This window comes from Pinus tabuliformis, chromosome 7 (assembly GCF_031772625.1).
Source record: "Pinus tabuliformis cultivar Carrire ecotype Pingquan chromosome 7, CPIR1, whole genome shotgun sequence".
NCBI lineage: Eukaryota > Viridiplantae > Streptophyta > Pinopsida > Pinales > Pinaceae > Pinus > Pinus tabuliformis.
Genome location: NC_142293.1, coordinates 1454996585 through 1455068673, shown reverse-complemented (window position 1 = coordinate 1455068673; position 72089 = coordinate 1454996585). Strand labels below are relative to the sequence as shown.

Genomic DNA, 72089 nt, shown 5'->3' with positions numbered 1-72089 from the left:
TCCAAAGGTATTGAACCAATCACATAGGTATATTTAATTTAATTTAATTAAAATTATTATCCATTTTTAAGGATCTTTATTATAAAGATCCTTATTATTCTTATCTTTCGAACAATCACTTAAATCTATTGAACAAGCTAACAAAAATTTCCACCATATGGCCATTTTGACCCAAGATCTCCAAAAGTCCCAAATTGATGTAGAAAAATTCGATTCAATGCAACTTGTATGGACAAGTTTACTGTTGACACCTAATCCTCTGCGATTGGGTGAATTTGGAATGTGAACAGTCATCAGAAGTGAATTTGGAATGTGAACAGTCATCAGAAGATGAACTGAGCAGTCACATTCTTTGTATATAACAATAGCTACCTAATGAAATAAAGTGTATCAGTTTTCTGCCAAACTGGAGTTACTCCTGGCCTGACATGGTATCAGAGCCAAGTTCTCAAAATAGTTGTAACTCCCTTCATTTTTTCTATTGTGGGTTGTACGCTGGTTTGAGCACTGTTCTGACTGACCTTTGTCTTGTGTATCATTGCCTTAACGCATCTGTCCATATTCCTTTCAGCTGCGCCACTAGGCTCTGTCCATAATTAACGCATCTGTCCATATTCCTGCGCCACTGGGCTCTGTCCATAATTAACGCATCTGTCCTGGCCTGACCGCATCTAAAACTGAATAGTCAAGCATTCTTACTGCAGACTTTGTCCATGCAGCTATTCATGACGTAAAAGATCTGGAGTCTACAATTTTAACAAAATTTCGAACAAGGGAGAAGGATCGCCTCTCATTGTTCCGATATTCACAACTATTCAATACACCTCTCAACTGTTCAATACGCCTCTCAAATGTTCTTCCCAGTCATTTGTCAGACTCTTGTAAAATGCCACATATTCTTCCTTCGTAATATCCTCTGGTTTTCTTATCCGGATAGGCTTCTGTTTGTTCACAAGACTCCATAACTGTTCCTAATAACTTTTGATATTTTGTTTTGTTGGAGAGTTTCACGAGAAATATTCAGAGGAAGGTCTTCAGAGTCCACGACACCCTTTACAAAGCTAAGCTCCTGGTATCTCTGTGTGGGAGACAACTCCTGTATCAACATTTTAATGCGGAAGGGTAACTGTCGGTCTCTGCGGGTATCGATTGGTATATTTTTTGGACAGCGCATTTAAAACATATATATGGTATCGACTATAACAACCTAAGCCACCCTTCGTCACTTGCATTTACTGTCACCACTTGACAAGTACGTGGTGTTTTCCTGCCTCTGCCGGAAGAGGGTCGCAGGAAAAGGGAACACTGCAAATGAGATGCTGGAACTTCATGGTACCACTGCACACGAAAGGGCTTTGTGGTCACAGTTTCATAAAGTGTTCAGCATATGATGAATATGTTTTGGTATGACCTGGTATATGGTATATGGTTGAGTGCGGATTTTTTTTTTTTTTGCATTCCCATTTGCGTTGAATGCCGTATATTAAATGGTATATATTGATTGGCAATGGTGATCCAACGCATTTTTTAGTATGTCTTTAAAACGACTTTAACGCTGTCCCATATTTTAAAAACTGTCCAGCACTTTAACGCTGCCATATTTTTATTACTGGCTTCAAAGTCTAGAGAATCAAAGGGATTTATGGTGATTTTTTTAGTCTTTTCAGTGAACTTTGAAATTGTAATACCGTTGTTGCTCCAACTTTGTAGAGCTCGCGGTTGATGCCGTTGCTGCTCCAACTTTGTAGAGCTCGCGGTGAATGATTGATTATTTTTAAACAACCAAAGTTATTTCCCAAGAAATTTCTGAGTACAATTTCACTGTATATCAGCAGAAGTTTTTTTTTTATCAGCAGAAGTATTTTTTTTACAGAATGCATTCAATCATCTCTATGGTAGGAATAGTTCTCACTAGCAAGGAGAACTATCCTGAATGGTCCCGGATGATAAAACACACCCTCATCTTCAATGAGTTGTGGAAAGGAGTGTGTGTCGGAGAAGCAGACAATGACCCAGTGCAGCCTACATCAGACAAAGAGCTCGTCATTTGGGAAAACAAGAACAACAAAGCCTATGCATTAATCGCAGCATCTGTAAATGAAGAGGTGAGTCGCCATATTTCATCATATTCAACTTCCTTTGAAGCTTTACAAAAGCTGAAAGAACTCTATGACTCACATTCTGCACTTGAAGTTGTTCAGCTCATGATTAAACTCTTCACTCTTGAACTGAAAAATAATGATCCTCTTGCTCTTGCATCTGAAGTAAAGTTTATAATGCATGATATCAAATCCACTAAGGTTGAGCTGGATATCCCTCTTATTTCTTTTCTCAAGGCACGCTATCCTACCTACTCCAATTATCTTGAGTCTTTACAAGCAAATGGAAATCTTAAAGATATAACCTTTGACTCTCTTGTGAAAAAGTTTGCTGAAAGAGAGAAAGCCTTTGGAAAGAATACAGCCCCTGAATCTTCTGAAGAGACTGTGTGCCTTGCTCATAAAGAAAAGCATCCTGCTCCAGATTCTACAAGAGGAAGAGGTGGACGAAGAGGAAGAGGAAGATACTTCAGAGGCAGGGGGGCAGACATTCTCAAGGAGAAAAGACAGACTTACACTGCATTCGCTGCAAAAGAAATGGATCACATGATGCTTCTACATGCAAGCTACCATGTGACAAAATTGAGCAGAAAAGAAACCAACAGAAAGGTAAAACTGATGATACAGACAAAGGTAAAGCACCTAAATCCGCTCACTATATTGAGGCACAATGTAACATTGGAGTAAATGAAGATTTGTTTAATGCTTCGCTTGCTTCTTCGAAAAATGATTGGTTGCTTGATTCAGGAACAACCTGTCATATGACTCATAGAAAATATTTTTTTGAAGATTTCACTAACAATGTTGATGGAGCAGTATACTTTGCAGATCAGTCAAAAATCAAGCCATCATGGCTTGGCACAATCAGGCTTAAACTGCCTGGTCTTCCAGACTTTCTTCTGGATCATGTTCTATATCTCCCACAGCTCAAAAGAAACTTGTTGTCCTTGGTTCACATCCGCCAGCAAGGTCACTCCATTCATATGTTTGATGGCAAGCTTGAGGTAAGAAAAGCATCTGACCACTCACTTGTCATGAGGGGAATAGAAGAAGAAAGGCTTCTCAAACTGCAAGGAACCTCTGCTCATGCACAAAATTTCTCATATATTTCTCATCATGAAGAAGGTACACTTCCATCAAGTTTATTATGGCATGCTAGATTTGGACATTTAAACCATGACAGTCTTCGCTTATTGAAGAAAAATGGTGTTGCTGGTTTGCCTACAATTCCTAGGAAACATAAGCAATGTGATGCTTGCATTATAGGAAAGCATAGCAAACAGTCTTTTCATGATTCACATTCAAGAGCACATAGGAAGCTTGAACTCATTCATTCAGATTTATGTGGTCCAATGCCTGTTCCTTCTGCAAATGGAAATAAATATATCATGACATTTATTGATGATTACACCAGAATGTGTTGGGTTTATTTATTGAAGAACAAATCTGATGCCTTTCAAACATTCAAGAATTTTCATAAATGGATTGAAAATGATGCACAATCTCATATTGGGTCTATTTGCACTGATAATGGAAAAGAATGTGCATCAAATGAATTTGAAAACTATCTTCGCCAACATGGGATCAAACATCAAACAACTGTACCTTATAATCCCCAACAGAATGGTGTAGCTGAAAGAATGAATAGAAAAATCTTGAATATGGTACGATCCATGCTTTTCTTCAAAAATGTAAAGATAATGTTTTGGGCTGATGCTGTTCTATGTGCTGCATATATAAAGAATAGATGTCCATCTAATGCTATAAGAAACAAGACTCCTTATGAATTGTGGTATGGACATGTTCCTTCGGTAAAACATCTCAGGATCTTTGGTTCCACCTGTTATGCTTTGATACCAAAGGTACATAGAAACAAACTTGGTGCTAGAAGTCGTAAGTGTATCTTCCTGGGGTATTCAAACACCTCCAAAGCATACCGCCTCTATGATGAAGTAAATAAAAATTTTGTTGTATCTAGAGATGTAATTTTTCTTGAATCATCCAAATTTGACAATGTTGTTGAGCGGAAACTTGATCGCTTGGATAGATTCGCAAAAACGAAATCATTTCAAGAATTTGATAATCAGATTCCACATCTTGAAGGGGGGATTCCTATACTAGATCAACATGTGGAATCTTCTTCTGAAGAACACTCTCCCCCGAATGAAACTCCAACAACGGATGATGCTTTAAGTGATGTAATTGATAGAATTGGGAGACTCAATCTTGATTCAGTCCCAACTCAATCAACAGAGCAGCCTGGACCATCTCAGAAAGGTCCCCCAAAGTGGCTGACAAAGACACTTGAAAGTGTTCATCCTGATGAAATTGGAAAAATAGGAACCAAAAATTCAAATCGAAAAAATGGAGGTGATGTAGATGACTCTAATTCACCTGTTGATATGGATGTTACTTATGATTGTGAATTGAACTTGTCTACAGATTTTGAACCAACTTCCTTCAAAGAAGCTGCTTCTCATGATGAATGGAAAGAAGCGATGCAAAAGGAGTATGATGCCCTCATAAAGAATGGCACTTGGAAGCTGGTTGATCCTCCATTTGGAACCAAACCAATTGGCTGCAAGTGGGTCTACAAGAACAAGTAAAAAGTTGATGGCTCACTTGACAAGCACAAAGCTAGGCTTGTGGCAAAAGGTTTTGCACAGAAGGAAGGGGTCGATTATGAGGAAACTTTTGCCCCCACAGCAAAATGGGCCACCATCCCGACACTCTTTGCACTAGCAGCTCAGAACAGTTGGAAAGTCCATCAAATGGATGTAAAAACTACCTTCTTGAATGGAGATCTAAAAGAGAATGCTTTTATGTCCTAGCCTGAAGGATTTGCTGTGAAAGGACATGAACAAAAAGTATGCACACTTGTGAAGTCCTTGTATGGCCTCAAACAAGCACCGCGAGCCTGGTATGAAAAACTAACTGAGCATCTTCTGAAACTCAACTTCAATCATTTTGATCTTGATGATGCAACTTTATTTGTCAAGAAAGTTGGCAAAACAGTTGTATATCTTGTGGTATATGTAGATGATCTTTTAATGACAGGGAACAATGAAAGCTACATCCCATCCATAAAGAAGGAATTGGGGAAAAGTTTTGAAATGAGTGATTTAGGCTATGTTCATTACTATCTTGGCATTGAAGTAACCCAACATCCAAAATCCATATTTCTTTCTCAAAAGAAATACATTGGAGATTTGTTAAACATATTTGGCATGACAGAGTGCAATCCTCTTTCTACTCCAATGGAACAAAACTTAAAGCTCACATCTATTGAAGGACAAGAATTTGAAGATGCAACAAAGTATAGACAGCTTGTAGGAAGTCTCATCTACCTCACTACTACCAGACCAGACATTTCATTTGCTGTTGGAATCCTCTCCAGGTTTATGCAAAAGCCTTGTGAGGGACATTGGTCTGCTGCAAAAAGCGTTCTAAGGTACTTGAAAGGAACTCAAGACCTTGGAATCAAGTATACACAGGTGGACAACTTTAGCTTGATTGGATACTCTGATTCAGACTTCGATGGAGACAAAGAAACTGGGGTATCTACTTCAAGATATGCTATGAGTCTTGGATCAGGAGCTGTCTCTTGGAGATCACGCAAACAATCAGTTCCAGCAGATTCCACAACAGAAGCAGAATACGTGGCAGCAGCTGAAGCAACGAAGAAATTGTGTGGCTCAGAAAAATTCTTGAAGATTTGCATGTAAAACAAGTACAATCAACTCCACTCATGATTGACAACACCTCTGCAATAAAGTTGGCCAAGAACCCAAAGTTCCATGATCGTACAAAGCACATCAATACTAAATATCATCTAATCTGACATCATGTTGAGGCCAAAACAATCCATCTCCGTCATTGTTCCACAAATGAGCAAATTGCAGACATATTCACCAAAGCGCTTGGAAGAGAAAAGCATGAAAGATTCAAAACGATGCTTGGACTCACCAACATCCCTTCAAATTAAGGGGGGGAATGTTGACACCTAATCCTCTGCGATTGGGTGAATTTGGAATGTGAACAGTCATTAGAAGATGAACTGAGCAGTCACATTCTTTGTATATAACAATAGCTACCTAATGAAATAAAGTGTATCAGTTTTCTGCCAAACTGGAGTTACTCCTGGCCTGACATTTACCTTCTACAGCAGATGAATAAGATTATGATGCACGAGAGTGCTGGTATGATGATCCCTTGATGGATTCAACTTGGAGGTGAGTGCTAGATAGTACCAACTAACAAGGAATATTATGATGGGGTGTTGAATGTGTATTAATTTAGGATGTTGATTATCTGCAACTTTCTCAATTTGCGATGTTGATATCTGCAAATTTCTCCATTTGCAACTACGTGGATGGCTTTAGACCAATCGATTAACGGTTCATTGGTGGCTCACCTCTATGGTATAGATGATAGTGATGTTGATGATTTTTCAACAGTCAATGGAAGTGGGTACCCTCACAAGATTGTTTCTGGAGGTGGCTTGTCAACTGAGATTTAAAGGATTGTATAAAGTTTCACTTCATGTGCCTTGCTAGGAGTGGTTTAATCTCTAAGGTTACCAACTCAAATTTCCTCTTTGGAGCAAGATTTGGTATGATTGTGATCGTGAACAACCTCAAACCATTATCAGATAAAATGAATCCTTATTCACAAGGTTTCATTGTTAATGGCCTATTATGAATGTGTCAATGCAAAGCTAATCGCGTATTGATTGATATTTAATAAAAAAATGAGCAAGGAGATTGTACAAAAAGGGAAATTGGCCAAATTATGTGCTCACTTCTCATATTTGGGCTGAAGGTTGATACAATGATGCATAAATTCATATTAAGATTTTCTCTAAATCCATCTAACATCACATGTGCCTCATTAGGTTTAGTTGCATCATCATCATCATCATCTTCACTATCCTGTAATACAATGCCATCTAAATAGCATTCCAATTAAGCCAGTTTTTGAATCTGAATTACCCTCATCAATCTATGTAACATCCTTGAAGTGTACATCCCATGGAGCCTTTTGCTTATGAAGGCAGAGACTTCCATGCATAAAAGAAGTTTTATTTCTCTCTTAAAGGGAAAGGCATATAGCAAAGAGGTAAGGAAGAAAATAACACCAAGACAATGACTGATATACAATCCCAATGGCATGCCTCAAAATATACTACAGAATTTGGGGCAACAATTGTTAAAGAAATCCAAACAAATGCTACAAAATTATTGACACCTACTATAGATAAAACAAAATTATTGAACAAATCGAGAAGAATGGAACAATGTGTTGTGGAATCCCTAATAGGAGAAATTCCTATTTACATGTGACGAGTAGTGGAAAAATCAGACGTTGAATGTTAGGTGTCATTACCTTCTCCAGCGCAAGTTCCTGAAAACTTTGGCAGAATTTGAGAAGCTCCTGAAATAGTTGCATTGTAGCTACAAAGGCTTCCAAATAGAAGGAAAAATCATAATCATATGAACAGGGATATAAAACCCTCGAAAGAAATCAACAAACTATTTCATTTTTTAAAGAAAACTATGTTATCTCACACGTAGCCTAACAAAGCACAATTTTGTAACTCAAAGAAGATAATAAGAAGTTGGAGAAATAAGATGAAGAAATTAAAGACAAAGTCACAGAAATCTCAAAACTTTAAACAAATAAATGAAAACGCAAGTGATTATGCTTCCTTAATGTTCGCCTGTAGGCCACCTGCCAAAGTGTATGCCTTATATTTTAAGGAGAAATGGTTCAAATTTTACTGGAGAGGAATGCTTCAAATCTACCAATTGTTATTGTGGATGAACCATGTATTTTTTGTATATTTCATAGGCATTCCTAAGAGGCAGAACTTAGAACATGCGTTATATTTACATAATTATGTCTTGCCTAAGCTCACAAGATGGACTCCTCATCCTTTTATGGAGGATGGTATTTTAAGGCATTTATCTCTACTATGTAGAATGAAATTCAAAATTTTGAAGAATTGTGGGCCTATAACGATTACAAATCCAAGGTTGAGCTGCTTATCTGAGCAGAGATCATGCCCCATCAGAGGCTATCTATGAGCATTACTGATACACTTCACATGCATTACTGATACTGAATAGCAGCAGTTGTTAGAGCATTTCAAATCCTTTGTTGATACTTGAAGTGACCATGCTATGAATTCCCAAATGAGGAGGAATGAACTTACATAAGAATTGAAGAGAAGGGAACCCAACTCAATTCCAAATCTCAAACCAACTATATTCACGACTCACCTTTACACTAGATTTGTAATTCATCTTGAAATACATTGGATAGGACTAGGATTTAGATTTCCCTTGCTATGCTATCCAATTTTGAACTGGAAGAGCACCAGTCCAATAAACGTAGAAAGTGAACATGAACAATTGGAGTAAATTGAATCAATCACAGGCTATCATAATAAAAAAATGCACAAACCCATTTGAAATCTATGATTTTAGGGAAATTAGATAAGAATGACATGGACAACTTTATTGCACAAGGGTGTACAATTCCTTTAGTTTGGGGGTGATGGTGAACCTCATAAATGTCTTGGTTTTCTCATCTTTCACTGACATTTTCATGAGTATAAAAAATCTAACGCATCCAATTTTCTATATTTCTTAACCACCTTATTATAGAAATTTGGCTTTAAATAAGTAATTCATTGCAAATTAATGTGTTTAATAGTCTCTATGACGATTTTGAATGAAATGTCTTAGTTCTCGTTAATTATGATATGTTGAAGGTTACCGATGTTCATCAACATTTTGTGTAGAATTAAATCCTACCACAAAATTCCTTACAGAGAATGATTAAAAACGGTTGCAGAATCTCCATAATCACTTCCTTAGGGCAGTTGCAAAATTCTTCTTAATTCTACAACACACCAATTCTAGGGTGGAATTCCCAAACAACAACTACATTGACACATGGCACCCAGATTATAGGGCAACATAATCCCCATAATGTCAACTCACCAGCTATAAGTATAATCTACTAATTACAAAAGTTGTTAGTTTGTATTTCCAAGAAGTTGTTAGGTTATTCTTCAGAGTTTGGTTTTAGGAAGTTGCTAGGTTATACCTGGGAATTCAATTTAGGAAGTTGTTAGGGTATTTTGGGATTTTTTTGGAATTTAAAATAACCCAACAAACTTACCTCATAAGTAGTTGTTGTTTTAACACATTTAGAGTTCAAGTTAGAGATAAGAGAGATATAGACAATTAAAGTGTACTCTGTAATTTCTAGACGATGCATTCGAAGTCTAGACACTTTATTCCATTATGGTTCCATGAGTAGCATTTCTATGTGATGGATTCAACACCTCGACCTTTAGAACTAGGGCCCATTCAGGATATGCAATTGGGAGTAGTATTTTCCCCTTGCATGGTTTGAGTTATGTCTTGTATGGTTTCATTTATTTTCATAGTTGTAGTTGGTGTGTGTTTCCATTTTCTGTATCAGCAATCATTCGATTAAGATTTTGTGACATTGTTTCTCGAATGATTCACTTTATTTGAATTTATGCATTCAGAGTGCAACTCCCAGTTGTTCTAAAATTTCAATTCATCATTTGATAGTTAGTTTAGTTATTTTCTGTTCAAGTTAAATAAGATTTGCATAAACCAATGTCAGACATTTATAGAATAAGATTTAAAGGCAAAGGTAATATTTTTTTCTTTTAATAGACTGGATAATTGTGTGTGAACATGTTCCATTGTAGTTACAAGAATTCCAACTTAAAATTAGAAATGCATAGAAATCTTTCAAATTTCTAAAGATTTGTTCTCTTACATTCTTCACCATCTAGTGGGATTTACGTGCACCGTATTCTTTTCCTTACTTACAGTACCTGTGTAAGTTGGGTATTGCTAGGTTAAATTAGGAAATAGTTTCTGAATTATTCTTGCTTGTTCAAATTCCACACACCTTTGATATATCATTAATTAACTCTTGTTTCACCTCAGGATAATCTAGTGGTGCATCTCTGCCTGGTCTCTCTACATATCACATGGGATAAAATGACTGCAAATCCATCCAATTCAAGTCGTTCTCTACAAATTTTATATGGTTGAACTTCCATGATCCACTTCGAGGAGGGATTGAGATCCTCTAAGATGATTTGAGTCAGGTGTGCTATCCAACAACATGTTGCACCTCAATCAATGGTTATAAGTTATATTGCATTAAGACTAAAGCATTCAATTCTTGTTTTTCCAACTGGTTTTTGTTTTTCATTTATAAGTACTTAAGCATTATAAGTGTGCTCACACACAAAGCACTCACAAATATTCAATGAAAAGAGTGTGAAGAATGTGGGGGAATAGGGACTTAGGTGGGGGTCTATAATTAGAGGCATGTTGGTGTTGAAAAAGGGTCTATATCCTTCATTTGTGGTGCTTTTTTTAGAGTCATGGACATGTGTGGTTGGGGTCGTATAGTGGATTGGCTTGTAATTGAACTGGTCCAAAACTAATTTAGAGGGCTAATCCAGACAAAAAATGTTTCAATTTGGTTCACACTGGTTCATTTTGAGCTAGACCGACTTCCGATAACTATGATTATATTGGAAAATATTTATTGTTTTAAAGAGAGTTTTAAACACATTAACAAGTTTTAAAGAGGGGGATTATAGGTAATATGAAGACGCGCTTTTTACTATCCTTGAGATTTTTAGAGTATCCCTCACAATCCCTGGTCACAGACTTGTAGTACATAAACTTACCACTTGACTATAACCAAATGTTTTGTCAAGACTTGTAAATTTCTTATCTGACTCTGTAACAATATTTGCATGACTTATTTTATCTCCAATGGGTACAGGTTTAGCTTTGGCTTTAGCAAAGACAGAACCACCTTCCTGGAGTATTGAAATTGTATAAGGCACTGCAGAATTAACATTATTGTTTGCATTTTTTTGACAACTCTCTATTGCAGGCCTTTCGAGATCCTTGAGAAGATTGGACCAGTGACTTACAAACTTGCACTACCTCCGACAATGAAAGTCCATGATGTTTTCCATGTTTCATTTCTTAAAAGATACGTGAAATATGTTGATCATGTGATTGATTGGTATGTATTACAGGTGGAGCCAGAAGGAGAATTCTAGTCGGAACCTCAATTCATTTTGTAATGGAAACAGCTCATGCTCCAGAACCAAGCAATCAAGCAAGTTAAAGTGCAGTGGAAGCACTTTGGGCCCGATGAAGCTACATGGGAGATGGTTGATCATATGTCGTCTATGTATCCTTCATTGTTTGTCGGTTAAGGAAAATGAGTTTTGGTATATGCACATATTTATGTATGGTCATTATTTTAAATATCGCAATGAGTTGTGTTATAAAGCTCCAATAAGAGGTATGGTTGTCATGTTTGTCATGTTGGTTTTCTTTTCAGCAGGTTGTTCATTGTAAATACTGCATCGAACTAAGTTATAAATATCCATGGGTAGTATGTTTTGGTTTTTAGTGGTCTTGCTAGTTGTAGGTGTCATTGAACATCGATGACGGTGTTGCCCTAAGGGGGAGTGGTTTGTAACAACCTCAGTTTAAAATTTCATGTAATAAAGTTAATAAAGGAAAAATAAGACCAAGGTCATGGGACACTTATTCCAAGCTAAATGTTGGGCAAAACATCCTAGTGGATGTTCATTTGGTTTATTATGGCTAAGGAAATTGGTAAAGGAAATGACAAAGGCATTGAAAAGGCAAAGAGGCATTAATTGGAATTTTAATTATGAAAGTAGAGGAAAATAGGAGAAAAGGGAGGTGAAAGGTCACATGTTGCACGTGAGGAGGAAATTGAAGGAAAATTAATGGAAATTGAAGAAAATAGAGGCCTAATTGATAAAAAGGCTTCCGAGTATTAGTTCACAACTTTTGTCAATTCAGTTTTGGAGCCCTCTCTCTCTATTCTCTTATACTCTTGCACACTTAGAGCATTCTTGGAGCACTATAGCATTGAAGAAAGGAAGGCAAGGAAGGACAAAAAAGCAAAGGGAAGCAAGGTTCAAGCAAGGAAGAGTTGGATCAAGTAGATATAACGAGATTACTTGTAGGTATTGAGTTGCATGTATGATTTCCTTGCTAGTTTGGACGTGCATGGTACTTGCATGTGTGTATTTGGTTCTCTCACTGTCATTTGCATGGGATTTGCAAGGTGTGACAATGGTTTCAACTTTGCATTTCCATTTCAGGATAGCCATGGTGTGATGGGGTTCTTTCATTTGGTTGAGCTTTGGATTGTCAGATGGCTTTGGAATCGAGCGAGGTGGTCTCAGGAAAATTCCAAAGGGCCTGGGAATCCCTTGACCAGTAATGGAGGGATTACGGTAAAGCCTAAGGGTGGAAATGAGAAAATTCCTCAAGGTATTAGTGAAGAAATCCAGAGGCATCCAAGCTTGTTTAGGGCCTAGAGATCCCTTGACTTATTTTGGCGGGATTGCGATAAACCCTGGTAGTGTATGTTTTTGTTTGGGCCTAGGAGTCCCTTGACTGGTAATGGCGGGATTGCAGTAAAGCATGGTTGTATAGGTGAGGGTTTCAGGCCTAGGAGTCCCTTGACTAGTTTTGGTGGGATTGCGGTAAAGCCTAAGGAAGCCCTGTTTGATTTGTTGTGAGCCCCACATTCATGCTTGGAATATGGCACAAGGGTTATTCGTTGAAAGAAAGATTTGGTTCAGCCCAATCTATAGTCGAGTGGTATGTGGAAGTCCCTGACTTGGTTGACTTTTGCATATGTTAATAAGAGCTATTTTCCTCTTGTATTTCATGAGTATTTATACTTGTTATTATGCGGCTTTGATGGTTGTGCTATCATTGTTATTATTTTGCTTATATGTTGGTTATAAGTATGGTTTTATGAGAGACTTTAGTTATGACTCTCATCATGTTTTGATTAGTAATTGAATGGTTAATGAATGCATGACCTAATAGATGTTATTGCAACTATTATGAGAGGGAATTAGACCTTCTTGATGATTTTCAGATAAGTATGAGACCCCTATGTTCAGATATGCATTTATAACCTGTAGATTACATGTTCACTATGTGTTTGACGTAATGTTTGTCATGGTTAGGCCTTGTTAGGTCAATTTCTTGTCTAAGTTTTACATTAATGGCTTTGTCCTTGTGTCATTCATTATTCTAGAAAGTTTTATCATGTTTTGGGCAGAGGTCTAGATCCTAGCCCTGAAAAAGTGGCTCAAATCTCGGGGTCGCATGCGCAAAACTAAGTAATTTAGATTGTAGTCACTGGGAGGAAGGGTTATCCATGCAACTAGAGGCTTGCGGTCACTAGCTTGCCTCGTTATACAAGCGACTGGGAGTCCAAGTCAATGAAAAAATAAGTTATCTTAGGGTTTGGGCACCTGGAGTGGTTGTCTAGCTCCCGCGGATCTTGTAGCTCCCGAGGAAGGTCAATAAAGTTTCAGTTTGTCGATTCCACTTCCTTAATTGTACCTAGGAGTTTGAGTCATATCATAATAACTCTTCATCACATATTTACCCCGGTGGATTGGTGAACTTGGGTAAGTGTGGGAGGAGGGTGTTACATTTTGTGGCTATTTGAGCAATAGATTTTGGAGTATTATGGAGTGTTCAGATCATATAATAAGGTTTACATAGATTTTCACGTGAATTATTGTTTAATGGTAGTTTTACTAGGGAAATTGTAGAAGAATGTGCATATTGGAGTATTCAGATAATATCATAAAGTTTTACATCAATTTTCACCTGAATTATTTTTCAATTATAATTTTACCAAGGGAATTGCGGAAGAATGTGCCCAACAATAATTTGAAAATATCAATCACATAAAATAATTTAAGTTAAGATATAAAATATGTAGGAGTACAATATTTTTATAAATAGTGTTGTATGCATGTAAATTTTAATACAATTACATATTAAGTTAGGATATAAAATATAAGTTATGATAATATATATATATATATATATATATATATATATATATATATATATATATATATGAATGAGTATAATATTTTTATAAATAGTGTTGTATTCATGTAAATCTTAATGAGATTGTGTTTTTGCTATTTTTTTTCCTTTTTCCTTTGTGAGTAATACTTTTTAAATACAATTAGAGATTTAGATTATGCAAGTATTACTTTTTATAAATACAATTACACATTTACATTATACAAAGATAATGATAATGGTAATTTGTTGTTTTGTTACTTAGTTATAGGTAGTATTTGTTAATTTATTCTTTTCTTATAGTTTATGTATATTTTAATATTTCATATAACGATGATATTGTTATTTTTTTTTAAATAGTAATAGTTTTAATTTCTTAAAAAAATTATTATCAATGTGAACTAAATACACTCCTTATACCCATATAAATTTGTATTCCTAAGTATATTATGTTCTATATAATTATCTATTTATTTAATTTTGTGATATTATATAATTATTTATTTAACAATATTAATATATTTTATTTTATTTTCATTTAAGTTTAGTATAATGTATTATTCCATTAAAATGGTTATATATATATTTTCTAAATGTTTGGGAAAAATTTGTAAGCTGTTTTTGGATTTGCTAGTTGGTTAAAAATAGTATAGTTATGAAAGTTTTGAATCATAGTTATTAAAAAATAATAAATAAATTATATTTTATATTAATATAAAATAATTATTTTTATATATTGAAAAATAAAATAATATATGTTTTAATTAAAATACAAACTATTTTAAATTTTATAATTAAAATTTTAATATGCAAATTAAAATGATGTTATATATATTTTCAATTTACGTTAATAATGTTACAAAGTTATGATATATGAATGTTAATGGTTTTATATAGAAATCTTAATAATGTTACAAAATTATGATATATGAATGTTAATGGTTTTATATAGAAATCTTTTTAATCTTTAATACAAGTGTGATTTTCTAAATTAATTTTTAATAGTTTTTAATAAATTTATTTTCCTTTTAATAAATTATAATTAAGATTTATCAAGGTGTTTAAAAAAATAAACATTGTAATGTTGGAGTCAACTAAGGATGTTTCTAGAAATTGAATAAAGAAGCACACAATTGATTTACCAATTTACTAGAAATTTTAGTTTCCTTTAAAAAATGAAAATATATTGACCTTCTTATAATATTAAACCTTTTTTTGGATAGCCTATCCACAAGCATATTCAACTCCTTGTAGATATGTGAAATCTTAAAAATATGGAAAGCATTGGGAAACGATTAATACGTAAAATTATTATTGTTGTTATTGCAAGGATTAGATTCTCTTATCACAATGCAAAACTACAATTATGTCATGTCCTCATTTTTATTCTTCTTCATAGTACAACGAGGGTGGATTTCCAGGGCAGGAGATGGCGAGGTTAGTGGAGCATGTCTATGTCATCAGGGGTCTCGATGGAGTTTTGAGGAGTTTTTACTGGATTTGATGGCATTCACTTGGCATATTCCATCATCCGCAGATGGGATGCTGAGAAGAGACTTCTAGTGGCCGAAGAGAGTATGGTGGGTGATTTTCCATTTTCCTTAGTTAAAAATGACTTTAATTAGTCATTTAATTAAGGAAAAATAATTAATTGGAGAAATTATGTCGAAAGTGACTTAAGTGAAATAAAATAAAATTAAAGGTCACTTAAGATAAAGTCAATGGAGGAGCTTCTAGAATAATAATAAAATAATAAAATAAGATGCTTCTAGAGGCTTGGAGATCTATCCATCAGATCTATAAGAGGGGAGGAGGAGATCATTTAGAGGATCTTGGTTTTGATATTGTTTCTTGTATGAGAGGTTGAGAACCCCGTTCTCTACTCCAACAGTAGCCCTAGGATGAAAACCCTCTGGTGATTTAGAGAGATTGGGCGAGCACCCATCTCTCCTTGGTGTATTCATTCAGAATCCACAGGTGTAGTGATTGTTTCCTGTTTCAGTTTGGAGGCTGGAGGGTCATTTCCATCTATTGTATTGTCATATATCTATATATAATAAAGTTGGATTTTGTTACTACGTTTCTCATTGTTCCTCATGTTGTCATCTTTTAGTGAGATTTTCGTGAAATTTGTGTGTTTATGGTTTCTATCAAATTTCTGATATTTGGGTTTTTTTATGGCAATTTTCTATTAAGTGCTTGAAAAATTGATTTGAAGGGTTTGTTCCAAATTTTCTCCATTTGGGACATTTCAAATTAGAAAAATACTTCAATTTACCAATTAAAAAAAGTTGCATAGGAAGCACAATAATTAAAGTGTTGGAAATAATACCGGGGGGGGGGGTGAATCAGTATTAGTAAGTCAATAATATTTCTTTTCACAATCAGATTTGTATACGCTACGTCAGTTAATTAAACTTGCATATATACGCAACTGTAGTTAAAGAAACTCGTGTATATCCTGCAGACTTATAATTTAGTTAATTCATCAGATGTTGATCTTTAATCTATGCATCAGAACCATATAACAGTAACCAGGTACAGTAAAAACAGAGCAGAAAATCACACACAAGAACACAAGATATAAGGTGGAAACCCAATGTGGGTGAAAACCACCTGCTGCAATTTGTCTCTATCTTCTTTTAATAAGAAACTTCTTTTTACAATATTTCTGTATTGGTGCAGTCTTATACCAGTACGCAGGATTCTACCTACAGAAGGCTACAACCTTCTCTCGTTCTCCAGCTTCTCCTGGAAGGGAGCTACAACCCCCTATCTCTTGTACTAGCTGATGTGTTTACTAGTACGTAGGTGCTGACCTACACAAAGCTACAACCTTCTCTTTTCTTCCAAGGACCACGTTTCATAAATTTTCAGACTGGATCCATCAATAACTTCAACCAACCATCAAATATATCTGCATCAACCAATCTCCTTTGCACAACCAAACTGAATCAACCAATCACTTTTCTGAATGCTGTAACCAGAACACAGTAACAATAACCAGAAACCAGAACACTATGAGATGTACGCTACTTCAATGTGTAGAACCTGCCGGTATACGCACTTTCCTCAAGACAAACCTGCGTATACACTATTTTGAAATGCCGAACCAGCGTGTATACGCACCCTTGCTATGATGAACCTACATATAGATCTGTAAAAGATGATTTAGCCTTTACAACTATTCAGACATCAGTTATACCCAGATCATCAGTTTTACAGATTACGACACGCGCCAAAGATCAAAACCACATAAAGATACTTCTCTTCAAGCTTTAAGATCTTGACCCATCAATAGAACTTATCCTTCTTCAAGCGCTCAGGTTATTCCTTGATTCAGATCCAGCTATGCACCATAACCCAATAACCAGTATTCTAGATCTTGCTCTTCATTAGATATTCAATACTTGAGTGCCTTTGCCTAATGATCTCCTCCTCCTTTTATAGTCTTAGGCCTTACTCAATACCATGGTCCAAAACCACTTAGACTCAATACCTTGGACCAAATACCTGGGGTCAACACTTTGAACAAGATACCTTGGACCAATACCATAGGTCAAAATACCATGGTCCAAATACCACGGACCAAAACCATAGGTCAAAATACCATGGTCCAAATACCACAGACCAAAACCAAATTCTCCAACATGTATGCGCCTTTTCTTGCGTGAAAGTGTGTGTATACGCATATGCGCCTTTTGGTCGGCGAACCCGCGTGTATACGCAGCTTGGTTAAGGGTAACCTGCGTATATCTCTTTTTCCTTCATTCTGAGAGCCTGAACTATGATTTGTCATCTGAGTAAGTTGCCATTAAGGACAACACCTGTGTCATAGAGCCAAACCTATGTCATAATGCCAACATAAAGCCTATCCGGTGGGCTACTACAGTGCACAAATTTAAGGCCACCCTGGACCCCTTGCGATAGAAGAACGACAACTCTTAACCTAGATAGAAGAACAAAGAAAACAAGAGGAAATCCTTTAGAAACAGAAATTCAGGGTTCAATGGCTTCAGGAAGAGGAGAGAAACACTCATTTTTTTCATAAAGCAATGATACAGCATAGGTTACATAATATAATTTTTTTCGCTGCTTGACTCAGTGGGGAACCGACTGGTGCAACATGAAGATATGGAAACCCTCTTGGTCGACTACTTCCACAATATTTTTTTGAAACCGTGTCCGGACAGATCGGAAGCGATCGGGCGAATCACAAGACACAATCCTGAGCTAGTCAGCAAACATCAAAATCTAGAACTAATGCAAACCATCACTCTGGAGGAAGTTGACGAGGTAGTAAAAGGACTGGCAAAAAATAAAGCCCGAGGGCTCGGTGGTTTTACTGCAAAATTCTTTCAGGCTTCGTGGCCCATCCTAGGTAAAGACATTCTGGAAGTAGTAGAGGAATCACACCGATCTAAGCAGGTACACCCCACTCTTAATTCTACTTTTATAGATTTAATTCTGAAAACGACCCATTCTGAAGATCCTCAGGGGTTCAGACCTATTTCCTTATGTAAAGTTATTTACAAAATCCTCTCCACCATTATGGTCAACTGCCTTAAGCCTCTCCTTCCTTCTCTGATTTATCCTTGAGCAAACAGAATTTTTCCAAGGTCGCAAAATTTTGGATGACATCATTACTGCCTAGGAGGTTATTCATTCCCTTAAGAGAGTCAAATCCAAGGGCATGCTGATAAAGTTGGACCTCTCCAAAGCTTATCACCACCTCAGCTAACCTTTCTTGTTGAATATTCTGAAAGCCTTCAGTTTTGACCCATGATGGATCCAATGGATCTCCTCTCTTATTTCTACACTGGTTTTCTCGGTCCTTATTAACGGTCCCCCCTCCCACACATTTAATGCATTCATAGGCCTTAGACAAGGAGATCCTATCTCTCCCTTCCTTTTTATTATGGTCGCAGAAGGGTTGGGTAGATATATAAAATCAGTTGTTCAATCAAGCCATCTCAAAGGAATCCACTTGTGAGGTAATGATCTTCCTTTATCCCATCAACAATTTGTGGATGACATAATGATATTTTGCCAAGTCTCCCTTCGGGAAGCCAGAATCCTTAAATCTATCCTTCAATACTTCATGCAAGCTTCTGGCACCTAGATCAATAATGAGAAATCTAATATCTTTTTTTTCAATACCCTAGTTCCTTCCTAATCCTTCTTGGCTAGGATTTTGGGTTTTCGTATTGGCTCCCTTCCATCCAAATACTTGGGAATTCCCCTTATGATTAATTATCTAAGAACCTCTTGTTGGAAAACCCTCCTTGAGCGTATTCAATCCAGCCTTCAAAACTAGTATTTTCGCTCTCCGAACATTGTTGGGCGAGTGTTTTTCCGGCAGGTTGTTATGAAATTGATTCCAATATACCAGTTATCGGGCCTATCTACTCTTAAAACCGCATGCTCAGATATAACAACTAGTTAAAAAAAAAAATTATGGCAGGGGGCTCAGGATGCCAAAAATGGGCTCTCCTTTCATGGAACCATCTCATCAAACATAAAATGGTTGGGGGTCTTGGTCTTTGAGATCCATTTATCCTAAATCAAGTGATGGGTGTGAAACTACGTTGGCGCTGGATTCAAGGCGGAAATGATCCATGGAAGATTATTTGGGGCCGGAAATAGAATATACCCTCCTCAATGGATGATAGACTACGAGTGCAGGGAAGGGTATTCCAAGAGGATCCTCAATTTGGAATTTAGCCTCTGTGAACAGAGATTTAATCTATAATCATACCTTATGGGAAATAAGGGATGGGAATAGAGCTATATTCTGGAAATATTTGTAGCAACAACGGGAAAAGCTCTTCAGTCGCCAAGAGCTTGTTGAGATTTTCCTTTTCACCAATAAAACTCATAATTTGATGGTTAATCAGTTTTGGGACCCTGTATTTTTTACTACATGGAGATAGTGGAAAAGGAAACACGACTGGAACAATCCCCATGACTCAAATCATTGGGAAGCTTTTGATACAGAGCTATGCTCTAGAAGGATTGTTATTTCTAATGGGCCAAATATTCTTCGACGGGGATAAAAAACCAAAGGCATGTTCCATAAAAGAATCTTATCAGTTGGCAGCAGAGGAACCTCAGGACAAGTATAACCCTCTTTGGTGAAAAATATGGACATGACAATTCTGGCCAAAAGTAACATACTTCCTGTGGCTAGTGTGCAGTGGTCATATTCTCACTTGGGACCAATTACAAAAGAGAGGAATCCATGGGCCTTCCTTTTGCAGCCTGTGTGCCCCTCAAAATGAAACTATTGAGCATCTATTGAACCTACGCCCCTTTGTAGCTCAACTCTGACAGAATATTGACTCTCTTTTTGGTCACCTGGACTGAGATAATATTAGTATTAGATCCACTATTGAGACCTGGAGACAAGGAATCATCTCCAACACGGTCTTAAATAGAGCTTGGCATATCTCCCTTGGCTTTCTTGTTTGGATAGTATGGAAAGAAAGGAATAGAATGATTTTCAAAGATCATAAGCTTCCACATTCGAAGATTTGGAAAGGAATTATCCAAAACACTGGTGAAACTATCCTCGTAGAGAAATGGCACCCTGATGATTGGAAGGTTGCACCTTAGGAAGTGTAGATCCTTTCTGTCCTAAAACTCTCCCCGCAAATGCTTTCCTCATCATCCTCGGAGTTAAATATTCCTACCAAACAATCCCCCTCCCGATTCTTCAGCCCTCCAGATGGTTTTCTTAAGCTCAACTTCGACATGGCATCCAAAGGTAACCCAAGAGACACAAACTTTGGAGGGATCTTCAGAGACCCCCAGTGTCAGGTGGTTCGAATATATGCTTTGGCATGTGGTGTGTCTAGCAGCAATGAAGCTGAATTCAATGCAGTCAAACATGGTTTGCTAATAGAAAGATGGGAAGGGTTCATAAAACTAGTGGTCGAAGGTGACTCGACACTCATCATCGATACTATAAAAAATCTTAATCAAGGTTATCAGTGGGAAAAGATCAGAAAAAGTTGGAGGACTGCCCATCTGATTCATGAAATTAATAAGCTCATTCACGAATTTGAATACATCATTCCCTCTTACATTCATTGCACCGGTAAAAAAGCTGTGGACTTCTTAGCGAATTGCGGATGCCTTCATCCGGGTCAGAATATAGATTACCTCTAGGCAAGTGAGCCCTAAGAAGAAGGTTTGGAATAATTGACTCTGATTTTGGACGAGGACTCGAATCCTGATCAGGACCCCTGATCGGGGTGCGAGCTAGATGGAAATCCACATTGATCCATAAACTCTCATGGATATTCCACTAGACAGTTCGTCACAATAGATCTAATAATATTATATTAAAAATCTGAGATTCTACACTATTACAGTTTTATTTAATTTCTAGATCTATAAAATTAACTATAATTAGTGCATGCATGTAAAAGTAAATCAAGCAAAAAAGTAGAGAACGGAAAAATAATCACACACACACACGTAATACATGCCCTCTAGGAAACTCTTTCGGGAGAAAACCCAGCTAGAAGGTGAGGTCGCTTGGATCTCTTTCTCTGTCTTGAAATATGGTTGCATATACAAAAAAGTAATGTCTTTGGCCCATGGGCTACTACAATGCACAAATTCTCTTTGTATTCTACCTCCTATCTCTCTTGGCTATCTTTGCTCAACTATGGAACAAAATGCTCTCGAAAGAATGGAATGCCTCTTCCTCCTAGTGGCCCAGTTATAACACAGACTGATAGCTTACTAGTGGTTAAGTTTGACTACATCAACTCTTAGCTAGAGTTACAAAATAGAATCTTCTAGATTATTTTACATCGCTATCCCCTTTTTCATGAATAATGGAGGCTAACATGGCATCCTCCCGAACTATAGGTGTGAAAACAGGAAGGTCAACTTCTGAGGGGCATAACTTTTGCTTACAGACTCCAATTGATGCGATTCTTGCACTGTTGGAAATATCTCTGTGTGTAGAATTGCATTAGAGAAGCAAAATTTTACCCCCAAAAAACATCGTTTGATACCTCGAAATTCTCCCGGAAGGTTTAGGACCTCGTTTCTCCAAATTGGGTCCCGCCGATAAAATAGTTCAGTGAGCTGATTCCTCCACCTTTTCCACTCCAAATGAATTGAGATGGATGAAAAACAATATAATGATCCAATTCAGATCACCCACCCCATTTTAGGAGGCTTTTGGTCCTCAAAATATTTTACTAAATGAGGTGAGGAAAATTTTCCTCCACATTCTCTCTTGTGTACGATTTTGCTTTGCTTAGAAGTTGTCCCTTCAACCCAATCTGCCAAAGGTCTTGTTGCCCTTGTCTTGTAGCTCTAGATCTCTTCTGCAAAACTGCATCTTCTGTCAACTATGCCTAAGCATTTAGTGCCAAATCCTCCACGGGAGGTAGGACCTCTTCCTCTTCCTAATCTAGCATGGAAGGCTCATAGAGTTTCAAATTATCTACATTTACAATTGAGTAAATGCACATATATGGTGGTAAACTAAGTTGATAAGCATTATCACCCACCTTTTCCAGTATCTCAAAGGGACCATGCCTTACAACCTTGATTTTCTTACCAGGCCTCTGCAACTTCTCCTTGTTCAACTGTAGCCATATTCTATCTCCCACCTTGAATCATTTCTCTGTCCTGTGCTAATCATGCCTGACCTTATACTTCACCTACAACTTCTGCAATGTTTGTTGTACCTGTAGATGGATCTTCCTGATCTTCTCTCTAAATTTTCTAGCCCTAAAAGCATCTCTTGGAATGTCTTCCTTCACTCCTCCTTGTTGCCCATATGCAATATCCAAAGGTGAAGGTGACATATATTCAAAACAAGTTTCAAATGGGGACTTTCCTATGGAAGTGTGGACTGCTCTATTATAAGAATGTTGTATATATACTAGATTTTCATCCCAGGTGTTCAGATGCTTCTCGTTATAACACCTCAGTGTTGGGTTGTGTTATATTCTTTCCATGACTAGTGGGGGGCTCACAGGGGGCGCAGAAGCCCCCTTGTCAGGGGGTATGCAGGGGTCTCCCCTGCACGGGGTCCAGGGGGCAGCTCCCTAGGAAAAACAATAATTTGGACCCTATATTACCTATGGTTTTGTGCATGGATTTCACACATGGTTTTGGGCGCGATGGTTTTCACTCCATGGTATAATGTAGATTCAGTCAAGGGAACTACAGTTATGTTCTAATACAAGGTTAATGGATTAGGGTTTATGGATGCTTCGACATGTATATATATGTATTGTAACATTGAAAGGAACATAATGAAAAATCAATCTGGTAGTCCTGGTTTTGGGATCTAGGGGAAAATATCTGTGTATATTTTTTTTATGTGTTATGCTCTCGCTATTGTTTATTTTTTGTTTTTAGAATTCGTATGTAGGAAATTTCTAAGCAAGGTTAAAACCTACACTTAGAAGTTGTACAAAAGTATTGTTGACTACTTTTGTCTACCCATTTATCTGTGGATGGAATGTTGTATATATCTTCAACTTCGTGTCCATATTTTCCCACAATGTAGTCCATAATGCACTAAGAAATATTGTATCCCTATCTGAAATGATGCTCCTTGTTAGGTCCCTATACTACTAGTGTAACCCCTTATTGTTATTAGTAAAACCCCCTTATTATATTGTTGTGCCCATGTAGTTCCCATATTGTTATTATTCTGCCCCATAGAAGGCCACTATTGTTATTGTTGTGCCCTTACATTATTATTGTTATGTCGGCTATGATTATATTATGAACCCTTAGACTCCTATATATAGAAAGGAGGTCTTTTCATTTGTATCATCCAAGAATTGCTCATTTGTGTAATGTAAAGGAGGTTTCCCTCTCGAAGAGGCTGATTTCTAAGGCGTTGATCTTTCTTTTCTATCTTTTTGTGAGCTAGTTTCATAACACTCCTTGGTATCCCAAAGTGTACCCATACTTGTCCAAAGAACAAGTTTGATGCTTCTTGTCTGTTGATGGTCTTTTTACATGGCATTAGAATACACTTCTTTCTTAACTTGTGAACTACCATGAACATGTAGTCATGTCCCTTCCTGGTTGTCGGTAAACCTCCCATAAAGTCCATGGAAATGCTTTCCCAATGACGAGTAGGTATAGGTAAGGGATGATACATACCCTGTTTCTTGTTGCTAGGCTTGTTGGTACAACAAAGAATGCATACTCTTATGAACCTAGCTACTTGTTCTTGCATTTTGGGCCAATACACATACCTCTACAAGTTAGCCATGGTCTTCCCTACACCAACGTGTCCTGCAACCTCGGATGTGTGAGCCTCTCTAATCAGCTACAAACGATCACCTTTAGGAACACATAGCTTATCCAACCTGTAGAGTAACCCATACTAGAGATGGTAATCAATGGTGTTGTTGCCATCGTGCACATGACTCTGACTTTGCAACTGTTGATATACCTCCTTGAATTCCTCATCTTCTGAATATGCCTCTATGTATGCATCATGGGTTAATGGCTCCATGTGCATAAGAGTCCCCAACGCTGTAATATTTGATGTGGGTGGCCTTGAAAGAATATCAGCCAACTTGTTTGTGTTTCTCTTCTTATACTTGATCACCAAATGAAACTGATGTAAAAACCCCATCCACTTGTAATGCCTAGTCTGTTGTAGCTTATTCTGGGCCCACAGGTACTTTAACGACTAGTGATCCATGTGGATTATTGTCTTCTTTCCCATTAGATAGTGCTTCCACTTCTTCACAACTTGCACCATGGAATAGAGCTCCTTATCGTAGGTAGGGTAGTTAAGAACCACCACATGAAATACTTCAAAATTGTAGCAAACTAGCCTTCCTCCTTGCATCAAGACAACTCCCATAGTATACCCACTCGCATTTGTCTCCACTTCAAAGGACAGTTGCAAGTTTGGTAATGCCAGAACTGGTGTTGCACTGATTTTCTTCTTTAACTCATCGACAACCTTCTGCTGCCCTTTTTCCCACTGGAAACTCTTGCCACTTGTTGTTATGGCGTGGAGTGGTGCTTCTATTGTTGAAAATGAGGCTATGAATTTCCTTAGGTATTGTGTTGCTGCATTGAAACTCCTAACCTCAGTAACATCAATAGGCACCGACCATTTCATGATGGCCTCCATCTTGGAAGGATCTATCTTCAATTCTCCTCCACCAATCACATATCCCAAATACATCAAGGATTGTTGTGCAAACTCGCACTAGCAGCTGGTGCTTCTTCAATGTTTCTAGCACCTGTGTCAAATGTGAAATATGCTCCTCCCAAGTAACACTATATACCACTATATCATCCAAATAGACAATAACGAATGAATCTATAAAAGGGCACAGTACATCATTCATTAATCTAAAAAATGTAGCTGGTGAATTACATAGGCCAAATGACATAACTAACCACTCATACAAACCTTGCCTCATTTTGAAGGCGGTCTTCCATGTATATTCTTCTTTGACTTGAACTTGGTGATATCCAGACTTCAAGTCCAACTTGGTGAAATAATTTTCTTGTTGCAACTGATCTAGTATATTGTCTATCACGAGCAGGGGGTATCTATTCTTGAGCGTGATTTTATTCAATGCCCTGTAATCTATACACATCCGCCAAGTCTCTTCCTTCTTTGGTACAATGATGATGGGTGACCCACATGGTGATGTACTTGGTCAAATGAAACCCTGTTCCAGCAGCTGCTACAACTGTTTCTTCACCTCACTTGCTTCTATAACAGACTGCCTGTACAACCCAATATTTAGCAATGGGGAGTTTGGCAATAGTTGGATCTCATGCTCCACTTCTCTCTTACGGGTTATCCTTTTAGGCTCTTAGAACATGTCCTTGTATGCCTGTAACAAATCCTCCAATTGTTGTTTTTGTTTCTTAGTACACCCCTCTAGGGATGCCTTGCCTCTTATTAACTCATCTAAAGATCGATTTTCCCTTAAAAACAATAAAACATACTTCTTGTTGGAACTGGTCAATTTCTTGGCTTGGTTGGCACTTACCAGTGAAATTTTCAACTTGCCTTTGTGCACATTGATGATGAATGATTTTCCATCCTTGATGAGCCGATACTGGTTATCTCTCCTCATGAATATTGCATCATGCATGTACATGTATGGACTCCCAAACACGACTCCACATACATCAAGGGGAACCACATCCATATCTACTTCATCAATAAAATCAGCACTGATAGCAAATCTAATTTTACATTGTTTTGTTACCCTCAACTCTACATCCTTATGTACCCATCCTAGTGGATATGGGTTTGGATGATCACGAACTTCCAGCCCCAACTTCTTGACCAGATCTGCTACAACGAGATTTTCCTGCGATCCTAAGTCAAGCAGAGCATCAATCTTCATCTTCTTGACTTGTATCTTTACATGGAAGAGTTTGGTCATTTATTTCTCTTCCTGTTACTGAAGGCTACTCAGATTCATCTCCTTCTCCACTAATGTACAAACGATCTTCTCATCCACGTTCGAGTTGCTTTCAACTTGGTTGCTCAAATCCGTGGCCATGAGATTCTTCTTCTTATTATCTTTCTTCTTATTCCTCGGGTTTGGCTCTGGATGCAATTTCCAACACTTCTCCTCTGTATGGCCATTACTGTTATAGTCGTTGCAGTGGTTGCTAGGATCTTTGCACTAGTGTGTTGTGGTTGCCGTCTTTTTATCTTTTCCCTCTTTTTGTTTCTTCTTCCCCTCCTTAGAAGAAACTTGTTGCTCCTTTTGCTTCGATCTTCTTGATTGTGCTCTTTTCAAACCTATGTTCTCCAGGTACTGTGCCTATACACAAGCTCGTCCACCGTTTTGGTCTTGAACAACATCAGTTTTTCACATAGATGGTGGTGCAGATCCCCCAAATACTTGAGGAGTACATATGGGTTCTTTGGAGAGATACCCAACATTATAGCCATCTTTCTGAATTATGTGGTGTACTCCTGCACGCTTTGGCTCGACTTTTACTTGAAGTAATGCCACCATATCCACTGGTCTTCCATGTACCCAATGGGATAAAACTATGACTTAATGAGGGTTTTGAAATCCACCCACTCAGTCACTGCAGATTCTCCCTCCAACCTCAGGGTTTTTGTGTGGCTCTCCCACCAAGTCAATGCATGGCCCTCCAATTTTAACCGCACGAATGAGATCTTCTGCCCTTCCTCGATCTTATGGACATTGAAATAAACTTCCAGTTGATGCAACCAGTGGTTCATATTCAAAGCATTGATCTCACCGTGGTATGGCTTTATATCGACTTTTTCTTCCACTTTAAACAGGGATTGGTTCACGACACTTGAACTGGGTTGAACTTTTCTGAGTTCCTTCTTTGGCTGGTTATTTTCATCTTCCCGGTCTCCGGATCCCCATTCTGATTTGTCCTCTGCATTCGAACCCCCTTCTTCTCCAAATATCCCTAGCTTATTTCTTATGGCCACCGTGAGGAGGTTTACATTGTGGTTTATATTCGCGACTTGTTCTTCGAGTTGCGAAACCCTCACCTCTGCAGGATCACGAGGTTCGGGAACCACACTCTAATACCAAATGATCCGTAAACTTCCATGTATATTCCACTAGACAGTTCGTTGCAACATATATGATAATATTATATTAAAAATATGAGATTCTACACTATTACAGTTTTATTTAATTTCTAGATCTGTAAAATTAATTATAATTAGTGCATGCATGTAAAAGTAAATCAAGCATAAAAGTAGAGAACGAAAAAATAAGCTCATACATATAACACACAAGATATGCTCTCTAGGGAACCCTTTCGAGAGAAAACCTAGCTGGAAGGTGAGGTTGCTTCGCTCTCTTTCTCTGCCTGGAAATATGGCCGCAGATACAAAGAAGTAATGTCTGTGGCCTGTGGGCTGCTATAGTGCACAGATCCTTTTTGTGTGCTCTACCTCCTATCTCTTCTACTATCTTTGCTCAACTATGGAACAAAATGCTCTCAAAAGAATGAAATGCCTCTTCCTCCTAATGGCTCGGTTATAACACAGCCCGATAACCTACTAGTGGTTAAGTTTGACTACATCAACTCTTAACTAGAGTTACAAAATATACTCTTCTAGATTATTTAAATCAAAAATGCGTGGCTAGCCCTTTTCCCATGAATAATGGAGGCTAACATGGCATCCTCCCGAAATATAGGTGTGAAAACAGGAAGGTCAACTTTTGAGTGGCATAACTTTTGTATACAAACTCCGATTGACGTGATTCTTGCACCGTTGGAAATTTCTCTGTGTGTAGAATGTCATGAAAATGTGCTGCACTTTAGTAGAAATTTTTTATCCCAAAAAAACGTTGTTTGATGCGTCAAAACACTCCTTGAAGGTTTCAGATCCCGTTTCATCAAACTGGGTCCCACCGGTAAAAACGGTCCCGTGAGTTGACTCCTCCACTTTTTCCACTCCAAATGCATCGAGATGGATGAAAAAAAATATAATGATCCAATTCGGATCATGCATGGGGATCGTTGCCATGATTGATCGATTAAACATAAAGTCCAGTGGGCGACCTTTCCCATACCCTCACACTCCCTATCTCCTTGATGAAATGAATGGCCACATATCTCAGCGGATCCATGGCACATAATTTGGCAGTCTCTTAAATCTCCAGGTGTTGGGAGAGGGGGATCATATGCAAAAATTTCGGAGACTGGAGAAAATTGTTTTCTAGTTCGTGGTGCTAGGAACGCAGAGAGGAAACTCTGTTGTGGTTTGTCTTGGCTTGCGGATGGCACAAATGGTCTGGTATGTTCTTATTCTTATCATTTTCCCTGGTTTGGGGGCTGAAATTAGTGACTTGCCTTGTGTTTGAAGGGGAAAAGGAACAATGGTGAATTGGAAAGTTTTTGTGATAACAAGTTCTGGCTTTCTCGACTATGTTATGTTGATCTCTGTCTTTTTTGGAAATTTCTATCTCGTATTGGCATGGTGCATGGGTTCCGAGTTTTATTTACTATGTTTACTTTGCATGTTGAATTTGAGCTTCATAATTCTGAGTTTAAACTTCATTGAAAAACCCTAAGGAAGGTAAGGATTCAACCATTTGGACCTGGTCGAGTTTACAGACTTTGGGCTAAGGAGTGCAGGGGGGGCGTTGTTTTCATTCAGAAGGTGCCTTACACTCTGGGAGGTTTCTTGATTTTCTTTGAGTATTGTATTGGGCTGTGGATTCATGTTGTGGTGCAATGCAGTCCGATGCCACCTATGTCCTTTTGTCCTCCTATTAAGTTTAAGTTTGGTTGTCTGTGGGTTTTCTGTATTGTTGTTACTCCAGGTTTGCCTAAGTTTCTTCTCCCTCCAGCCTCTCCACAGTGGGTTGGGTCTTGAGTGCGGGTAGGTGATAGAAAGTCGACGAAAGGTGGTCCGACTCTGTTCATCATGCTAAAGACTCCTCTTGGTGGTGGTGCCTTTGGGCACGAAGGTCGTGGTCGCAAGAACTAAGGTGGCAAGGGAAACGAAAAAGGTTTGACATCTGGCAAGCCTCCACACCAATGTGGAAGGAAAACAGATGCTCATATTTTGCAAAGCACCATTCAAGCCTATTATGAGGGGACCCTGACTCAGGTAAAGGATCTGATTTTGACCTGAGAGGTTGAATTAAACTTGAAAGCCGAGATTGAGCCGTCGACGAAGGATTAGAGTGAATTGATACCTAACCCTGGTTACAATTGCGGTCTTCTCACTCTGTATAAACAATATGTTCATCTTTTTTGGCTTATGAAATGCGTTGTTGCTAAAACAATGGCTTCCTCTCTCAATATTGCTACGAATGCGGATCCTAATCCTGGTCTCAGAGACATTTAGAAAGAAGTCCAGTTAACTCAACTCCAACTGCAACACCAGAATGCTCACCTTGGCTGCATTGAGCGCCACATTCCTTGCTTGCCTCAATATGAACTACCAAGCTCAAGTGCAAAAGATCCTACTTCGGTGGAATCGTCAAATGACTAGCTGATGGAAAGTCATGTTTGATGTTTTTTGGCTTATGTTTTGATGTATATGTCAGGTAGCATTTACGTTTATAGTTTTATGTCTAGTAGATGGTTTCCAGACTATAAGTCCTATAAGGCTTTGATAGACAGAATCATACTATTTATGTTTTAGATGACATATAATGCGATTCGATGGCCAATAGACTTGGTTTCCCACTGGGCAGGTTGAGGCCACCTAACATTTCTTATGTTTGTAACATGCCTGATTATTGAAATGAATGAATAGATAGGTACTACCAAGCTTACAAAAAAGAAATTGAAATGCTTTCATCACATCTGCTAATGAAACTCAATGATCTATTGGAATACTTTTTAACAAGTCCACTTCAAACCCTAATTTTATATATTTTTTTACAATACTCGCAAAAGGTTATTTCAATTCAATACAAGTCCTAGGCACGATGCCTCTTTAGTCAAATACACACATGGTTTGCACCTGGTCTTTACTGCGTTTGACCTTTAGCCAAATATGAACAAGGTTTTCTCTTGGTCTTGACTTCATTGAATAAGTTGAGTGAGATGATTCTCACTTGATAAGGATATTTAAACCTTGGTAGTGGGTATGTGACATTTTACTCTACTGATTAACCGATTTTCTCTACCAACTAACCAGGACCTATTAACAATATGCTTAACTAACTATACACCTTTCTTTAACTACTATTACAACCACACTAATTTGGATTCACTTTATTGACAAAATAATATGACATCTTTTATGTGTGAATATCTGAATTTAAATTTAAAATTTGAGACCGTAACATGCTCAATTAAACCTATCTGATCTGCATCTATTCACCTATCATCAATTAATATCGTGGTAATTTACTACAACCTGCTTTGAAACTATTGATCGTGCCGCACCACTTTTCCACATATATCAAAACATAAAAACCAACACATTAATTTTATTTTCAATTTTAATTTTCTTTTATTTTGTTGCAATGTTCTTTTTCCAAAAAAATATTCAATAGAAAAACAATATATCCCGCTACAAAATAGATTACTATATAAATTAAATTATATAAGATACCGTTTATCTTTGTCCCTATATTATTAAATTTATATGATGCTTTTATATACACCATTAATTTAGTCTTTTGGTCATGTGTGCTTAATTAATCTTTTAATTGTTACGAGGAAATCCAATTTATATTATCTTTAATTTTAGAGTCCTGTGTCATTGCATGTTATAGTTGAACATGGCATAGTTATGTAGCATAATGCTCCACTGTTACAAAGTTTAGATAATTTAAATTATTTTTTTACGGAGTGTTTTCAAATTTCTAGGCTTTCAAGAATCTTTATACTCATTTTATCTTTAACATGTTTTTATTAATTATACATAATAAAATATTAACTTTGAAGTATTTTATAGAAGTTTTAATAAATGTGAATGGTTTCTGGTTTTTCAATTGAATGTAGGAACATTTATTAAGATCAATAGTTAAGTATATTTTTAAAAAATAATTGAAATTATTACTCTTTTTATGATAGATTATTTAATATGTATAGACTCAAAGATCTAATTTTCCAAATTAGACATGTCATAAATCGTAGACTTACATATAAGGCCATGGAAAATTGTCCAAATGAAAGTTTTGTCATAGTTCACACCATGAATTAAAAAAATATTTTTGGTGTGGTAGTTATGTAGTGTAAGGGTTTGGTTATCCCAACATAAATGCCAAAAAAAATGGCATAGTTGCACTCATATATGTGTGTGGCATACCTATGTGTCTTATTGGTAGTGATTGTTACATGTCTATCTTGGTTGTCTCCAAAATGGTCATTTACTTAAATGTTTAAATGCATTTTTGCATCTTTGCCAAGCTATGAATTCAAAATTCTGACCAGTTTGATTATCCTATACAAATTATGTTTGTTGAGGTTTTGACTTGGGTCATTATTGTAGCTATGTCCCATCTTATAGACATTCTCTACTTCATGTAGAGATTTGAAATTATATTTTTTGAGGTTTTGAAGTGAGTCATTATTATGATTATGTTTAGTTTGATAGACTTTCTCTACTTTATTCTAGATAACAGATTGAATAACACTTATGTTTTTTTATTAACAAAATTTTTATATTTATGGTGGTTTGGATTAGGTTTATTATTGTAGTGATATTTCATATAATCTATTAGGATATCTCCACTAATATATCACATTTTTAATTTTATTGATTTTTTAAATAATGATTTGTTGGTTAATTTATTTTAAGAATATTATTATTTATTAGTTTGTTTTAAAATGAGATTTTTTAAGTCAAAGGATGTTAATTTGGTAGATGATTCGTTCTCCCCATTACAATTTTCCCTTCACACCAATGACTATGAAATTTAAAGAACGGTGAATGAGAACAGTGCACCGTACCACGTGCAATAGACAATGAGGAGCTCAGATATCATCTAACCTACCCTTCTCATTCTCATTTCGTTGGAGCATTTACAGAATGATCAATTCCGCTCGCTGCACACGGTAAGGGGGCCAGGAGTGCAGGATTGTGAAGAAAGGCTTATCTACGACAAAGGGGATCGTACTCCCTTTCTTCTCTCCATTAATATTTCAGTGTCTTCCACATGTCTACTCACAGAATCACACTCATTTATAATCATCACAGGCCATGTAAATAGATTTAGGCGAGGAGTCTGGAGCAGTTTTGGTCGTGGTAAAAAACAAATTAATTTATGCTATTCTACATGGTCGGGGTTTACAGTGAACTTGGTCTTGTAGGAGGAGGTACCCATCTTTGAATAGGCCAAGAAATTGATTTCAGGGAAAATTATAGATTTAAGCTGTTTTTGTTGCAGGATTTTCATCACCATTGTGCGAGATTACACCAAATGGGTTGTGAATTTTTGGTTTTTACGAAATTGTGTTTCCTGGTATTTTTATGTTTGAATTTCTTTTTAGCTTTGGCCAAAACATTTGCCATGCGCTGATAAACACATTGGTTTTTTCAATATTAAATCGAAATGAAAAATATGGATTTACAAATCTGGAATATAAATCGATATTTCGGACTCGTTAATTATTTTGATATATTTTTTTTAATGAACGAGTAATTAGTAAAATGGGTTGGTTTGTATTTTTCTTCAATAAAGTCAAATGGTCACTCATTATGATAAGGTTGGAAGAATACCTCAACCTTTCTCCTAACTTGTAGTTGTTCTTGATATTATATTCATTGATTCCTGAAAAATTGATGCTGAATCTTTACCCAAATTGCTAAATCACTCCAATTCATCATGGTTAAAAGAAAATATCTTGACATATTCTTTATATTAATAAAACCATACAAATTAGGTACCACAAACAGATACTTGTCAGCATACATACAGTCAAAGACCTTCCCTCCTCACTTTTGGAAAAGCAAAGAGTGGAACTTGTCTTGATATAGAAGACCCACCTTCTTCTGTCATATCCAGCTCTGATGGATCACCATCTACTCTCCAGTCAAAAGAGTGCAGCAGCTGAGCCAGTGCAAGCTCAATCATGGGAATAGCCATGGTGGCCCCTGGGCACCCTCTCCTCCCTGCTGAGAAGGGAAGCATCCTGAAATCTGATTGGCCTGTCACTAAATCCATAACATTATCATGCTCACCCAATTCATGCATGAATCTCTCCGGCTTGAAATCCAATGCATCCACCCCCCACACATTGGGATCCCTTCCAATAGCCCACACATTCACCATTACTGTTGTTTTTTTAGGTATATTGTATCCGCATACGGTCGCGGTCTCTACAGATTCATGGGGAAGCGCTAGCGGCACCGGTGGATGTAATCGCAGCGTCTCTTTCACAACACATTGGAGGAACTTCATCCTTCGCACATCGGATCCGTTTACTTTGCCACGTTTTCCGAAATTTAAACAAAGGTGAATGAGAACAGTGCACCGTACTACTTGCAATACCCAATGGGGAGCTCAGATCTCTTCCTGCAACTTTTTCAGGACATGGGGATGTCTGAGCAGCTCACTCATCGTCCATTCTAACGTGGATGCCGACGTCTCCATTCCAGCGATGAGTATGTCCTGTACAAACCAATGGGAAAATCAATGTAATATTGAATTGCTGAACTTAATTTAATTGCATCTAGATTGAGGGGATTCTATGAATATTTTGAAATTTGAAGGACAGGGCAGAGGGTAGTAAAGAGGGACGTCAATTATGTGACCTTCCAAAAGATTTCCTAAATTTACAATAATAAAAAAATCGATTGAACTGTTTAACTCGATTTAAGATTTCCTTGCTACATACAAACATAATCGATTTAACTGTTTCCCGTCTGGCTTTGGTGTCTCCCTTTATATGATTGTTATCGGCTGTCATCTGCAGCAACACATCCACGAAATCTTTAACGTGCTCTGCCTCTGCCTCTGCCTCCGCCTCCGCCTCCGCCTCCGCCTCTGCCTGGTCGATGTTCGTCTCTAATTTTCTCAGCGAAGGCATCATATGTTTTGCTTATTTCCACCATACGCCCCTTGATGCCTTGCAAGTCCATCCAGTCCAAATAAGGAATGAAGTCTCCAATGTTGAGATCTCCTGCAGTCGCTGACAACTCTAGTAACAGGTGCTTAAATCCTTTGCCATCAGCTCCCATGTCATCGTCAGAAACTTTCCTCCTGAACAGTATTCGAGAAATTATATTGGAGGAGAGGGTGAGCATGGCCTTACTCACATTCACAGCAATTGTGCCGCTCTGGCTCTGCTCCCAAATGGACCGGGTCATCGCAGACACCTCTTCCTCTCGCACATGTTTGAAGGACTCGATTCTCTTAGAGGTAAAGAGTTCCAACACGCAGAGCTTCCTCACTTGCCTCCAATAATCTCCATAGGGAGACAGTAGCATACCCTTGAAATTGTAGGATAAGTACTTCCCAGCTGCAGTTGCAGGTCGGCTGGCAAATATGGAATCCTGAGTTTTCAGAAAGTGTTTGGCTGTTTCGGAAGAAGAAACTACGACGGTGGGGACAGAGCCCAAGCGGAGAAACATGATGGGACCGTATTTGTCAGCGAGGTCTTTCAGAGCATGATGAACAGGCTTCTTCATTTGGTGGAGATTTCCGATGATTGGCCATGGATGGGGTCCTGGAGGCAATCTTCCTCCGTTCCTTCCACCCTTGTGCTGCAATATCCAGTATAACAAGAAGAAAATGAGAGCCCCATATCCAGCCGTTGCCCTCCATGTTGCAGGCAGAGGCGGAGGAAGAGTTTGAGGCAACCAATGAAAATCCATAACGAACTTTCCTCTATCAGGTCTGCAGGGCCAAAAGAAAGATGGCTCCCATATTTAAGCGATCCGGGATCCCTTGCAGTGAACTAGTTTGAAGGTGGCCGATGCACATCACGGCACTATATTTTGGCAGTTCTTATTTAGTAGACTATAGAAAAGTAAATGCTGGCTGACATGTCAGGGATTTACTTTTCGCCTTCTTTCTCCAGGCTGCTATCTCTATTCGCCTGCTGTGAGAGAGGGCAAAAGGTAAATGCCTGGCATGTCAGCGAACATTTACTTTTCTATAGTCTACGAAATAGGAGTTTCCCTATATTTTTCACAAATAAAACGACAATCTATCCGTCAAATCGACAGCGCTATTTTTTTCCTTTCTTTATTTTTAATACAAATCTACTCAATTTTTTCTTTTCAAACCCTCCTGCCAGCGCTAATTTTTTTTCTTTCTTTCTTTTTAATACAAATCTACTTAATTTTTCTTTCTTTTCTTTTCAAACCCTCCTGCCTTTTTTGACTTTTATGTATACGACCCCTTATCTGGCATTGATAGCTCTATAATTTAGCATTTGCTCTCAATATTATTACTATATTTGCGCATAGGCAGGCTATATTGCAGTTATCTACGATGAATATTAGGTATATTCAAATCCGCCTCCCATTTCTGACTTTTAGGTATACGAAATGGTAGCTATATAATTTATTATTTGCTTTGCAATCTTATTAAATCTTCGTGGTAATATTAGGTAAAAAATAAAATGGTGGGTCATTGTATAATTTTTTTATAAAAAAATGTTTTTTAAATATAATATATTTTTTAATTTTGAAAATTTGATTTTTTTCAATTTTTTTATTGTTAAAATAGGTTAATCACTCTCACATGAGGAGTTGGCTAAAACTAAAGGGTCAATTTACTAACTCTTGAGAGCTAACTGTTGGAGTGTTGAGTCAAGTCGAGTTAAGTGATAGACTACTTTTAGTATGTGGTTGCATGTCAAGATATTTTAGACAAGTCGCTCGTCAGAAAAGATAAATACCCTTCACCAGATTTATTGTAAGAATCAAATTTTGTGTGATCAATAGAATAGTCACAGCTCGTGTATTTTGTATATGGAATTTGCCTTTTGATTCCTCTGTCTTTCCAAGAAACTGGTATCAGAATAAGGTTGTTTGACTTCTTAAATATGTGAAGTAAAAGAACAAAGTGTTGGAAGAACATATTATTAAATTTTTTTATAAAGCTTTTTTAATAAGTTTTTTTTAAAGAGGAGAGATCTTTATTTATAAAAGGGTCTTCAAAATAAAAAGGAATTTTTAAAGTTTTTTTTAATAAAAAAAAATTGGAATTTATTACAAAAGAGAATTTTAGGGTTTTTTCAAACAGTATTTTTAGATAGGTATGTTTTTTTTAAATTTCCAGCCCCAGATTCCACCTTTTACAAGGAGAGATTATTATTGTGTGGGCCACTAAGATGGCAACCACTTTGCAGGCACATGATGTTTGAGATTATGTCCACTTTCTGTTTTCAAAACCTAAGAATGAAACAAAAGAAAGAGCTCTCACTAATGCAGAGAGGCAACAATGAAAGAAGGACAAAAGGAAGAATGCACAAATGATGCAACTTATCCAACCGGGAGTGGCCCAAATAGTGTTCCAGAAGATTATGATCACGTCTTCAGCAAAAGAAGTATGGGATACTTTGGCGACAAACTATAAAGGTATGGCGAAAGTCAATATTGTTAAGTTGTAGAATACTAGGAGAGATTTTGAAAGTCTGCACATGAAGGAGATAGAGGACAACGATTCTTTCATGAATCAGGTCATAACTGTCATAAATCAGTTAAAGATATATGGTGAAGAAATTAAAGACCAAACAGTGGTTAAGAAGGTCGTGAGATCTTTGTCTACCAAATTTGATGTTGTGGTAGCAACGATAGAAGAAGCCAAGGATTTTGCATCATTGGCAATTGATGAGTTGATGGGATCACTTCTATCACATGAGGCAAGGATAGACAAAAATAAAGATTCCACTTTAGAAACCGCTTTCAAAAGCCAGGTTTCTATTTCAAGAGACATAGTTCGAGGCAAAAGTGGATCGAGAGGCAGAGAACGAGGCAGAAGATATGGTGGTCAGAGAGATGACCGAGACGAGCTTGAACATGAAAGTGAAAGCAACTACAGAAGCTACACCTATAATAAAAGAGTTGAAAAATCAAAGGTGAGATGTTATTATTGCAATAAATTTGGTCACTATGCTCATGATTGCAGGAAGAAGAGAGTTGATCAAGGGAACTAGAGAGCTAATGTCACTACAAAGAGTGCTAACTCCATGTTCCTAGTTTGCCATACCATACATGAACCTTCTGATAGTGTGTGGCTATTAAATAGTGGTTACAGTAACCACATGACAGACAACAACAATTTGGTTGCAAATTTGGATCAATATGTGAAAACAAAGGTAAAGTTGGGGACTGACAAGATTGTGGATGTAGATGGCAAAGGAGTGGTCAACATTCTAACCAAGTAGGGGGAACTGAAGACAATCTCAGAGGTATATTATGTTCCTAGTCTCATACATAATTTGATAAGTGTTGGTCAATTGACACAGAAATGATACAGAGTTATCTTTCAAGGTCAAGAATGTGTTTTATATGACAAGCCCCTAAGTAAGCAGCTGATAACGAAGGTGCAAATGACGAGGAACATACTCTTTCCTCTAGTTATGAATTACAATTATCGGGTCAGTTCCTTTACGGTTACATGTTCTAATGATTATTGGTTATGGCACTTTCTATTTGGACATTTGCACTTTTCTGGTTTAAGACTGTTGCAGCAAAAACAGATGGTCAGAGGATTACCTCCAATCAAAGAACCTGCTAGTACTTGTGAGTTTTGCATCTTGGGAAAGAAACACTGTGAAATTTTTCCAAATGGAGTTGCATACCCAGTCAAGCAACCTCTTTAGCTAGTTCATATAGACTTGTGTGGACCTATAAGGACACAATCGATTGGTGGAAGTAGTCACTTCCTCACTTTCATTGATGACTATAGCAGAAAGACTTGGGTTTACTTTTTGAAGCAAAAGTATGGAACTTTTGCAAGGTTTAAAGAATTCAAATCCTTAACAGAGAACCAAAGTGATCGAAAAATGAAGGTATTGACGTCAGATCGTGGTGGAGAATATGATTCAAAGGAATTACATGATTACTGCAAACAACATGGAATCAGAAGACAATTTAAAACCAGATACACACAGCAACAGAATGGTGTAGCAGAAAGAAAGAACAAGACAATTATGAATATGGTAAGAAGCATGTTGAAAAGCAAAAACTTGTCTAATGAATATTGGGAAGAAGCAGTTGCATGTGCTATTTATGTGATCAACATATCTCCTACAAAGAGTGTGATGAACAGAGTACTAGAACAAGCATGGTCAAGTATGTCTTGCAGCGTATCTCATCTCATAATATTTGGATGTGTAGCTTATGCACATGTGCCTAAGGAGCGAAGAGGCAAATTGGATAATAAAAGTGAAAAATGCATATTTACTGGTTATAGTGAATAGTCAAAAGCTTATAAATTGTATAACCCTGTCACAAAGAAGACCATAATTAGCAGAGATGTTGTGTTCAAAGAACAAGAGTTATGGAATGGCACTGTAGATAAAACAGTTGATGCACAAGTGCCATTGATGGAAGAAGATGACGTAGAAGAAATGGAGCAGCAAGAATAACAGGTGAAGACACCAAACAGAGACACACCAACAAGGACTCCAAGATTTTCAGAACAACATGGATATTCAAGTAGATCAATGGATTGAGATTCTCCTAACAATCAATCAGGTGATTAATCAAGCAATGGTAAGAGAAAGATGAGAAGTCTGAAAGATATTTATGATGATTTGGATGTTAGTTCAAATTTTGCATTGTTGTCATTCCAACCTTCTTCATATGAAGAAGCAATCAAAGATGAAAATTGGGTGCAAGCCATGGATGAAGAAATTGAAGCTATTGAAAAGAATTATACATGGGATTTGATTTATTTACCAAAGAACAAAAATCTCATTGGTGTGAAGTGGGTGTAGAAGACAAAGTTGAATGAGAAAGGTGAAATTGACAAATTTAAAGCAAGACTTGTAGCAAAAGGATTGTCGCAACAACCAGGAATAGAATTTGGAGAAATATTTTCTCCGGTAGCCAAATTGGACACTGTAAGAGCAGTTCTAGCTATAACAGCTCATAACAAGTGGAAAGTATATCAAATGGATGCGAAATCAGTCTTCTTGAATGGAATTCTAGAAGAAGAAATTTATGTGTAGCAGCCTCCAGGATATGAATTTGAAGGTAACAAGGAGAAAGTTTACAAGTTGAAGAAAGCACTCTATGGACTGAAGCAAACGCCTAGAGCTTGGTATAGTAGAATTGACAGCTACATGATCAAGAATGGATTTTGCAGAAGTAACATTAAACCTACCTTGTACACAAAGGTAAAGGAGCATGGACAGATTTTGATTGTTTGCTTATATGTTGATGACATGATTTTTACAGGTGATTTTGAGTTAGATGAATTTAAAGTAGCCATGATGAAAGAATTTGAGATGACAGATCTTGGTCTCGTGAAATATTTTATTTGGCATAGAAGTTGAGCAATTTGAAAATGGAATTTTTACTTGTCAAAATAAATATGCCAAAGATTTGTTGAAAAGATTCAGGATGGAAAATTGCAAATCTGTCCCTACACTAGTTGCACCAGGTACAAAGTTAAGCAAGGATGATGAACGATCAAATGGCAATCCAACTCTATTCAAAAGATTGGTTGGCAGCTTCATGTATCTCGCAACTACAAGACCAGATATCATGCAAGGAGTGAGTTTGATTTCCAGATTTATGGAGATTCCAAAAGACACACATTGGACTGCAGGAAGAAGAATTCTGAGATACATAGCAGGAACTAGAGATTGTGACATAATGTTTGCAAGCATAGAAAAGAAGGATTTGATTGGATACACAGATAGTGATTTTGCAGGAAGTTTGGATGATAGGAATAACACCTCTGGTTATGTGTTCCATCTTGGTTCAGTTGTGATTTCATGGGCATCTAAGAAGAAACCCATTGTGATACTTTCATCAACAAAAGAAGAATATGTGGCAACAACATCAACAACATGTCAAGCAGTGTGGTGAAGAAGAGTATTTGATGGACTCAAGCAGAAACAACAAGGATCAACAACAATATATTGTGACAACACCTCAACGATTGCACCATCCAAGAATAGTGTGTTTCATCATAAGAGCAAGCATGTTGATACTAGATATCACTTTATTAGAGAACTTGTGAGCAATAGAGAAGTTCACTTAAAGCCTTGTAAATCTAGTGATCAATTGGCTGATATATTTACTAAGTCATTAGCAAAAGATATGTTTGAGTTTAATAGAAGAAACTTGGGTGTTGTAAACCTAGCTGAGACATAGACCAGCAAGCATGTTTGAGTTGTCATGAGTCATGTCTTAGTTACGGTCACAATTAAGGGGGAGTGTTAAAATAAGCTAATTACTCCCGCATGAGGAGTTGGCTAAAACTAGAGAGTCAGTTAACTAATTGTTGAGGGTTGAGTGTTGGAGTGTTGAGTCAAGTCGAGTTAAGTGATAAACGACTTTTAGTATGTGGTTGCATGTCAAGATATTTTAGGCAAGTCGCTAGTTGGAAAATGTTAAATACCCTTCACCGAGTTCATTGTAAGAATCAAGTTTTGTGTGATCAATAGAAGAGCCACAACTCGTGTGTTTTGTCTATGGAATTTGTGTTTTTTCTCCTCTGCCTTTTCAGCATTTATTAGTTACCTATAAATAAGTGATTATTATTTTTTTTTTTCATTTTAAAAATAATTATTAAACTAAAATATTTAATTTAAAAATTTTAAATAATTTGAAATATCAATTAGTCATCACTCTATTGTGTATTGAATAATACCAGTCTAGATCCATTTTAACTCTAGATCTACTAAGCTCTAAGAATGATCAAATCTATTTTCACTCTAAAAGAGGTTTTCACTCAAGAGATTTTATCCCTCTTAGTAAATCCAGAAATAAGATAGATCTAGCCTGATATTGTAAAATTCGACTTAAATAACATTGGAAATTATTAATACCTTTATGGGTGTGTAACTGAGTTTAGTGGAAAGCTCCTTCAAATAGTTCAAGGGAAACACTGTTGTAGGTGCACTTATATATATATATGTTTTATTAGCAATGTCATGCAACGATACAAATACTCTCAAGCATTTCCCAGTGGATTGATATAACTAATTTAAAACTCAAAAATATTTACAGTGGTGATATAGTAATGTTCACACTATAAAAATGTCAGAAACAACTCTTTATTTATCAAAGAATGGAGTGCCAGGAGAACCTGGTTATTTCTCCAGCAAGGCACGTTCAGCTCAACAATCATTTTGAGGACAACAAACACACCTTTACGTCTGGGAATATTACAGTCAGCAACACCACGTCCTTTGACTCATCCCAAACCAGATTTAAGATTCACCAATAGTCCAACCAATGACTTGGGATGATACGCAGCTCCAGATATGACATTACAACAATCTCAACATACTAATTATGTTCTTGTCAATTTCAATACCACTTGCAGAAGTCGTTGTCATGCCCAGAAATAGGAACTCGGTCAGTGGGAGATTACTTCATGTCCAACATAGTACTTACGGTCTACCTGTGCTCTATTCTTGCCCAACAAAGTAAATATCACACCCTGCTATAACTTATATCTCCCTCCATGAAGACTCACGTCCTTCTTTAGCCACAACAACTCTAGAAAGAGGGTACTCTGTGAAACGTAGCAGTTAGAACACATGGGCATTCATGGAACACCCACACGCAAAGTAAATTAACTTCTAGGTAGTAGATTCTCAATTGCAAGGATATGGGTCTCGTAAAGATTCCCTCCTCACTTCAAGTTCTGTCCAGCAGGGAAGGAATGGAGTTAGCATCTTGTACATGCTCTAGTAATTCGTATAATGACACAGGGGAGTCGTGCTGGAATGGAGTTAGCATCTTGTACACGCTCTAGTAATTCGTATAATGACGGGAGTCGTGCTATCTCTTCTTTCAAACCAGAAACGTGAAGCTCCACACATTTATTTTATGAACGATATTTGTGTTGGCCCCACCATACTGTACGTAGTAGATTTCTATAATTCGTGGGCTCTAGTGGGTAGGAACGTTAACTTTCTACATCACCCTTTCTTCTTGTTGACTCAACTTTATTTCTGGCATTTCGTGAAATTCTCCAACCTATCGACAAAGTAGGAAATACAGTATAAGGATATAAAACAATTGACAAGCTTGAGTACCTCAGTGTTTCTCAGAAAATTTGTTCCCCATTGAAACTCTACGGTGAAATCCGAGTGACTTCACTCTCAGACTAGGGGGTCTTGTTGTAACACCGAAGTCTGTTATGGCAGCTAGGGCTTCAAAGCCCTCAACTTCCTCTTCCAACTCTCTCTAAGAGCTCTCTCTTCAAACTCACACAATGAATGAACGCAGGGAGCCTCCTCAATTCCCTTCTTTAATGAGTTTGAGATTGTCTTTTTATCTTCACCTTCCCTTTTCTCTTTTCCTCTTCACCTTCCCTTTTTTCCCTCTTTATTTATTTTTTCTTTTTCCTTTTTATTAAATTCACTTTTATAAAGTCACTTTATGATACTTTCACTTTATAAAGTTAAAGTGACATCCAACTTGCCTAAGAAATATTTTCGTTTCTACTTCTTTTATAAAGTCTCCTTAGGCAAATTTAAGTCCCCTTATTAATTATTTCACCACTTTAGCCTACGAGAACCACTTTAGGCTAGCGGATTCTGTCATAAGCTTCCTATGGGGATGGGGACATTATAGTCCTCCCCTCTCAATATTACTTGTCCTTAAGCAATTTCAATTTGGGATGTTGATAAGGAGTGGTTATTAATGTTTGCATACCCTCCTCAAGTTCTATAACATGCTCAGATAAGCTTCCTATGGGGACGGGGACATTATAGTCCTCCCCTCTCAATATTACTTGTCCTTAAGCAATTTCAATTTGGGATGTTGATAAGGAGTGGTTATTAATGTTTGCATACCCTCCTCAAGTTCTATAACATGCTCAGAGCCTCTGTCTGGTGGTCTACTTGGAGGAATATCATCAAAAACTTTATGATGTTTACGAAGTAATACTTGTATGTCATCTGAGTGTGGTCATGGATGCTCTGATTGTCTGTTATCTTTAATAAGGCACTCTACTGCCCACTTGATACCAACGTGTTTCAATACAGCCTCCATGTGGTTGGACGACATGAGATTCGACGGGTATTTATGCATGGATCTCAAGAATACCCTCGTGCCATCCAATGGATCATTAAACTCCATTTCCATGTTCCATTGATCTGTGGTGTACTTTCCTATGTAATAAATCCATTGACGCCCCAACACCACATTAGCATCCGACACATCCACTACAAAGAAGTCATCTGTCACTGTATAGTTTTCCATGGTGAGTTGTAGCTTGGGGATGTACCTTTTGCAATCCATATGATGTTTCCCGGGTATGATGACTCTAAAACCATTGAATTCTACTGTGGGAATTTCCCTTCGTTCCACCATCTCTGCATCTATGAAGTTGTGAGAAGCTCCACCATCAGCCTGTATTGTCACCTTATTCCTAGCTATAAATCCTCTAACTCTGAAGGTATGGTATCTAGGGAATACCAACATAGAGGGAAGAATAGGAGCTTGGCCCTCTGTATACGAGGACTCACCTCCAACTGTTTGGTGCATCTGCCCATGTATTTGTCTTTGTGTTGGTCCATGTACCTGCTCCTCATCATTGTCACTCTCTGATCACACCTCAATGGAGTGGGTCTTGCCCGCTTTTTCTTTTACCATACACTTGTGCCTCGGTGCCCAAGGTTCTTGAAAATTGAAACAAGGTTTTTTCTTCCTCAACTCTTTTCGTGTCTCCTCATCCAACTTTGGTTTCTTGGTCTGCTCCTTTTGAAAAAGCTTGACCTCACTACCCTTAGGAGTGAATTTACTTTTGGAAGCTGCATCCTATAAATCCATGGTTTTATTGATTTCCGCACAAAGTGTGGTGGGTTCAAAACTCTTAATCCATCCACGTAGAGGTTCTGCGAACCCATCTACAAATAGCATCACCAAATTGGCCTCTGAAATATATGTGACCATGACCACTAGTCTCTGAAACTCTACAATATAAGCCTCCAGACTACCTGTCTGCTTGAGTTGTGCCAACTCTCTAAAATGTATCTCTGGATCCTTCCCGTCAAAGTGCTCAATAAGCCTCTGAGTGAACTATGTGTATGAGATGATGTTGTTATGTCCCAACGTCACCAACCCATGGTACCACCACTCATGGGCCTCGCCATCCAAGTGTAGGGTGGCCAATTTGATAGCCTCCTCCTCTGTCATATGATGCGACTAAAAATAAGTGTCCAATTTTTGCACCCATGATCTAGCTGAGTATTTGGATGACCCATCAAAATAAGGGATGGTCACCTTCCCCAGTTTTTTTGCGTCTCATGATTCTGCCTTGGAAACCTCTGAGATGGTTTGGGCCTGCTCTTTAGCTGAAGATGGAAGAAATCTGTGAAGCTCATAGCAGTGTGGAAATCCCATCCTAGGGATTGATATTATTCCATGTAATCTTCATAAGGGATTCCAAAATCATCCTGCTCTATTAAGTCTTCTGCAGCTTGCTGCACAAATGGAGGCATATTGGGTCTAGCCATTTTTCTATCAGTGCGAGATGGATTTTGTACATAAGTATGGGCTTGATTGATTTCAGCATTGTTGGACCTTTCCCCATTCAATTGTTATTTTCCAGTGGAAGCCCTTATGTGTGTCATACCCTTCATTGCCTCCACTATCTCTTTTTGGCCCTTGGACAAGTCATTTATGGCCTTGAGTAAGCTATTAAAAGCTCATTCCTCCTTATCCCCATATCTCGCCTTTCAAAATCAAGTGTTTTCTCTAACCCTTTGCCCCCTTCTGGTGTTTCTTCACTTTCTGTATCAGGGATATCTTCCTCTAAAGGGGGAGTTGGTTCTCTGTAATTGTGCTTCCTCATTTATGTTTTAATATTCCTATTTATGGATTTTCTTCTATCATGAATTTTTCAACCCAAACTCACAGGATGAGCCATGATTAAGGGTCTGATACCACTGTAAAATTCCACTTAATAACATTGTAAATTCTTAATACCTTTATGGGTGTGTAACTGAATTTAGTTTCAAATTCCTTCAAATAGTTCAAGGAAACACTACTGTGGGTGAACTTTATATATATATATATATATATATATATTATCAACAATGTCATGCAGCGATACAAATACTCTCAAGCATTTCCCAGTGGACTGATATAACTAATTTAAAACTCAGAAATGTTTACGGTGCTGATATATTAATGTTCACACTATAAAAATGTCAGAAACAACTCTTTATTTATCAAAGAATGGAGTGACAGGAGAACCTGGTTCTTTGTCCAGCAAGGCACGTTCAACTCAACAATCTGTTTGAGGGTTGCAACCACACTTTTAAGTCTGGGAATATTACAGTCAGCAACACCACGTAACACCACATCCTTTGACTCATCCCCAACCAGATTTAATATTCACCAACGGTCCAACCAAAGACTTGGGATGATACACAACTCCAAATATTAGGTTACAACAATCTCAACATGCTAATTAGGTTCTCGTCCCTTTCAATACCACTTGCAGAAGTCATGGTCATGCCCAGAAATAGGAACTCGGCCTGTGGGGGGATTGCTTCATGTCCAGCTTAGTGATTACGATCTGCCTATTCTGTATTCTTTCCTAGCAAAGGAAATATCACACCCTGATATAACATGTATCTCCCTCCGGGAAGACTCACGTCCTTCTTCAGCGACAACAACTCTAGAAAGAGGGTACTCTATGAAACGTAGCAGTCAAAACGCACGGGCATTCATGGCACACCCACACGCAGAGTAAATTAACTTCTAGGTAGCAGAGAGACATCTCAATTGCAAGGATATGCGTCTGGTAAAGATTCCCGTCTCACTTCAAGTTCCGTCCAGTAGGAAGGAATGGAGTCAGCGTTTTGTACACACTCTAGCAATTCGTATAATGACACAGGGGAGTCGTGCTATCTCTTGTTTCAACCCAGAAACATAAACCTCCACACATTTATTTTATGGCTAATATTTGGGCTGGCCCCACCACACTGTACGCAGCATATTTCTATAATTTGTGAGCTCCAGTGGGCAGGGAAATTAACTTTCTACAACACCCTTTCTTCTTGTTGACTCAAATTTATTTCTGGCATTACATGAAAGTCTCCAACCTGTCGACAAAGTAGGAAATATAGTATAAGGATATAAAACAATTGATAAGATTGAGTACCTCAGTGTTTCCCATTAAAGTTCTACGGTGAAATCTGAGTGACTTTACTCTCAGACTAGGGGTCTCGCTGCAACACCGAAGTCTGCTATGGCAGCTAGGGCACCAAAGCCCTCAACTTCCTCTTCCAATTCTCTCCGAGAGCTCTCTCTTCAAACTCACACAATGTCGAATGCAGAAAGCCTCCTTAATTCTCTTCTTTAATGAGTTTGGGATTGTCTTATCATCTTCACCTTCCCTTTTGTAATTTCCTCTTCACCTTCTTTTTTTCCCTCTTTATTTATTTTTTCTTTTTCCTTTTTATTAAATTCACTTTTATATAGTCACTTTATGATACTTTCACTTTATAAAGTTAAAGTGACATCTAACTTGCCTAGAAATATTTTCCTTTCTCCTTCTTTAATGAAGTCTCCTTCCGCAAATTTAAGTCCCCCTATTAATTATTTCACAGCTTTAGCCTAGTTGGAATTGAAACATTTTATTTATAATTCACATTCTCTACATTAAAATATTAAAACATGTCCCCTCATATTTTTTCATATATGCATATATTTAATTATTTTTATTATTAATATTTTCTAAAAAATTACATATCAAATTCATATTAAGCATTAAAAGAATTACAAATCTCCCTAGTACACTGAAATAGAAAGTCACTTAGATTAATGGAATAAGAATTCTCTCAATCTTTTTCTCTATATGTTTCATGTAAAAATATTTTACTTAACATGTGTATTGAAATATTTTATTTATAAACCTTGTTAATTTTTTCTTTGCTATTGATAGTTTTAGAATCTAATATATCCAACTCTATATTAAAAATGAAATAAATTACACATCTCCCTAGTTAAGTGGAAATATAAGAATTTTTTTTAATTTAAAATACATTATATAAAATTATGTCATTTAATATGGATGTTAAAATATTTTACTTATGGTTGATAGTAAAATAATTTTTTTATTAATATATTTTTGTTTTAAATATGACATGTAGACTGAACGTAAAATGAATTACACATCATGTAATATCAATACTACTATTTCATGTTTACATTTCCTCGAACTAAAAAATAATTATTTTTTTAACTCATCTCTATATTAAGTAGTCAAGAAATTACATTTCTTCTTCATACTAAAACTTAATTTTCTTTAAAAAAAAAATTTGGTTAGTTTATATTTCCATATAAAACTAGGTAAATTTGAGGTGCAAATTGAAGTATTTTAATTATGGGCGACATTAATTTATTTTATTATTGCTATTTTTAATTGGTTAATTTCTAATATAAATTTACTATTTTCAAATGTAATATTACAAGACAATATCTCTCCCATACTTGACTATAGAGTGCCTTTCAGCGCAATCAAAATATTTATTAAAAAAAACAATATGCTCATCACACAAATAACCTCCTTGTAAATATTGTGCATTGCAATATAGAACAAGTTAACTAATGTCTCCTCTCCTATCCTCCTTAAAAAGTTAACCTACATATGGTATTTTTGCCTTTGGATGCTAGTTTCCGTGCCCAATTTCACCTAATCATGTATGCCGTTAAATTCCCTCTTTTCCATTTCTAGAAATGGATCCAGAACACTTGATGCATTGCTTTACTCAACCACAATCATTTGTCACTTAACTCTACTTTGGAGCCAATTCCCAGCTTTGTCATTTTTAATCCAAAAAACTTAATTGCATTTTGTTGCCTGTTTCAGTGCAGTTATATGTCCTTTTATTTCAGTTTAACCATTGGCAACCCTGTCAAAAGAATTGGTAGCAAATCAGTTCATGAATTTTGTTCAATTTCTTACCTGCATACTTAAACATCTCATGGCCATTCCAAACAGAAAAATAAAATATGGAAAACCCCACCTTGATAATTTGGAAAACCCTTATATATCCTTTTATGAAATTGGGATATAACTTGTTTCGATGCATTGTGTAACAAATGTATAGTGATTTCTCTCAATAATCCCTCAGAAAGGATCAAAATTTAGGGAGTAATCCGTAGAATCTATAATGAAGCTCTTTATAATTCTCTAGAACGCTCTAGCTTGAAGAGCCCACCGGAATGCAGTATAATGAATCTCTTTACAATTCTCTATAACACTCTAGCCTAAAGAATCCATTGGTTGAAAGTAGTATGTAATTTGAAGAAATAATCCTGAAGAATCCACTGGAATGCAATATGTAATTTTTAGAAATAATATTTGATGTCAGAATTAAATATGCTAATGCATTTGAAATATTTTACATGAGTCCTCTAACCTAAGTAATTAAACTAGATAACACCTTTAAAATCTTTAAGTGTTTTACATGATTAAGATTATAATTTTCATTAGAATAACAAGTTACAACACCTTTCACTGTGATGTGCCAACTTCTAATTCGAGCAAGATTATTTTTACCCTTACATGCTATATAATTGAGAAAGCTTTGCATATTTGGAATTGAATGTTTTGATGTACATGAATATATATGTTATTTTATGAATTTTTTTCTCTTTTTTCCTATATTTTAAGTCAAGTAGTTTTTCAAGCCAGTTTTATTCCTAGTTCCAATCTAGTGTGATATTTTGGATTTTCCAGTTCTAGTTTGGATAACTTTGTCTTGTACCACATACATTATTGCTTTCCTTGGATGGTTGACGTGGGTTTTGAATCTTGATTAGGGTTGGTGCACTAAGATGACTTTATAAATCAATCTTAAATCTACATTAATTTGTCAACGTGGGATTCATTTTTCTATTTCAAGGTTGCAAGCACTGTTTGTGTGATAAAAATCAGAGATTGGAATGCAGGTAATCAATCCTAACTAATCGTTACAGAAATAAACAATTTCTTAACAACTCATTGACTCTTAAAGATGCAGAACAAGACTTATTCTATGATTCGAAATTGGAAAGATAAATATACTGCAAGCTACTTTCAAACAAAGATCTTAATCCAATCTTCTAATGCCAAAGGAAATCAACCTGAATAATCAAATCCACACGTATTAAAGGAAATTACCCAATCCTACTAATCACAAGGAATCATTCAAAGCTAGAAGTAATTGCAGAAAGAATATACTAAGAGGGAACAACAATCATATACAACTTACTTTCTGTAAATTATAAAAATGATATTAATCAAGCTATAAGATTTACTGTAACTCAACCTGTAGAAGGAACAACAATGTAAATCTTGACAGTAAAGCATAAAAATCATAATATAAGTGAGCAGCGAATCTTCCAGCAATCAGGCCCAAAGCCTCTAGAAGAAAACTTCTATCGAAACTCAATACACGGATTAAATGGAAAACCTCAAGTCCTTCATTAATTGTTAAAAAGGAATTACAAAATCACTTCAAATCTTTAAAGTTCAATCTGCATTCGCAATCTTGCAGGAATTTTACAAATTACAAAGTTTCTTATTTTTTTTCGACTTACTAGCGTTATATATATTCTATGGAATGCTAGCAAAATCAGAGCTTATCCTGAGGATCAGAAAATCCTCAGGATTGTTTGGCTGAACAATCGGATTTCCACATCAATCCTGTATTTTACCTCCGCCATAAGCCTGGCCCATACCACTATAACAACAACATCTTCCTTTCTTGGCACTGTCATCTTATCCAAAGGAACAATAATTGTCCAATCTAGTCAACCTGTGGATAAATAAGGGAAAACTTAGGCTTTTGATACTAAAAGCATGTAATTTATTCATATTGCTTTTTATTTTCTTTTCACGGTCTTTCTTTGAGAATGTGTTCAAGATGAGAATAAATTCATGAAAACCATATGATTAATCAAGTAAATGAGGAGGAAAAACATACCTTTTTCACGACCCAACATACTCCCCAGCTTACCTTTTTGCATGTCCTCATGCAATAAGATAATTAAGATTCAACTGAGTTAGAGAATAGTAGGATATGTTTCTTCCTTGTAGACCCGAAAACCATTTTTGTCTTTAAGTACGGCAAAGGCTCGAACTTCCTGATATTCTGATAATTCATAAGTACAAAAATACCCATAAGGAGGATACCAAATGATAGGGATTCTGTAACGACATCCAATCCAAGTAGGCCCTCACTTAGGACAATGTTACCATAATGGGTGAGTCTAGCTGCAGTTGCCGTAAAGTTTCGGTAGCCAAAGGGTTCTTGGTTTCTGACACTGTTGGGAGAGGTTGTCCATCTTTGCTTTACAACAAGGAGAGTTGTTTCTATAATGTCTTCAAAATATTCCAAACCTAACTTGATAGTGTATGTGTGGATGGGGCCCGAGGTGGACACAACTCCTTCCTTTTCCATAAACCTTTTATGTTGTACCCAAATCTGCAGGGACAATGTAGGTTCACCTCTTGCCCAGAGATCTAGACCACTTTCTCTCCTCTGGAAGGTATCGTGACCCTTAGCCCATTTGAGCTAGAACTGGATATCCCCGAAGAAGGTGATAGGATTGGCATCCTTGTCATCTTCCAAGAAAAAAATGTGCAAATATAATTCACATAATTTTTTTTTTACATCCTTAGTCTGCTTCTGATAACATTTAATAAAATCAAGAGTAGAACTAAACTCAAAAGGTTAACCAGATCTAATAGACTTAACTTTTAATAGCAAATATCGTTCAAGCAGAAAAAGTGCATAGTTCGTAGCAGACGACCTATAGGCTAGTGCATATGAATAAACAAAACAAATAATTTTGATTTGTTCCAAATCTTTCTGATACTGTCCTTGTAGTTCCTCCACTTTCTTCCATTCTTCTCTAAGGATGGCATATGTTTCATCCTTTATTGTGGTCAAGTCATTAATTTTTTAATAACTCCTGGTATTTATTCAAAGACACAAATTCTTGTTGATGTTGCAGTAGTACTTTCTGTAACTCTGCTAGTTCTATCTTCAGTTTTCGAATAATTGCCTCTACTACCAAAGGGGGTATAAGGAGGTATGTCCTCCGTCTGAGTAGCTACCAGTTGCTACCAACTCTGTTTGAATGGCTACTTATGTTGTTACCATAGGAACAGAAAGGTCTGTTTGAACAACTGCTTCTACTGTTGACATAGGGACACAAATATTTGTCTGAAGATCTATCTGAGAGGTTGTCTCTATCAGTTCCACAGAAGAACAAAAATATGTTTGAGTTTCTATGAAACTAGTACAGACATCCTCAGTCTGAGTCCCTGCTGGAAAGGTATTGATGTTTTCCATTTGTATCCCCATGTAATTAAGAGAATTCCCACTCTGGGTTCCTATTAATTTTGACTCCATTTCTTTCTTATGAATTTTCTTAGAGTCTCTTAGCCATTTTCTAAGCTGCTTAATTTTTCTTTTTAGCTTCTTATTTTCTTTATCCATCAATTCCAACCTATGATCATCTCGCCTCTTTATTCTTATAGTAGGTTTATTTACAGGGGAAGAAGGAACAACAATAACATTCTCCAAAATAAAAGTAGTTTCAAAATTGTCAGGATCATGTTCGAGTAATATTGTGTCTCCTGAATTAGCCTCTGACTCATCAGCATTGTCAGGGTTTGGTTCAAGTAAGGTCATATCTCCAGAATTAGCTTCTGGCTCCTCATCACTATTAGGGTTTCGTTTGAGTGGGGTTGTATCCCCTGAATTAACTCCAGGCTCCTCAATGTTATTAGGGTTTTGTTCAAGTGAGGCTATATCCCTTGAATTAGCCTCATGCTCCTAGGTTTCAGCTGTAGAAAAATTATGTCCTTCCAATTCTTGCATATCTCTGTCATTTTCAGAAGAGGGTAATGTCTCCGTGTGGTGAGAACTATGAGGAGAAGTGGTAGGGATAGGAGTAGGGACTTGTTCTTGTAAATTCTCAAACTAGCCCGGCTCCTCAAAGAGAGTTACCAAATTTTCTAAGACCCAAGCCGCCTCTTCTTCATAATCCTGGGGAAAAGAAACTCGTTGGGTATCAGGGGATCCATGGGATGGTCCCACCTCATCTATGGCTAAACTAATGCCTCTTTGTTGGGCATTTCACTCAGACCTTCTTCGTTTAACAGGAATAGATTTTGAGACAAGGGCTTTCCTTTTTCGTCCCCTTTTTGGGGCTTATACCTCCATGGTCTGATGTTTTTCCTCAAGTTGGGTGTGTTCAGGAATTCCTTCCAGGGGTAGTGCATCAGAGCTTATAAAGTTGTCCTAGGTTAACTATGATTGAGTTAGTTCCTTGATGACCATTAATTCAATTAGACCATGGTGACTGACTGTAGCTTGTGGTTTCTTAGATTTCCTTACTCTACTATCAACTTCATGCAATAACATGCTTAGGAAAAATGGAAAATTAATTAATATATTTTTCTTTAATGTTGCTAACAATTTAAGGTGCGGAGGTGTTACCACATCATGGTGACTGTCGCATGTGATATATTTCTAGATAACCTTTTCCAGTTCACACCATGGCTCGCTCAGAGATGTAGGACATATACCTTTGCCTTTCCACACTAATTCCTCGTAAGGATCCTTGAAAAATTCTACAACTTCATGGAATATCATGTGCTTTTAAACCCATTTTATGCCTTCTGGAGGGAGGCCTGTGACCTCTGCCATAATGGCTTTAGTTACTGCTATGGTCCCACCTTTGAAAAGTGTGCTCTCATTCTTTAGATTCTGCAAGAATTCCAGAGCAATATCATCGTTAAACCCTTGCAGCTGAGTAAGATATTGTACCCATCCTGCACGTTCTAAGATGTCTCGGGCTTGTGTGGTGATTTGTAACAGTGCAGGCTCACTGTGAACAGAGGTGCCACCCGTGTCTATTATTTCTTGAGGATAATCTGCAAACCTGCATGCACTATTGGATCCCACAAATCACGTAATGAAACAACATAAACTACATGCAGGAGTATAAAGAATAAAAACTAAATACAATTTTTTGGTAATAATACCCTATCATATCAACAGGTATGGCGGTTGTTCGTTAATCATGCGCCTTCATGTCGTAATAATTATTGGTCGTCCCCCTTTAATGAAAAAAAGGGCGACCACGACTTGTGAAGCATGTGGAAGGGAAAAATAGCATGCAACATCATTATTACAACAAAAAGTGGTCAGAACAGTCATGTAAACAAAATTGAATGCAATGAATGCACATCCATGCGATTGGTCAAAGAGGATCATGAGGAATAACACGTACGAAATATACATCATGGAAAGAGATTTTATTTTTAGAGTATGTGTTGGCATTATGACTCAGGTTTGGCGCTATGGCACAGGTGTTGTCCTTGATGGCAACTCACTCAAGTGGCAAATCTCTCTTCAGGCTCTCAAAATAATAGAAAATGAGATACCCGTAGGTGAGCCTAACAAAAGCTGCGGACCCGCAGGTTCTCCGAACAAAAGGTGCGGTTGTCAAATTCACTCACTCCAATGCAGAAAAGCGCGTGCACGTGGGAATTTTTATGATTGATCCATGGTATTTAGTCCGACGTGTTTGATCCTATGGTTTTGGTCCGTGGTATAGCATCTAAAATATTGAACCCCGGTTTTGGGTCCCTTGTATTGGCTTTCTATGGTTTGGATCCATGGTTTGTGTAAGGGCTTGCCTATAAAAAGGAAAGGAGATCATTTGGCTAGACACTTGTGAATGTTGAATATCTTAAGATGAACTAGATATGAACTACTTGTAATCGGTTGATGAAATAAAATTAAACCTGAGCATAAGAAGACTGATCAATTAAGGGGTCGTGATCTCTTTGGCGCATGATCAGATCTGTGGATCTGACAGTCTGGGGTACAATTGAAGACTGATAAAGTGTTTATATCCGGAGGTCCGCAGGCGAGATACAGCGCAGGTGCGGAGGTCCATAGCCAGTAGAAGGAGCAGGTGCGGAGGTCTGCAGCCCAGTAGAAGGCGCAGGTGCGGAGGTTCGTAGCTCAGTAGAAGGCCCAGGTGCGGAGGTCTGCAACCTAGTAGAAGGCTGTAGGTGCGGAGGACCGCAGTCCAGACACAGATCAGGTGCGGAGGTCTGCAGGCGGTTTGTAGCAACAGGTGCGGAGGTGCGCAAGAAAGACACAGCAGCAGGTGCGGAGGTGCGCAGGAGAGACACAACCGCAGGGGTGGAGGTGCGCAAGCAAGCCGAAGACATAGGTGCGGTGATCCGCGGGTTAGACACGGAGAAAGTGCGGATACCCGTAGGCTTCCTATTGGTCAAGTTGCGGACTTCTCAGAAAATATGTTTTAGCTGATTTTACTGCTGTGTTCAGGGTTCTGAATTAATTTCTGGTTACTGTTACTGTTTTCTGGTTATAACATTCTGAGAAGAGTTTGATTGATTCTATATATTGGGGTTTCATTGATTCAATTTTAAGTGATGTAAAGATTGATGTTGGTTGATTATGTGCGTCAATGATATTGATGGGTCCAGTATGAAAATTGGATGAAACATGGCCTTCAGATTATGTGTTGTGCTTCAGGAGTATCCAGTATGAAAATGTATGAAACGTGTTACCCGAAGGAGAGAAGATTATAGGCCGGGCCTACGTACTAGTATCTCAGCTAGTACAAGAGCAAAGGGGGTGGTAGCTTCCTTCCAGTAGCAGTTGGAAAACGAGTAAAGGTTGGAGCATTTCTGCAGGTAGTAGCCTGCGTACTAGTACAAGAGCTAAGGGGGTTGTAGCTCCCTTCCAGGAGAGTCTGGAGAACGAGAGAAGATTGTAGCCTTCAGCAGGTAGAAGCCTGTGTACTGGTATAAGACTACACCAGTACAGAACCATTGTAAAAGAAGTTTCTTATTAAAAATAATATTGAGACGACTTGCAGCAGGTGGTTTTCACCCACATTGGGTTTCCACCTTACATCATGGTGTTCATGTGTGCTTCTTGTGTGTGATGATCTATTCTGTTTACTGCTCCTGTTTACTGTTCTTATGGTTAATGATGTTCTGATGCACTCATTAAGGATCAACTAACTGAACCATAAAGTTACTGGATATACGCTTGTTGCCTTAATTGGACTAGAGTATATGAATCTTAATATGGAAATGAAAAAGTTATATTGATGTGATAATAATTTATTCACCCCCCCTCTCAGTATTATTTCCAACAATTGGTATCAGAGCATGTCCTTTGGTAGAAGCTTGATCGCTTGAAGGAGATCATAGAACAATGGGAAAGAAGCTTAAAAAGAAAGCACATTAGAAGAAGAAGACATCTCAGAAGAACTATGACAGTGGGAGTATCGATTGGGGAATATGTGGAAGAAGCACTTCAGATTCAGAATCACTTCATGATGAAGATGAACAAGCAAATGATCTATCAGGTATGAATTTGTTATCCTCTGGTGATACAGGTATCTATCCATTTGGAAATTATGAAAGTGATAGCGAAACAACTGAATTTGCTCTTATGGGTGAGCAAGAAAGATATCAAATAGAGGCAGAATTTAAAAGGCTTACAGACAAAATTAGAGATCAACAAGATCTATTGAACAAAAGGGAATGTGCCTTCAAAGAAGAAGCTACCAAACTAAAAGATCAACTAGAGGAAGGAAACAAGGTAAGGAAGGTATTCAAGGATAAGGTAGTTCAATGTCAAAAGTTGCAAGATGAAGTGACATCATTAAGAAATGAAGTCAATGAAAGGAGCACAACAATCAAGAAACTCAGAGATAGAGCCAGTTATTATGAAAGGCTTGAAGCTACGATCCTCTCGCTAAAGGAAGATCTTGAAGAATCAAAGAAGCAGAATAAAGAATTGCTCCAATCTCTTGAAAAACAAGAAAAAGAAGTTCTTGAACTAAGACATCAGTTGGAAGAAGGAAGGGAAGTTGAAGAAAACATGAAGAAGCAGCATCGTGAAAGGGAAGAACAACTTCAGGTGGAGGTAAATATTCTAAATGATAAATTAGAAGAAAAGGATAAGCTCTTACGATTTCCAGATAGTACTAAGATTTTGGATGATATTCTTAGTAGTCAAAGGTCTCCTGCTATCAAAACTGGTCTTGGTTTTCGTGAATCTATTGAAGGTTAATCTAGTTCACAAAGTAAGAAAAGGAACTCTAATGCAAAATCTGAAATGCTCAACAAGGAGATGAAAGGTCACCTTGAGGAGAAGAATATTTCATATTATTCATTGACGACTTTTCCAGGATGTGTTGGATAAGACTTATGAAGCACAAAGATGAAGCCTTTGAAAAATTCAAATCATTCAAAGCCTTGGTGGAGAACGAATCAGATCACAAAATCAAATGCCTCAGGTTTGATAGAGGTGGGGAGTTTACCTCGAATGAATTTTTCGACTTTTGTGAAGAACATGGAATAAGAAGGGAATTCTCTACAGCTAGGAATCCTCAGCAAAATGGAGTAGTGGAAAGGATGAACAGAACGGTTCAACAAATGGCTCGTGCTATGCTTGATGATTCTGGAACTCCCGCAACCTTCTGGGGTGAAGCCGCATTTGCTGCAGTTGTTATTCTCAACAAGACAAATATCCGGGTGAACAGCACTCAAACTCCTCATGAGCTCTGGTATGGTGAGACTCCTTCGGTAAAACATTTCAAAATTTTTGGAAGAAAATGCTATATTAAAAATAATGATGAAAATCTTGGCAAGTTTGAACCTAGAGAAGATGAAGGAATTCTCCTTGGTTATTCTCCTCACAACAAAGCATACAAATGTTACAATAAAAGACTTGGAAGAATTGTCGACATCATTGATGTAGTGGTGGATGAAAAAGAAAACACTCCCAGGCAGGTAAGATCTGAAGACTTTGAAGATGATGAAGACTATCCATAAACATCAAATCAGATTCATGATGAAGAAGAAACCCATGAGGCACCAGAGGAATAGATAAGGATAGAAGAAAAGACTCCATCCAGGTATGTTCAAAAGAATCATCCAGAATCTCAAATTTTGGGGCAAAAGGAGGCAGGCATACAAAAAAGAAGAACAATTGCAGAAGCTTCAAGCTATTTGGCATTACTTTCCTCCACTAAACCACAAAATGTAAGAGAGTCATGCAAAGATGAATGCTGGGTCAAGGAAATGGATGAAGAACTTGAACAGATTGAAAGGAATAACACTTGGGAATTGGTTCCTAGACCAAAAGATAAGAATGTCATAGGAACAAAGTGGATTTTCAAAAATAAACTAAATGAAAATGGAGATGTCGTTAGAAACAAGGCAAGACTTGTTTGTAAAGGATATGCGTAACAAGAGGGCATAGACTTTGAAGAAAACTTTGCACTAGTTGCTAGACTTGAGGCTATAAGAATGTTTCTTGCTCTCTCTAGCTTTCAAAAGTTCAAAGTATTTCAGATGGACGTAAAATCTGCCTTTCTGAATGGAGACTTGAATGAAGAAGTGTACATTGAACAACCAGATGGATTCATCCTTGCAAATGATCCAAATCTTGTATGTAGGCTCAAAAAGGCTCTCTATGGTCTTAAACAGGCTCCTAGGGCATGGTATGATCGGTTGGATAAATATCTTCATCAACAAGGTTCTATAAAAGGATCAACTGACAACAATCTATATATAAAGGTTGATAATGAAAAGTTGCTAATACTTGTTGTGTATGTAGATGATATCACCTTTGGTAGCAATGAAGACATGAGTCAAAAGTTTGCCTTGGTGATGCAAAAGGAGTTTGAAATGTCCATGCTTGGTGAGCTCACATATTTCCTTGGTTTGCAAGTCCAACAAAACAAAGACGGTATTTTTCTATCACAAACCAAGTATCTCAAGTAGATCTTGAAGAAATATGGGATGGAAGATTCGAAACCAGTATGTACCCCTATGGTGACAGGATGCAGCCTCAGCGCGAATGATGAGTCGGAAGCAGTACATCAACCAACCTATAGATCCATGATTGGAAGTCTGCTTTATTTGACAGGTACCCGACCAGACATCATGCATGCAGTGGGAATTGTTGGAAGATTTCAAGAAAATCCAAAGGAAACTCATCTTCAGGCAGTTAAGAGAATCTTCAAGTACCTTCAAGGAACTCAAAACTACGGCTTATGGTATCCTAGAGATACAAATCTCACACTTCATGCTTATACAGATGCAGATTGGGCCGGAAGCGTGGATGACAGGAAAAGCACTAGTGGTGGTGCATTCTTCATGGGTCCTAGATTAGTATCTTGGTTCAGCAAGAAACAAAGCTCTATTGCATTATCTATAGCTGAAGCAGAATATGTAGCTGCTGCATCTTGCTGCACACAACTCCTTTGGATGATGCAAACATTGCAAGACATGCAAATCACTTGTACTCCACCTATCTCCATCTTCTGTGATAATACAAGTGCAATCAGCATTTCAAAGAATCCTGTCATGCATTCAAAGACCAATCACATACCAATCAAGTATCATTTTCTTCGGGAACAAGTGCTTGAAAAAAAGGTCAAGTTGGTGTATGTTCCCTCTAAGGAACAAGTTGCTAATATACTCACCAAACCGCTGCCCAGGGAGACCTTTGAATACCTCAAGGAAAAGCTAGGGGTAGTTGATGCATCATCTTGTTGTTGAATCTTGTCTGTTTCAGAGATTGTTGGTTGTACACGAGTTTCATATGGGGTATACGCGTACATTCACTAGTTTATGGATTGGTCGAAGACCGAATGGCACAGGTTCAGGGGGAGCATATATTCTTCTAATAATGCATTGTTGGCATTATTGTAGAAGATCTTGGAGGAGCATGTACAGAAGGAGTACATGGATGCTGATCTGAATATTGCTGCTAATTTTTTGTCTCTATGTCTTATATTTCTTTTGTCAAGGTCATGTAACGGCCTATGTCCGGGATGAATGATGTAATGTACTTGGTTGTCATATGTAAATTTCTGATGTAACCCCACTTGGTTGGGAGGATGATCCCCACTTGGTTGGGTGATGAATGTATGTATAGAGTCTGTTGGTGATAGGAAGGTCATTTGGTGTATGGTGGTTTATGGTTCTTCTTGAAGAAAATTTCTTTTGCAGATCTGGCCTACAGTCAGGGGGAGCACGATCAACACAGTAGAACAAAGTTTTCAGCATGTTCTCAGGGGGAGCATAACTCTTTGCCCTTGATGACAAAGGGGGAGAATGACTTTGAGGATCTTGGGGTTGCCATCAAGTCCAAAGGGGGAGATTGTTGGCATTATGACTCAGGTTTGGCGCTATGGCACAGGTGTTGTCCTTGATGGCAACTCACTCAAGTGGCAAATCTCTGTTCAGGATCTCAAAATAATAGAAAATGAGATACTCGCAGGTGAGCCTAACAAAAGCTACGGACCCGCAGGTGCCCCGAACAAGAATTGCGGGCATACCCGCAGGTTCTCCGAACAAAAGGTGCGGTCGTCAAATTCACTCACTCCAATGCATAAAAGCGTGCGCACGTGGGAATTTTTATGATTGATCCATGGTATTTAGTCCGACGTGTTTGATCCTATGGTTTTGGTCCGTGGTATAGCATTTAAAATATTGAACCCCGGTTTTGGGTCCCTTGTATTGGCTTTCTGTGGTTTTGATCCATGGTTTGTGTAAGGGCTTGCCTATAAAAAGGAAAGGAGATCATTTGGCTAGACACTTGTGAATGTTGAATATCTTAAGATGAACTAGATTTGAAATACTTGTAATCGATTAATGAAATAAAATTAAACCTGAGCATAAGAAGACTAATCAATTGAGGGGTCGTGATCTCTTTGGCGCATGATCAAATCTGTGGATCTGACAGTCTGGGGTACAATTGAAGACTGATAAAGTGTTTATATTCGGAGGTCCGCAGGCAAGATACGGCGCAGGTGTGGAGGTCCGTAGCCAGTAGAAGGAGCAGGTGCGGAGGTCTGCAACCCAGTAGAAGGCGCAAGTGCGGAGGTTCGTAGCTCAGTAGAAGGCCCAGGTGCGGAGGTCTGCAACCCAGTAGAAGGCTGCAGGTGCGGAGGACCGCAGTACAGACACAGATCAGGTGCGGAGGTCCGCAGGCGGTTTGCAGCAACAGGTGCGGAGGTGTGCAGGAAAGATACAACAGGAGGTGCGGAGGTGCGCAGGAGAGACACAGCCGCAGGTGCGCAGGTGCGCAGGCAAGCCGAAGACACAGGTGCGGTGATCCACGGGTTAGACACGGAGAAAGTGCGGATACCCGCAGGCTTCCTATTGGTCAAGTTGCGGACTTCTCAGAAAATATGTTTTAGCTGATTTTATTGCTGTGTTCAGGGTTCTGAATTAATGTATGGTTACTGTTACTGTTTTCTGGTTATAACATTCTGAGAAGAGTTTGATTGATTCTATATATTGGGGTTTCATTGATTCAATTTTAAGTGATGTAAAGATTGATGTTGGTTGATTATGTGCGTCAATGATATTGATGGGTCCAGTATGAAAATTGGATGAAACGTGGCCTTCAGATTATGTGTTGTGCTTCAGGAGTATCCAGTATGAAAATGTATGAAACGTGGTACCCGAAGGAGAGAATATTGTAGGTCAGGCCTACGTACTAGTATCTCAGCTAGTACAAGAGCAAAGGGGGTGGTAGCTTCCTTCCAGTAGCAGTTGGAAAATGAGTAAAGGTTGGAGCATTTCTGCTAGTAGTAGCCTGCGTACTAGTAAATGGATCGGCTAGTACAAGAGCTAAGGGGGTTGTAGCTCCCTTCTAGGAGAGTCTGGAGAACGAGAGAAGATTGTAGCCTTCAGCAGGTAGAATCTTGTGTACTGGTATAAGACTGCACCAGTACAGAACCATTGTAAAAGAAGTTTCTTATTAAAAAGAAGATTGAGATGACTTGTAGCAGGTGGTTTTCACCCACATTGGGTTTCCACCTTACATCATGGTGTTCATGTGTGCTTCTTGTGTGTGATGATCTATTCTATTTTATTGCTCCTGTTTACTGTTCTTATGGTTAATGATGTTCTGATGCATTCATTAAGGATCAACTAACTGAATCATAAAGTTACTGGATATACGCTTGTTGCCTTAACTGGAGTAGAGTATATGAATCTTAATATGGAATTGAAAAAGTTATATTGATGTGATAATACTGATTCACCCCCCCTCTCAGTATTATTTCCAACAGTATGTGCTACGAAATCTGGCGAAGCGTTGTTTTAAATTTATGGCTGCTAATGTCGGAGGATCAGATAATTCTAACGTGGTTCACGTAATATTCATATTCCTCCCATACTAGTTATTAAATATATAATCACAAATAAAAGGTGTTTTATTTCTTTTTATTTAAGAACTAAGGACATAGTAAAATTTTGGCAACTTCAAAGTATACTTCAATACCATAGGCAGAGCCACTGCTGCCAGCAGGGTCCATTGCCTCAACAGGGTTGCCTTTTAACCCACAAATGAGCTAGTATCCCTTACTTTAAAAAAAATGTTTTCCTTCAAAAAGGACATTGTTTTGGTGGATGACCAGATGGTAACAATGCCACTCACCGGATCACAACAAAGTGAACATGCCGGCTCGTGATGAGACCTCCTTTCCTTGGAAATTTTAGTGTCACCAGGCCTTTACCCTGGTGTGGTAGCCATAATGGGAATGTTACTTATGTTACTTTCCTATGATCGTGGTAGGTTGGCTTGTGATGAGACCCCCCATCCCTTTTTGGAGAAATATTATCTTAGTACATTATGTTTTTGTTTCTTCATTATTTTTTTTCTTGTATTTTTTTTTTAGAAGTTAGGGGAGGCTCATCAACTCCTTAAGAGCCAGAGATGGTGTAAGAAGTAAAAAAAATGTCAAGGATAAATATGCCTTAAATTATTCATCATATTTATTGAGGAAACCACCATTTGAATGTGTAATGAAAGAAAAACTAGTATGGTGGGGATAAATCATGAGCAATTTATAATGTATCCAAAAAATATACATAAGAATTCATAGATATAGCATGTTTGTAAAAAAAATATTCACCAAAAAGGCTAAGAATCATGATGATCTAAAGGTTACTGCTTTTAAAGATTTATATCGAACTCATAACCGAAAGGAATAACCGACATGTGATGATAGTAATGAGAACAACAATCATTCATGGTGATGGATCAAAATTTTGTTCTTTTCGTCAAAGGGGACATCAAATGTTTCATTTGCAGAGGGGACAAAAATTGCTCTTTGGAAAAGGGAACAATAATTGTTTCTTTTGAAAGGGAACAACAATTGTTCCTTCGAGAAGGGAACAAAAACTATTTCTTTGAAAAGGGAACAACAACTGTTTCTTTGAAAAGGGAATAACAACTGTTTCTTTGAGAAGGGAAGAACAATTGTTTCTTCGGAAAGGGAACAACAATTGTTTCTTTGGAAAGGGAACAACAATTGTTCCTTCTAGAAGGGAGCAACAACTGTTTCTTCGAAAAAAGAACACCAACTGTTTTTTCGAAAAGGGAACAACAATTGTTTCTTTGAGAAGGGAACAAAAATTGTTTCTTTGTAAAGGGAACAACATTTGTGACGAAGGAACAACAACTGTGCTTTAAGGGGAAAAACGATCGATTATAAACAATGTTTGTATCAAAATTCTAGCGTACTAAATAAGAAAAGAAAGAAGAATAAAATTTCTCAACCATTTTCAAAGAAAATATGTACATTATTTACAATATGAAAAGAAAACAATTTTTTCATGCAAATGAAGCTGTTGGGTTACCATCCCCTGCAGCTATGATTTGGAGAGTAGGATCATTACTGATAGAAAGATTCCTTTGTGAGTGGCTAGTGATAAAGTCGCAATCGATGTCCATTCACTAGAAAGGGAGCACCAGACCCGTCAATGGTGATTAAAGTTATGGTGCCATTGTTATGCACTTCTTGAATCTCATAAGGGCCGAGCCACCTTGTCTGTAGTTTCCCAGGGAATTCATGAAATTTGGAGTCATAGAGGAGTGCCCAATCACCTTTTTGAAATGATTTCTTTTTAATAAGCCTATCATGCCACTTGGCCCTCTATTGTTGAATAATTACTGTACACTGCAGGGAAAGTAAGCGTGCTTCATCTAGCTCATTTAATTGCTGAAGTCGTTGTCTTTGGGCTTCTGTAAGATCCAATCCAACCTCTTGGGTTGTCCTAAGAGTCTTTATCTCAAACTCTATTGGGAAGATTGGTTCTTTGCCAAAAACAAGTTGGTGAGGGGAGTATCCCGTAGTATTGCACCATGTTGTGTGATAGGCCTATAGGGCTTCTGGAATTTTAGCAGCCCAGTTCCATTGATTTGTCGAGACCATCTTAATCAAGGTTGCTTCTAGGACTTTGTTGGTGCTCTCCGTCTGTCCATTTTCCTATGGGTGATACGGAGAGGTAACTCGGTGTTTTACATGATGCTTTCGTAGGGTGGCTGAAATTTTATGTCCTGTAAAGTGCGATCCTCCATCGGTTATTACCTCCCTTGGTAAGTCATATCGTACAAACAACTCAAAAAGGAAATTAGTCACTGCTTCTTCTGTGGTCCGTGGCAAGGATATTGTTTCTACCCATTTAGTCACATAGTCCGTGGCAGCCAGTATATATACCTTTTGATTTGATGGCGGATTAAAGAGCCCAAAAAAATCAAGTGCCCATCTTTCAAAGGGTTCCACCACCAACTGCAGCTGCAATGGCATTTCATCAGCTTGGCCAGGTCGGCCCATACTCTGGCAACTGTCACAAGCTTGAACATATTTCTTGGCATCTTTGAATATGGTGGGCCAGTGATAGCCCATCCAAAGGATCTTACGCCCGGTTCTACGGTCTGCGAAATGTCTGCCACAAGGCTCGTCATGACAAGCTTTTAGGATGTCATAGACCTCATCTTCTTGAATTCACCTTTGAATCTATAAATCAGATCCAATGTGGAAAAGATACCCACCAATCCATGAAAATTGGGCACTGCGTTGGATAATCAACTTCCTTTCCTTGGGCGTAGATGTGTTGGTAACTTCCCGACTGCTAGATAATTCGCTACATCTGCATACCAAGGTCCTTTAATCGTTACAACGAACAGGTGTTCGTCTGGAAATTGATCATATACCAATAACAGATCATTCATCTTAGGTACTTGAGACAGGAAGTATGCAACAAGATTTTATTTTCTTGGCTGATCCTTTATGGTGATATCAAACTCTAACAGTAACAACAACCATCGAGTTACTCGCCCATTAGTGATTGGTTTTTTGGCCAAGTACCTGATAGCAGAGTGGTCAATATACAGAAACATTGGATAGCCTGTTATATAATGTCTAAACTTATTGATAACATGTATAACAACTAGAAATTCATTTTTTATTACTGTGTAACTTAACTTAGTAGGGGTAAGGTTTTTGCTAATATAATAGATAACATAGGGCTTCCCATCCTCTTCTTGTCCAAGTATAGCGCCTATAGTTGTGTTTGATGCATCTGTAGAGATATTGAACGATAACTCCCAGTTCAGTCCTGGTAATACTGGTGCGGTTGAAATTAGCTTCTCCAGATCTGCAAAGGCAACATCACATTTGTCAGACCAATTAAATTCAACATTACCAGTTAAGACATACAAAGGTGCAACAATTTTTGTAAATTTCTCAATAAATCTGTGGTAGTACCCTGCATATCCAATGAAACTACATACCTCAGTCTGTGTGTAGGGTGTGGGTAGTGCAATAATTACCTCTATTTTCGCTAGATCTACCTATATCCCAGTCGCAGAGATGTAGTGTCCCAAAACCACACCTTCAGTCATCATCATGTGACACTTTACGTTGCTTAATCATAACATGGTAGAAATGCATTGTTTAAGTACCTTTTCTAGATTTCGCAAGCCCTACTCAAAATCACTTCCATAGTGGTTGAAATCGTCCATATAAATTTCAATTCCTCTGTTGATTAGATCAGAAAAAATGTCCAATATTCATCTCTGAAATGTGGTTTGGGGCATTGCATAAACCAAAGGGTAAAATTTTGTATGCAAACATACCCCAAGGGCGGCTAAACGTGGTTTTATCCTGGTCTTCTGGGGCGATCTGGATCTGATTATAGTCGTTGAAGCCATTGAGGAAGGAAAAAATGTTTCCCTGTTGAGGTGTTGAGAACTTGATCAATAAAAGGAAGAGGGAAATGGTCCTTCTGGGTGGCTTTGTTCAGTTCTCTGTAGTCCACGCAGATTCTCCATTTCCCATTTTTCTTGGGAACAACTACCAACGGGGACACCCACTGACTATCTAAGATATGATAAATAAAATTCACATCCAACAACTTTTGCAGTTCCTCTTTCACAATTTCTTTGAGGTGAGGATTCAACCTTCTCTGGGGATGCTGAATGGTGTGAGCATCCTTCTCAATGTAGATATGATGGGTACACAGTTGGGGATCTATACCTTTCATGTCTGAGTATTCATAGGATTTTTTTTTATTTTTATTTTTTATATTTCTGAAGCACCTAAATAATCCTTTGTTGTTGATGGTTGTCCAAGTTACCGTTAAGTTAACCATTTTACCTGGTTCAATATCAATTGGCCTCCTATTATAAACAACAGTCATGGGTATATGTTGATCGTCTGCGTCCCTCAAGGAATCTCCCTATGCTTCATTATCAGGGATGGCCTTTAACACTTGGCATGTTGTATTATTCATGGAAACTAGTCTATTAATGAAGTTGTTAATCACATCGTCTTCCGTCTGATTCTTAAATTCAAGAGCTTCTTCTAGTGTGAGAGGAGAGCGTATGTTTTCTTCCAGGTATATAGGTGGGTGTAACCAAGTATTTACAATAGGTAGAATTAGTTTAGCTGGGGGATACAAAACAATATTCTTCACAGCATTTCCTTGAGTGATAGTCATGTTGCCTGCACGACATCCTATATAAGCATTTGTTGTTGCTAACCAAGGTTGACCCAGTATCAAAGGATGTCCATCTAGCCTACTTCTTGGGTTGATGACTAGAAATTCTACAGGATATTCCCAGGAATCGACAGAGACAGTCACATCCTGTAAGGTTCCTTTAGGTCTAACCATTGATCTATCAGCAAGTTCTAATAATGTTGACGTAGGTTCCAAGGCTATAATGCCTAGAACGTTGCAGGTTTTAGTTGTCAAAATATTAATGGCTGCTCCAAGATCTACTAGTGTATTTGGAAAGGTGAAGCCTTGTATCTGAACCATTACTATTTTTGGGTCTTCATATCTAATCAGTGCTTCTTTACCCAAAATCATATCAGACAAAGTCCCTATCACATGTACTGTTGGTGGTTTTTTCAATCTCGCAAGCTTCTTCCCACATAGTTCCTTAATTGTTTTTGCATAAATAGGGATATCTTGTATGGCCTTGAGGAGCTGTATCTTTATACACAAATTTCTTAATTCCCCTAAGATATCAAATTTGGGATAGACAACAGGTTTCACTATTACTAGTCTCTCAGGGAATGGGGGAGAGGAAATTATTATTTTATCGAAATTTTATTGCTTGACTGTGTCTTCTCCCTATTTTATTTCTGTGGCAATCACAGTCAAAGGATTTATTGTAGGTTGTTTTTCCTTTTCAGTTTCTTTGTTTTCTTCTATGGAAATAATATGCCCTGACCTTAGCCGAAGCTCGTTGCATTCTATTGGTTCTATGTCATTATCCGAATTCTCAAGGATCTATACATATTGGACTGGTCTACTATTAAGATTCGGATTTGGTTGTGCTGGAAATTGGGGGCGGACTGAAGGTTGAGGGTTCTAAAATGAACCAGACAATGTGGGTTGAGGTTGAGAACCTATTCCCATGGGTAAATTTTTCATCCCCATAGGGCACTGCCACTTTTGAGGCCAATTCAGGTTTTGTGAAGTGGAAGCAACCCATTGTGAAGGGTAAGGATTACTAGCTGAATTTTGCCAGAAGGGGGTAGAGCATTGTGAATTTGGTCAGCCAGCTCCTGGGAGGGGTTGGTTTGGCTAGGGTAACATGGAATATTGTTGGGATTGCCAGGTAGAGAAGGGTGGTTGACCTTTCCATGTTGTTCTAGGATTTTGTTGTTGATTATATTACATAGGAAAGAACAAAGAAGGGTCTTGTGGCATACCTGAGGGTTGTGCTTGCCATTGTCGACGTTGAGCCACTAAGTATTCTGACTCTGTTCCTTCTTCAGCTTCTTTGAACACTACTTTTAATCTGGGAAGTGCTAGACACTAATCCGTTGCATGTTCCTTGGAGCATATAGAGCATGTCTGAATGATGTTCGAAGGACATTCTCTTTGACTTTGCTTCTTTTGGCAGCGTGGGAAGAATATGGCTAGCATTTTTTCTGCCTCAACTTGTCTTTGTCTGGCATGTAAGATGTCTAACTTTGTAGTTAGTGTGCCCAAGATATCTGTCTTGAAATCTTCCAAGAGGTTGTTGATCTATATTCTTGTCACGCCTCCGCTGGGAAGTCTGCTTCCTCTAGTCATAGAGTCTTGGATTCCTAGCCCGATGCTTGTACTACCTCGCGAACACTTGATACAAAATCAAACAATTTCATCATAGTCTTCTTAATAAATGTCACCTTTCCCCATTAGATTCAAAGTTTCTACCCATTCTTCTCTCATTCCATTTATTAAAATGGCTTTCAAGACTGCTTTTGGTAATGTGGAGCGGGGGGATCTCTGCAAATTATACTGAACCATTCGACATATTCTTCTAAAGTTTCATTATCCTTCATAGAAATTTTGAAGATTCCATATTTTATATCCCTAATCCTACAGTAGTCCTGGTATTTGGTGAGAAAAACATTTTTCATGTCATCCCAGCAGTTAATGGTACTTCCACCCAAACCCATAAACCATTGCAAAGCTGCTCCCTTTAACGTGGAGTGGAACAACTTCAAATTCTGAAGATTAGTGGTGTAATCATATCCTCTACATAGGACATTAAACTCAAACAAAAAATCATCTAGATCCTATGAGGTCATCCTGTGAAAGGTTGGGATATTTTGTAAAGGGATAGCTTTCATCGGGGCATTGGCTACTGGGTCGACGATAGGGTATTCCAACGTCGAGGTCTGACCTTGAGGTGGTTGATTCGCTATTTGGGCAAAGATGTGCCAATAGTATTCAGGCATTTCTTAGTTAGGAGGTGTTATTTGGGTGGATGGAGTATTCAAAATTCGAAGGGGCTTTATTGCACTACTAAGATCTGGGATATTATGTACTTATTTTTCAGCCAAGATCACAGTAGATCCCAATTCAGATGGTTGTGGATCTGCCTTAGTAGCTCCATTGGTTTCTCCCTCTCTTTCTTTCAAATTACACGATTTTCCCTCTTGTGAAGGACTAGAGTATAGATTATTTGTATTTTGGAAACTTTTCTCAAATCCTTCAGTTTTGCTATGGATCTCGGCGTAAGCTGTAGTTGGTGATTCTGCTACTTGAGGGATCAAAGTAGAGCCCTTTCCAGATACTGTCTGGGGTCCTACTGACGCCTGAGATTCATCTCTCCGAATGATTTCGTCTATAAAGGTTGGTCTCCCAAGGGTCGTTGATCCCTGGGCTTTGGTGGTTTTTGGTATTGATTTATGATCTATTGGTATCTTTCTTCTCCTAGTCATTCATACCTACATAACCTCTGCGTATCTACTGAGAGCAAGCACTAGGAACAAGCTTTTTTCTTGTTTTGTACATAGGTTCTTATCTCTCATTTTCAATACCGAACTCTCTTCAGAGACACAAATTAACTATTATCCTGAAAACCTCCCCAGCAACGATGCCAAAATGTTGGTGCACTAAGATGACTTTATAAATCAATCTTAATCCTACATTAATATGTCAACCTGGGATTCATCTTTCTATTTCAAGGTTGTAAGCACTTGTCTGTGCGATAACAATCAGAGATTGGAATGCAAGTAATTAATCCTAACTAATCATTGCAGAAATAAACAATTGCTTAACAACTCATTAACTCTTAAATATGCAGAACAAGAATTATTCTATGATTCAGAATTGGAAAGATAAATCTACTACAAGCTACTTTCAAACAAAGATCTTAATCCAATCTTCTAATGCCAAAGGAAATCAACCTGAATAATAAAATCCACGCGTATTAAAGGAAATTTCCCAAATCTTGCTAATCACAAGGAATCATTCAAAGCTAGAAGTAATTGCAGAAAACATAGACTAAGAGGGAACAACAATCATATACATCTTACTTTCTGTAAATTATAAAAACGATATTAACAAAGCTATAAGATTTACTCTAACTCAACCTGTAGAAGGAACATCAATGTAAATCTTGAGATTAAAGCATAAAAATCATAATACAAGTGAGGAGTGGATCTTCCACTGACTAGGCCCAAAGCCTCTAGAAGAAAACTGTTATTGAAACTCAATACATGGATTTAATGGAAAACTTCAAGTCCTTCATTAGCTGTTAAAAAGGAATTACAAAATCACTTCAACTCTTTAAAGTTCAATTTGCATTTGCAGTCTTGCTGGAATTTTACAAATTACAAATTTCCTTTTCTGTTCGACTTACTAGCATTATATATCTTCTATGGAATGCTAGCAAAATCAGAGCTTATCCTGAGGATCAGAAGATTGCTTGGTTGAACAATCAGATTTCCACATCAATCCCATATTTTGCCTCCGCCTTAAGCATGGTCAATCCAACTGTAACAACAACATCTTCCTTTCTTGGCACTATCGTCTTATCAGAAAGGAACAACATTTGTCCAATCCAATCAAACTGTGCATAAACAAGCGAAAACTTAGGCTTTTGCTACTAAAAGCATGTAATTTGTTCATACTGCTTTTTATTTGCTTTTCACAGTCTTTCTTCTAGAATGTGCTCAAGATGAGAATAAATTCATGAAAGCCATATGATTAATCAAGTAAATGAGGAGGAAAAACATACCTTTTTCACGACCCAACAATCAGTAACCTCAATTCAAATAATTTTCCCAATTATGTCAGTGAACACATTGTTAGTTGCCACTCTAATTTCTATAATTTAAACTTTACAGGAAATTTTCTCAATTTTCTCCTTGAGGTTCTCTTTGCACTTGCATTCTTTCACTAATACATGCTAAATGAATTTCTGCATCTATTTTGAAAACTTGATTACCAAGCTTTGGCTAATGCACGAAAATCTGGATCACATGTCACAGAGTTTTACTATTGTGTAGGGTCGAGGGTACATCCTATTTCTGTTACTCTCATCAGGTATAATCCTACTACCTTCTGTAACGTTTGCATCTATGTTGTAGTGATTTTCACGATGAGTGAAGGGCAGTGATAGCAGGACGGCTAGAGCGTACCCAAATTTTTCAGGGGATGGTGGATTGGGGAAAAAAACTATATATATATATATATATATATATATATATATATATATATATATATATATATATATACATATATTAAAATTTCATAATTCATTATTAGCATCTATATTTGCTTGAATTTTATAAGCATAAAAAATTATATTATACAGTATTATGCACAATCCTTATGATATCACTCTTCCGGATCTCTAAGGCTGAGGAAGAGTCCAGCTGAGGTAACCACAAACCAATCTTTTGACTTGGTAGCTAGCCCTACCAGACCAGAGAGGGCTCTCTCCAAAGGATCACAGCCAAGAAGGCTGGATGGATTAGGGTTTTAGGCTAGGTATAAAGTTCAGAGGTTGTTTTGATTTGATTTGATTGGGTTATTGCTGGATGAGGGTATTAGGTCAAAGAGGCTAGGTCAAGGCAAATCAGATATGATTGCAGACATTCAAAGGGGCAAGGTAGGCAGGAGGCTTAGCACTTAAAAGGTGATTTGGTGAGATGGTTTAAGACTGATGAGGAGTTAGGAAGAGCATAGGAGATGTATTCTTCCTAAACTGAAGAAAAAATGGACAAATTATGATAACTTTCCCAAAACAAAGCATGAGCAAACATGTATTCTGCCTATCAACTTGAAAATTACCATATAACATACATGAAATAGTTTATGAGCTTACAAAACATTCATACAAATGGTAACAAAGAAGAAACAATGGTAAACATCCATACCACATGTATCCCAAAGAAATAGCTACAACTCATCTATTAAACCTGGCCAAATTCTGATACATTAGTGTCTCTGATCACTAGTACAACATCCAACTGAGTCCAACCTCTGAAAAGAGTAAAGATATGGAAGATATAGACATCAAAACAAACTCCTCTCAACCTCAGGGCTCTAATCCATGAGAGGAGGAACAATTCTACCAAAATCTAAACTGATAGCTAGAGTGTAGGGTGGTCAAAGTGACTCATCTCTCACTTTTTGGAATCCAATTCATTACATGACAAAAATAGTTTTCACCTAATGTATTTACCCTAGGTAACTTTAATGGACATAATTACATTTGTTTCGACCAATTACATCAGTAAAACTTCATAAAATTCCTTGAGTAATTGAGAAAGTGTGAAAAAAGTAGAAAAATATCAGTTTCT

At 37.5% G+C, this 72089-nt stretch overlaps 2 pseudogenes across 1 annotated transcript; both read right to left on the bottom strand.

The window, feature by feature from the left end:
* Positions 1 to 33444: 33444 nt before the first annotated feature.
* Positions 33445 to 33927, bottom strand: LOC149253214 (cytochrome P450 750A1 pseudogene; annotated as a pseudogene).
* An 83-nt stretch (positions 33928 to 34010) lies between these two features.
* Positions 34011 to 35397, bottom strand: LOC149253213 (cytochrome P450 750A1 pseudogene; annotated as a pseudogene). Its single transcript, XR_016266148.1, has 2 exons — positions 34364 to 35397; positions 34011 to 34137 (listed from the first exon to the last, which is right to left on the bottom strand). The product of XR_016266148.1 is annotated as a cytochrome P450 750A1 pseudogene (transcript).
* Between the last annotated feature and the right edge of the window lie 36692 nt (positions 35398 to 72089).